The sequence below is a fragment of the Pleuronectes platessa genome, chromosome 22 (assembly GCF_947347685.1).
Source record: "Pleuronectes platessa chromosome 22, fPlePla1.1, whole genome shotgun sequence".
Classification (NCBI taxonomy): Eukaryota; Metazoa; Chordata; class Actinopteri; order Pleuronectiformes; family Pleuronectidae; genus Pleuronectes; species Pleuronectes platessa.
This window is the reverse complement of record NC_070647.1, coordinates 11,120,810-11,191,929: the sequence shown is the minus strand read 5'-3', so window position 1 is coordinate 11,191,929 and position 71,120 is coordinate 11,120,810. Positions and strand designations below refer to the sequence as shown.

Genomic DNA, 71,120 nt, shown 5'->3' with positions numbered 1-71,120 from the left:
TTTCGAAATTTCCACTGAGAATAATTCATGGAACTTGATGATAAACAATCTGACATGTTTAGAGAACTGATATATATGATTTCAACAAATTTGGTGCAAAATCCTGGTCCAGTGAATTTAACTGTGGTTTTATTAGGGGACTGTTGGGTCTTGGAGGTCTGCGTTCCAGTTGCAAAGATCTCTTGCTGTCAGACAGTTAACAAAAGACGGAAATTTCCTTCAGAGACGAAACAGACAGCGAGACGTGAAGTTGGCTCCTCTTCAGAGTCGACACCACACACACATATATCTCCATCCATGTCATTAACACCACTCGGCCAGTCAGTGCTGGAAAGCAGATGTTCGAGAACTGAACCTTCATGGGAAATCGTCTTTATGCTCAGCGGACATATTCACAACAGAATAACACTCACAAAAACCTACACTGTACAGTACAGCATCGATCACCAAGATTTGTACCAAGAATTGAAGAGAGAAGATGGATTTTTAGTTATGAAACAGGGACGTTGGTTTGCTTCACAAAGCATTTACCTTAAATATTAAACATTTTCAAAGGTCTTAGATGAGCCAAGATTTGATCAGGAGAATTTCTCTTGGAAAAGGGTTAGTTAAGGGTTAACTTTCACTTAGCTACACATATATCATATTTTGTTTATATTCATTTGTATTTGTTGTACAGTTGGTTGATGAAGCATCATGTTACAAAAATATACATCAAACTATCATACATGTATTGTAAATTTGCTTTTCATGATTGTGTCACTAACAGTATTCTTGTAAATTTGTTAGTGAGCACAAATATTTGCTGGAGCACAACTTTATCATGGTGCTGCTCAAGCGTTTCCTTTATCGCCAAATATGATAGATGTTAATTAATAAATAAATTAAACAACAAATCATCCTGGAGTGATATTATTTATTTGGAGAAAAAATGCATTTTGGACGATTGCTTGAGATCACAGTCGTAAATCTTGGATTGATGGAGCTCAGGATGCTCGGGGGGGCCTCTCGGATTAACTGTACATGATGAATGCAGTGTCACATAAATGAAGACAGGAGACTTTGGGTTATACAGCAGCTTTGAAAGATAGCCTTGTTATTAATCAGTCATTCCTTTGACCTGGTAAAGACACTGGATTAAAGCCGTTAAATCTGAATTAGAATGGGACATATTTCATTGAATTGAATGATGCAAAACTGCCAACAAGCTATAAAACAAAAAAGACGTCATCTTTGTTCTTTGATGAGCTGAAGCAGGAGGCCTGAGCAGGAGAGAACAAACATTTAAATCATGTTAGAAAAGAATAATGTGCAAGGATAACATCCGAATATGATTGTATGTGTTATTATAACAGCTTGAAATGGACAAAAGAGGACATAATGAGTTTTATACTCAATGTGGAGAGAGGTGTTGGAGGCTCAGAGCAGATAAGAGAAGTTCTCTTCTCCAAAACAGGCTTCAGCTGAAGTCCTCACATTCATCTTTCAAGTCATCTGCAGCAGGGAGGAGGAAAAACCTGAGGAACTACCGAAAACTCCCAGGACATCGGTTTGGAACAGAAAAAAAACTAACAAGAAAGCCAAGAAAAACCATAGGAAGGATGACAAGAAGAGAAGATGGATGATGGTCTCCATGTGGAGGAGGAGCCGCCCCAGTGGACTTCACTGTCTACGGGCTGATAAGATTCCTCACGCTAAGATCAGGAAGCCGACGAGGGAGCAGGAGTGCACTGAGGAGGACAGTGGCGTCGGATCGGGTTAAATGACCTGACCCAGCAACAGGGAGGAGGGGCGTCTTCCTGAGTTTTCAGTGGGGGATTCTGGGAGTTTGGGCTGCGAGTCATAGGCAGTGTGTCTATCCGATTGCATCACAGCAGTGCGACCATTTCGAAAGAGAGACAAAGGCTTGAACGGGTAAATCCTCCCCGACCCACCCAATCCCACCAAACCACTGCTTTGACTACCTATGACATGTTGTCATTGTTTTTGGATTTCAGAGCAGGCAAAACCAGCTCTCATGGGCCGCAGAATATTTTCTGCCCTGAAAGCTGAAGGTGATTTTATTTCTTGGGAGTATATGCAACACAGCACAAGTAATGTAATGTTGGTGAATTAAATTAAATCAATTTGAGGCTAACATTTGATCCACTGAGCAGTTTACCAGCTCCCTTACTGTTGACACAGTCAGCTTTAAATAAGTCTCCTATTCACGGCAGTGGTGGGTGATTTGTCGACTGTAAGAATCACATAAATAGCCTCCCTTTGATGTCTCCTGCAATTAGTTTTCAGTTACTTTCAATTTTTATTTTTAAATGAATCAACTTACCAATATGCATGTTCGCAACTAAATTGGATTTAAAGTGTGATTAATGTTGAGCAGCTGAAAGGTACTTGTAACACCGAAGGGGGAAACACCCTCATCACAGCTGAGAGCATTCCACTATACCTGCGTGAGTTTGTGTAAACGTGTCGTTGTGCTATTGTGTGACAGATGGTGTAAACAGCTGGCAACGTTAACAGAGTGGCACGGCATCAGAGCGCTGTGACACACTCACCACAGCCCCTATTAGAGGCTGAGGTTTACGGTGCCGTTGTCCTCTTAAAACTCACAGATTGAAGCCTTTCGAGAATAAACTAGAGACTCAATAAAAGATCCAATTAAAGATCCAATTAAAGAAACATGCAGTTACACAGATGTTTAAATGCTGCTCGCGAAGCCAGCTCGACGCTGCAGAAGAGATCAGGAGACGGAGGCTGGTGACTGAGGGTCGGCTTTCGGTGGAGTAGCTAAGAATAGACATGATGTTCCTGGAAAGACAACTTGACAACTAACTTTAAAATAAAAGTCCTCCTGGGGCTGCATCTAAGAACACTAAAGTTGACAGTTGTTAACTTTGCTAAAGAGGTTAGGATTTTTTGTTGCTGTTTGTTGGTTTGTTTGTTAGCTTGTGTGTTTATGAACCTGAACCAATTACCATTACATTTTGTTGAGAGGGGGGGAAATGACCCTCGGAGGAAGCAATAAAATGTTGGAGCAGATCGAGACTAACGGTCCAGTCCAGGATTTATTTTTTCTCATTGTTATATGGATTTCTGACATCACCTGATTTCAATACATATAATATGGTGATAAAACGGTCAATGAGCCTTGGCAGATTCTAGCCTGAGTTTAGTGTTTTTGATAAAAACCACATTGACTGTTAGACAGACTGTAAATGGCAAATTCTCTGCTTTGTGCAAAAATTATGAAATACAACATGCAAAACTTGTGCAACATAACTTAAACATTGAGGTTATAAAATCGAGTGCACCAAATCAGATATAGTTTTTTTATATAGAGTGAAAGTGTGATGGAAAAGTGCTGGTAATGGTGGCAGCTGCGGGAAAAGATCTAATTACACTATTTCCAATTGGCCGCAAGTGGAAACAGAGAAGCACATCAAAGTGTTGCTCACACTCACAGGCAGAAATGCAGTGAGCAATTCACACATGAATGAATTTTTTTTCCAAAATAAAAATGTTTTCCACAAACTTAAAAGGCCTGGATGATGAGAGCCGTCAATAGACAAGCTCTGAGGTTGAGCAGATGGTCATCAACATCAACGTGAAACAACCAGAGAAAGGCAGCATGAGCTCACTCATTACTAATTACTTATTAAAGACAGGAGCTAAGGAAAGAAACAAGCAAGGGAGGAAGTAAAAGAAGCCTAAAGAATGATATAGATAACATTTTAGAGAAGCAAAGGATTAAAAGATATGACTTGAAAAAATAAACAAGGAACCCAGTATCGGGCCCTGAGGAACTTCTGTCGTGATTTATTCTCCACTGTTCCTTCTTCGATCATCCTCCTCCATCTGTCGATCAATAACAGGGACATCTAAAGACTTCTCTGATGTAGAAGGTCGGATAAGCACCTGACGCACCAGATGGTTTGAGGAAAAGGTCTTTTGGAAACTGACTGTTTGGACAAAAGACAGGAGCTTTCGAAAAGCTTTCTTGGCAGGGTGTCGGACGAGCCATCTGTCTATGATTTCTGCCAATGACGGTTGAAAGAGCAAAATACATTCATACATTACAAAAAATGCCTCCATTGCTGTTTCTTCCTCTGCTTTTCGTGAAGATAGATCTTCAGTTCAAATGTAACTGACGCTCCAGCAGCATCTATGTTAACATCTTCAGCGAACCGCCATTGTTGTTGATGGTCCGATGATTCTCGTTGACTTTACACCCAAGATTTGTTAATTGCTGCCAGTAGTTCCTCCCTCATAGGTCACAGATTGGTTTGATCCACTTTCAGACCAGGTTTTTGAGACACTTTTGAATTTATTAGTGAAAAAAGATACATAATTTTCCATCCACTGTGCCACACTAGGTCAAACAGACAGTTATGGTTTGTGTTCTGATGGATCCTCACATAAGGTTTAAAAACGAATTCTTTTTTACATTAGCTAAATTAAATCAACTGTTTGGAGGGGCCAAGTTGATGATTTCCATTTCATGGCTGATTCCTGTTATGGATTGGGCCATGACATCAGAAAACTAGGGTGGAAACAGTGGAACCAGATATTTACCACACAGGGATATTTATTATTGATCTTGGGCGAACACAAGTTTAGGATCCTTGAGGAGATTGAAACTATTTAAAATAAAAGACAATTCAGAGCCAAAGAACACATCTGTATGTAATGAATTAAGAATAAGCCAAACCTTGCAGGTCACATATAAAATACATAAGTTCTGCCAGTAGGGGACAGATGTCATTGCACACACGTCAAAAACTGAAACTGTTTTTGGATACATTTGATAAATCTTCATTGGCTCTGAATGGTGGGATGAAAACAATTTGATGTATTGGAAAGCCTTTCAGATTTTAATTCATCCAGTCTGCAGCAAAGGGGGTAAAGATCCCTCAGTCAATGCAATTATGCTTGGAGGAAGTTGCCAAGATGTTAATTTCACTTTTTCTCTTTCCAGCATGCTGTCATATGGGTTTACTCTGCGTATAGAGGTGTACTGAAGATATAGAGCCTGACGAGATATTAGAGATTGCACACGTCCCTTGAGGCGAAGCTGCAGAAAAGATCGAAACTTTCCTAACAAAAAAATACTACCAGTGTGCAAGCAGCCTATTATGTCCTATGGCTATGCTTTGCTGTCAGGTGACGCAACAAACCCTGTGGTAGGAGAAGGTCAGCGTGATAGGTCAATGAAACACACAAGGCCACCTTCTATTACCCTGAGTGCTGACGTAGCTTCCTAGCCGGGTATTGTTTTCACCCCTATCTGTGTGTTTGTGTACAAAATAACTCAACAAAACATGGACGAATTTTTACCAAACTTGGTAAGAGAACGACTTGGAGGGATATCTCCAGATGATTCCCTTTTGGAGTTGATGGTTGAAAGGTCCGGATCAATCCCTTTCATAAAGATATGTCCGCAATCTAAACTTTATATTGGTCGGAGACAACAATTTGCAACCAATAAAATTGCAGAGATAATCTACAGCTTATTCAGATCTGTCACGAGTTATGCCACATTGATGTCTTCATGAAATGGCCTAATAACAACATTAAAAGCATCGCCTGATTGCATCGCCCATCGGCCCTGCATACATCCTGTGTGTTACTGATATTCAGCATTGTTTCTTTTACTCCCATAACCTTAACCATGTGTAAATTATCATCATATCATCATTCATGACTACAAGGGTCCTCTTAACCTAAGGACGCACTTTCTTAACCCTGATCAAATCCAGTTGTGTCTTAGCCTCAATCTAACTGGGATCTTTTAAGGGTTCTTGAATCCAACACACTGAAACAACACAATTGTTGTAGTGTCCTTGTTTCTTCAGAAAATTTGATTCATTAAAAACTCCTTCATATTTTTAATAGGACAATAAATACATATTGTTTCCAATGAGAGACACATTTGCAGTTAATTAGGACTGACTGAATATAGCCTTCATCTCGGATGGGGAAAAGATACAATAACTGAAGACAGATGATTGTACAGCAACAAACCGAAATACCGTACCCGATTTTATTCTGTTTGGTATCTGTCAACCCAACCATGTAACAAACTCTTAATATCCGGCAGCTCTGCTTTAAGGGAGCTCCTTCTTGACTCGGCAGCTCAACACAAAGTTGCATAAGCAGCCAAACTCTACAAGCCAAACTTCTATGCAAATTAGTTTTACATGAGTGCGTGTGTATTTCCTTCCAGGCACCGAAAACACTGCTCTTCCCTTGAATAATGTTGGCACGGGATAATGTCCGGTGGTGGATAACTTCTCCTGGTGACCTCGCGGTGCACTCCTCACAGGGAGGAGCTACGTAGCCTCTGGGCTGAAATGACTTGAATTTAAGCTTTCATATGGTCTGTTACGCAGGCACGGCCTTTGACCTTCAGGTTGTTGGTTCGAGTTCAAGGAGGTCAATTTGGATAATAAAAAAAAAATACTGCCATTGTGGTTGATGTTATGTAGTGCAGCACTACAGGATAGGGCAGGGGTGTGAGGTTCCTGTGGTGACATTTCTAAGCATTTAATCCTCTTTTCCGCCCTCGACTCCCGAAAAGCTGTTTCTACAACAAAAAGCTTGTTTCAGTTCAATGTAATTTGATCCCTTTGGCTCCTGAGAGAGAAGCCTCTCTCCACACAGGGAGACAGATAAGACATTTGCACTGGGTTGTTGTTTTATCACATTAGGGAGAGGAGCTCCGAGCAGTGACGGTGATAACTCAGAAACAGGAGAGGGTCATTAGAGGCAGGACAGACCATTGACTTCACAGTTTGTAAATACAGTTGCTATCAACACATCCATCACAGTCAACATGAAGTTGAATAACCACAAATCTATTATTAAGTTGTACAACGATGAATGAATTGCAATGCATGTACAGCAGAGATCAGAGCATTGTATTAAATTAAGTAATACAGCATTCCAAGTGCTCAATGTATGCTTTACCTACGTTCACCAGTGGGATGATTAGAGCTCTTTTGCCTCAAAAGCTGGAGCGACCCAAAACAACGAGCTGAAAGAGGCTAAAACAGACAATAGCTGGTTGATAATGGTTTTGTCACCATTGAGATGAACAATGAATATATTTTCTTGAAACGTAGTAGCTGAGGTGCTGAGGAGGAACTCAACAAATGATGGCGTAGTTTCGGGGCAAAGTGGCAGATCCAGTAATTTTTACTTTTTTTAACATTGTGAGACAGGGTTTTTTACACTGATTACTCAGCAAGTGATTCATGGACCTTGATGAAAAAATCTATCATACTTTCGTGTGTTAAACTTGGTGCAGCTTGATTGGGAGGTATGCTCTTTACTCACGTAGAACAAACAACCACAACCGGCTGACAACACTGGCAGTCTGCCTCTATGATTGTTTTTATTCTCATGCTTAAATCATGCAAATTCCCAAATTTCTCAAATGGCCGTCTATGTGTGTAACAATTAAAACATAAAAAAACGGTTACATCTGTCGTTACGTCTCTGGTCCCCACATTTTTTCAAAAGTTGAATATTTCCGACAAATGACCTACAGTACATTATATGATGGATTCATTCATTGTAACACTGGATGACAAATTACATTACAGCGGTCGATGATAAAAACGTGTCCAAACAACCTCCATTTCAACTTCTCCCTTTAGCCTGGATTAACAACTGTTCTTCCTCCAAACAAAGTTACAGTTGAAGCGTTTTGTCGTCATCGCAGCACAGATGTGTGATTCTCTTCTTCGACACTTCTTTAATGTCTCTTTAATGCTTATAATATCTCTTTCTGTTTAGTCTTTCTTCACCCAGCCTTCATTTGTCTGTGTAGCTCATTGTTGGGATATGTTATGATCCTTTAATCCGCCATGACACCCAGTTACAGGCTGTAACAAACACTCAGTTTACTATGTGATGCAAGACCGATCCTGCAAAGATAATTTATTGTCTGTGTTTATTCATTATTTATATATTGCAAAGTTTATTACTGCACAGCGTTGCAACGCGACACCAGAGGTTGACAGATTGTGACACGGTCGGATGATAAATCTTTTTATTCCCTTCGTCCAGTTCCCTTCATTTCTACCCTGTTAGGCTCAGCCAAGCACAGAAGAAAAAAATAATGAGAGAGGAAGCGAGAGAGGGAGGAATTATGCAAAACAAATAAATCACCAAATGAAGTGGAAAGAGGGTAGAAAGGGCAAACACACACACACTCACACACACACAAACACACACGCGTGAAAAGATAGACAGAATGACATAACAAGTGAAACACAAGTGAGAGGAAAAAATACAAGATAACGAATGAGGGGAAAACTAATGTTTAAGTGATTTATAGTTTTGATGTGTGCAATGACTGAATCGGTGCTACAGACTTTAACAGGAAGGATTCAGTGTGTGGGGCTTTGATTCAGCGGATTCAAGTTTATAGCCTCCGCAGATGGATGTATGGGGGTCATCTGGTTTCTCTAAACAGTCCATGAGTGTGTGTTTGTGTGTTCATGGGTTCCTCAAATGTGTTTTCAGCCTGTGTTGGAGCGTGGCCAGACAGAGAAGCAGGGGGACCCAGACTGAGGAAGAAGAGGGACGCGAACGGAGTCGGACAGACGGTGAGAAAGAAAGCCAAACAGAGACAGACATGGAAAATAAGAGACCAAGCAGCTGTAGAGGAGCTGAGATAACTGATTAAACATTCATGCACCAAATTAAAGAGTGGGCTTCGGACCAAAAAAAAACAACATGTTGCACTCCTTCCTTTTTCATAATCTCTATCTTTGCAGAGTTACCAGCCGACCTTCACAACAATAAGAGAAGCTCTAAATTCATATAAATGTCAATATTTTCATTATATGCATCAGCCTCAGTTTTTAAACCAGCGAAATCAACACATTGTTTTAAATGAATCACAGAGAAATTGCTTTTAATGAGGAAAAACTATCATCTTTAAAATATGATCATAATCGTTATCACTGGCCTATTCAATGTCCCATCTACGAACATGGAGGAGCCAGCCACCAGGGGAAAGGAAATTGAAAACAGTGAGTTTATTCAATTTAATAGAAGGTCAAGGCCATGCAAATTATAGAGAGTGGGAAGATGCTTAAATCTTCTGTGGAACCAAAAGAAACACTTGACCCCCCCCCCCCCCCCGTCTGCTCTCATTCTTTTGGCCTTGACAGCCGAGGCAGAGATAGTAGAGGAATGAGGACTTGTGCGGTTTGTCCAACAGGATTTGGGGAGTCGCTCCCTTTGATCTATTGGCAGGAAATCACTGCGGCCACCATTCTCAACATCGGGTTTTCCCTGTGGCGCAAATGGAAGCAGTTGAGGAAATGCAACTTGAGCCTAATTAGAGGGCAGTTGTTGTGTTGACGTTATATAACTGACACGCAGTCTCCAAAGCATATTAATTATCTAGACATTTAGATGTACTACCTCCCAGGAAGTCAATGGCTTTCAGTCATATCAATGCACTTGCTTTAGATACTGTGTGATTTGTCTGCTTAGCTTTTCTGACGTTACCTAGCACAGACATTGTTTTTTAAAGGTTATAACAAAGAATAAACATGCCTTGAATCTGTTTTATCTGCAGACACGTTTCACTTTCATTCAAGATTTATTGAGACATTTATTTAGAACAGAGATGCTATAAAAAACCCTAAAAGAGGATGCAAAGGCTTCAAAGATCAATCAGATTCTTTTAAAAGAATGTGCTTGAAGCATTTTAACAAGGCTGACAGCCTTCATTTCCCCACTGGCACCGCAGCTGGCCTGGCACATTGATAACAGCCCCTCCTCGTGCCCGGGGAGGCATGCTTTTTGCAGGATGGGTGTGTAAAGGTGATGCATGCAGGTTTGTGAGGTGCTGGAGGCTACTGTACATCCACTGGTTAACAGGCAGCCGGACTGTTTTACAGCCTGTGCAGAAAACCCCCCCAGCTCCTCCTCTTCCTCAGCGGGGACAGTTGCTCTGCTGCAAGTGCCCTCAAGCAGTTTGAAGTGTTTGACAGTAAACAATCCCTTTAAGACGGTGCAGAGTGGCGTTCCTAATATGGAGCTGTGTCTCTCCGAGGAGAGGAGAGGCAGCAGTATGCTGGTTATCGGGGGATCACCGTCCCCTGGCACCGCAGGATTACGCTGGACGCCCCTCACTAGTTTGACAAGTCCACTCCTGCGGGAGCTGTTTTGTATCAGAGAGGCCGACTGGTTCATGTTAGTAACAAGTAATAAGGAATGTCCAGCCAATGAGGGACTCTTCACTTTCTCATGAGAACATAGGCAAGATGCAATGCAATGGGAAACGATTACGCAATGATTTACCAGCGCAGAGCTGCATTTGATTTACTGCACATGTCAAAGAAATGAAGCAGACAAAACGGATTCAATATATCTGGGTCAAACAGCTTGTTACATAATAGAAAAGTTATTAAAAAAATTTGAAGAGCATTTCATCATGATAACGGAAAATCTGAAGGTTGCCAGCTAGCCTCATGTACCTGGCTTCATCACCACTTGTCCCTTGAGGGTCGCAGGGGGAGCTGGAGCAAATCCTAGCTGACATTGTGTATTGTCCCTAGTTGTGTATGGTTAAGTCACACTACCATTCACAGTCACAACTAGACAAATAATACCTTTTGAAATGATGCAGCAATGATAGTAAACAGGTTTTCCATTAATTCTGAACAGGGAGGTGGATCTGAGTGTGGATACCAAAGCCAAACTCGTTCTGTGCATGTTCGGACCAAATTTTTTAAATGATATCTGGTTTCGAATCTGGTGCAGTCACGGTGGCGAAGCTATCTACTTGATTTGTGCCTGTAAACGTAGACGACATTGGGCTCTGTGTTTTTCTGTCCAGTTCCAGTTCCTGTCAGGTTCGGGATCGGTTGGTTTTTCAATCAGGCTCCACTGGGTTCGGACAGAAAAATCCAGCCTGGGCCACACCCCATCGTGGTTGTCATTACAAACACAGATGACAACTGATGCTAAAGTTGCTGCTCTATTTTAGTCTGCACCAAAGTGGCTAACATTGCCAACCCTAGAGCCACACTGCTGGCATTAAATGGCATGAAATAAATGACTATAAATAAAAGTGTGGGGTTTCATCTCCTGCACGACTGGAAGTCAATGCAACTCAAATGACAGGTGGCACAAGGAGTGCAAAAAAGCATAGCCAAAGTGTTGCTGCAACATGCACGGTAATGTCTTCCAAGGCCTCATAACAAAAGGAGAGATCTTACACTAAAGCAGCGATCAAACGCAGATGTTGGATGTGGACTCTGGCTATTTTGGAACAAAGCCCCCCCCCCCCCCCCCTCCCCTCTGCAGGGAGCATGACAGTGAGGGGGCTCAGAGTGATTTACCTCTGTGCCACCTGGAGTCTCTGCCCATCCGTGAGGACAATTAGCCAACATATCCGAGTGGTCGGCCATCGGTTTAACAGTGCAAAACTGCAGCCCTCCTACGTGTGTGTGTTTGTGTGTGCGTGTGCGTGTGCGTGTGCGTGTGCGTGTGCGTGTGCGTGTGCGTGTGTGTGTGTGTGTGTGTGTGTGTGTGTGACCAGACGCAGCCTTGTGCTTGTGGCTCCTTAGAGATTCCGATTTTTCTTTTTGCTACTCTTGCTCACAGGCTCTCTCTCTGTCTTTCCTCCTCACACTGTGAAGAGTACAATCCAGCTGAGTGGGTGAAAAGCAGGGGAGTGAGAGAGGGAGAGAGAGAGAAGGGGAGAGAGAGAAGGGGAGAGCAAGGGAGAGGGAGAGAGAGAGTGTGGAGGAGCAGCCAGTCATTCCTGCCTCACTCCAGGCTCTAAGTTTACAGGCAGCCCGGCAGGATCTGTTTTTTTTTTGGCTTGGACACAGCTCTCATGACAGGATTAGGAGCCGGGGACGCGGGACCAACCGGAGATCTGCAGGTCCTAGTGGAAGAGCCCGAGCCAGATTCTCTCCCAGCACAGGTAGGACTGGAACCCTCAACAATGTACCATCACATTAGTGTATCTGCAAAGGATCCTGCAACCCCCCCCCCAATCCTTTCTGATACAATACTCAATATGCAAGACGATTTCCTGGCGAGGATAGTTTGGCACCAGAGAGTCGCTCTGACCTTCCACAACACAGCATATTATTCTAATCTTGATGGGAAGTAGTTATTAGGTTTCAGACTATGTAATAAAATCAAAAGGATTATCATTACTCCCTTCTTCTCCTGAGGGATTCCTTTGTTTCTTGGACCTTGCAGGCATGCGATCTTACCCACCGCAGGGATGAAGAATGAATGTAAACATGCAGAAAACGTTACTTTCAGAAGATAAACTTCTTGCACACGTGTCCGGTATCAAACGTTGCTTGAGATATTTGCAGCTTGTGTCTGCAGAAGCTTGATAACATTGCAAACATGAGAGGATGTGAGAGGACAGAAGGGAGCTACTCACAGGGATGGGAGGCATGTTTGCACTTTGTTATGCCTATTTCGCAGTTTACCATGATTAAGCTGCAGCTACCAGGTTTATTTTGAAACAGATTTGTAGTTGTTCAAGTTTGTGGGGAGTCACGTCACATAAGTTTTGATGCTTTTGACATGAGACCACAGGAGCCGGTCCCATCTAACTTAAATGCTATAATCAAGTCTTGTACGTGTGCCTCAGTGGATCGAGTCTACAAGGGAAAAACACTTGAGTCAGCGTGAGGGTTTGATTTACCCACTTGGACCTTCTTTGTACTGTAAGAAACTCTGGATGGACGTGTCTTCAGAGTGACTCATGTTCATTGGATACATGCGGTTAAAAATAAAATACAGTGGGGGGTTGGAGAATTTAATGTTGGCTATGAAATCAAATTGAATCAGTAAGATGACGAAACACTCGGAGCTGCTGCATGGCTCATTTAAAACTACAGTTTTAGGTGTGTGTGTGTGTGTGTGCAGCTACAGGGAGTTCCATGCCCCCTGTGTGCGTTTCAGTAAAACTCTAGCGTCGTGTGGTTTCACTCTGGGATTCTGCGCTGACTTGCAAGATTCACTCCAATTAAAAAGTGTGTGAGACCCTTTCCGTTGGATTTCTGCTGCTTCAGCTCACCACAGTAACACTTAAGCGGAGCGCTTTGTAGTAGGAAGAGTGAGAATTCTCTCTCTCTCTCTGAGTGTGTGTGTGTTAAGTGCAGATGTGTCTGGCGCCACACCAAACCAATCAAAATAGTGGGCCGGCAGGGGGAAGACGTGTGTATTTGTGTGTGTGTGTTAAAGCTCTGTGAAATCATCTCATGACAAGTTTTCTAACTCCCTTAATCTAATGAAGCCTTTTGCAGACACCCGAGATCTCTTCATAGAAAGTGACAGAATTGAACAGATAAGGAAACACATTTAAGACTATTGCACAACAGTAAAATAAATCCTTTCCCCAACTTTTCTGTGCAGAATCTATAAACCCCGGTAATCTCGTGTTTAACGTATTTAAGACGGAGCTGATTGTGTCACAGTTTGCTGTTTCAGATTTGCGTGATTGGGTGCAGTCAGGGGGCCGTGCAGGGGAGACCACACCATTACATACTAATGTTATCTAAAAGCTAATGGCTAGTCAAAATCACGTGCAGATGAGCCGGATGGACACACAAATGCAAATGCATGAGACAATGACCTTCGTCTGAGCCCATAGTTGCTTTTCCTGTGGGAATGTTTGGACCCCCAAAGATAATTCTCATGGGTAAACAACATAAACTGTTGTTGGCTGGTTTCCATCAGTTGTTCGTTGAGGTCACCATGTCTGACCCCGAAGTCTGAATACCCCAAAATGTCAATTTCTGTCTCTCCACTCCTTTTTCTCCCTCTGTGACTCTCGTCTTTTCCTCTCCTGCAGGCAAAAATGAACTTGTCTGGTTTCAATTAGGCTCTCAGGGATGTGTAAGCGTCTCTCGTGTTTGCTCTCCATACACACGGCATACATACATCCGTCTCTGTCTCGTCCCCCGGTTTAAGATATAGGGTTTGTGGTTAGCCTTCATTCCTTCCAGCGTCTCCTATTTTACATTCTCTACCATCATTCCTTCCTTATACCCCTGTCTTAGCGTGGTGGTGGGGCTACATGGTAACAAGCCGCAGAGCTTTGGGCACACACACACACACACAGAGGAAACTCAACCCAAAGGCAACAAAGAATTCTCCGCTTACTCCGAAGCTAACTGGTGGAGAAAGATTTCTGCAAGCACCTATAAGCTTCCCCCTGATCTCTAATGGATGGACTCTCTGCCTGTTCCATTCTAGTGGCTTATTCTTGTTTTTGCAGCCTCCCCTTCTTGTTCTCACTCTCTCCCCGTAACACAGCGGCCCTTGTGTTTTCTGAAGCGGTTTCCTCTGGAGGTCTGAACTCTTTCCATCCCCATGTGGCCTGTCCAATTTTGCTGGAGCATTAAGGGCCTCTGAGGGAGAAGAAGAGACTGTGCAGCCTCGGGGCTTTGGAGGTGGGAGGCAGAGACAGGAATGATCGAGACAAGGATACGATTGCTCGACGCAGATTTAGCTTATTCCTCAGTCAGCGAGTCAGTTCTGCTTCCCCTGTCCTCATGTTACTGTGCATATGATAAACCAAGAGCACAGGCAATAGTTTTTAACCAGATTATAGCTGGTTAAGTTTTCAGTTTTCAGATATACATGTTCCTGGAGTTTGTCTTTCGCCCTGGAAGAACGGAACAGGAGATAGTCGGGGTCAGACGCGTTCGCAAAAACAGGAAGATGTCCAGAGCATTCAGAAGAGGGTTGGCATTTGGGCAGAGAAATCTGTCCAAATGCCAAGTGTTCTTGGTTACAGCACTTCAACGCCGGCTTCGGCCCTTATCGCCAAAAATCCTTAAATCTCGTTGTCTTTCAAAGTTGACATCTTCTTCTACATCTTCTACGTGTATGGCACCTCTTCTTCATTCTTGTGTGCGTGTTAAAAACATCTTCCCCATGCCCACTCGCTTGCTGTGAACTTTCTGCACATGTTCTGCTGTTTTCTAACACTCTGATGTTTATTGGGCATTTTACAAGTTCAAGAAAATGTATAGAGCAGCTGACTCTGACATTTCTCACACAGAATCCCCCCACACACCCACAGAAAAGTTTCAGGAAAAAAAGTTCAGTGCATGTCTGAAAGCAGCTTATGTAACAAAATCATGTGGAAAAAGTATATTGCAACCAAATTGAGCTTTAGACCAGTCACAGCCAAAAATGTTCTGTTAAATATTTGGGATTTATGCCTGGAATCTTCACAAAATTGAAAATTATCTTCAAGGAAAAAAAGATGCAGTAAATTGTAATTGTAATTGTAATTGTAAATTGTTCAGCCGTCCAAGAGTCAACCTGGGCATTGGTTTCTAAGAGCATGTGATACATTTCAAGTATCATGTCGCTCGAGATCCTATAATTTCATCCACAAATTTACATCTCATTGATGCGCTGTTGTCTCTATGGATTTTAATCGTCTTCTGGTCTTTTCCTGGGTTGACAGGAGCAGTGTTGTATCATCTGACACCAAACAACTTCTTTGCCAGAGGGAATTTCCCTCATGCTGACATCATGATATTCCGTGTCCCCTCCAACTTCCACTTCGGACGTTAATCTTGTCCTGAGCCTTATTTTCCTGTCAACCATTCTGTCTTCCACTTTCTCCCCAATTGTTTCTCTTCCCTCAAACATTATTTGGAAATGGTTTTTAAATGTGAAAGCTGCCTCCATCTGTATTTCTCTTACTGTCCACTTCTCCCACCCCCTTTCCTGATGTAGGTGGGAGAGGGATAACGTGAGAGGGCAGCCAGTTTGTGTTTCCTCTGGTCTGTTGAAGCCAAATGACCCATTTGAACCGAGAGACGGTTCACAAAACAAAGACAGACAGGGCTGGCTCGCAGGTGTCTTCCTCTGGGACTCCTGTAATTTATGTGTCTCACTTAGTTTCCATCTTCATGAATTGGTGCGGTTTTATTTTACTTCCGTGCCAGCAACAGGGTTGTCCATTGATTCGCTACATTCGTGTGAACACGATTTTCTTCGCATTTGGCACAAACAAACCATTTCTCCGGTCTCAAGGATGAAAAGTTCACTGTGGCCTCGCGGAAAACCCCTTTATTTCCTTGTTAAAGTGTTATGGGAAGAATGCATTAAGAGAATCTCTTCAAATTGGGCACAGGTGTTCACTTAGACTCGTGGATGAACTGGTTAGATTCGGGTGGTCAAAGGTCATGTTTTGGGCCACATGAACATGATATCTCAAGTCTGGCTTCGAGGAATTTCCCATTTTGACAAGTTGTCACCTGAACTTAAAGATGAACTGATTAGATTTAAGTGGTCAAAGGTCCTGGTGACTTCATATTATCATTGTTACTGAATACAATATGTCAGGAACAGGTGGGTGGGATGAAACTGCAGACGGATATATACAACCACATAGCAGAGATTCTACTATGTTTCAAATGTGCATGTGCGTTGTGTGAAAAGTTTCCACTCTTTCATTCACACATTTTGCACTTTGACCTCTGGTTCTTTGGCAGAGCGGTTTAACGTCCTCTCGCCGTGGCTAATTTAGCCACTGAACTCCTGCCAAGCCACCTGGTTCGACTGCACATTCCATTGGACTGTGCAGCACCCACCACTATGCATTATATAACCGTAATGTATGTGGAGTCCTACTGAATATGCAGTCACTGAATCAGCTTTATGTGAGGAGTGTGAGGCTTAAACGAAAGAACAAGTTGGTTTATCCTGCAGACAAAGGCACATTAAAGCTGGTGGAGCAGGGAGGCACTTGATACGAGTCCACACTGTTCCCAAAACAACTTCCAGTCAGACCTGAAGCATTTATTCTGCGGTTTGTTTTGATAGAGAGCACTCACTGTCCTGGACTTGTTAAACTGTTTTGATTATAAAGAGCAAATGACCAAATTAATGATTTTTCCATTGGTTCTGCAGCTTCAGACACGATGGTACAGTTGGAGTCTGAACAGCCAACACTGGTAACCAGAGCCCGAGCTCATGATGACATAATCATGCTCTCACTGCTACACATTTGTCTCTGGTGTTGCTCTGTGGTCTCTCGGTAAAAAAACCCTGCTGTGGTTAAAAAGTTAAAGTATTGAAAACTGAGCTTAATCGCTGACGATTAGCAGCAAATATAAAGAGCGAACTGCTGACAGGGTGAGCATGGGGCATTTGAACTACACTCCTGTTAGCATGTAGCTTCTTTACTAAACTGGGAACAACCTGATTAAACTGCCAGTCAAACATGTACTGAAGGCTCCAGCTTGATTGATGAGGTAATCTGTACAGTAATAACATTCACTTTGTCTGTTTTATTTGGTTTTCACACATAAAAAGCACATTTCGCCAAAACTAAACTAAACAAATTCCTTCAAATAATGAAGCTAGCCAGTAAACATGTTACAAGAGACAGTAATGCTAAATAAACAAAATCCTTTGTGGTAGATTGCAATATTAAAAAAGGAGCCGGATTCTGTGCAGTAGCAACTGGGAGATGGCGCAAATACACATGCAGCCCCAATGAAACTTAAAGAAGTAGCACATGGATATAGACCAGTGTGATCAGAGCTACCTCAAAATACATACACCATCTTTTGATGGTAGTTTGACTCTCTTTGGTGCCTGTTCCAATAACTAGCATGGAGGATGCAGGATTCATGACCCTTTACTGCAGCTAGCCACCAAGGGCAAGAGACCCTGACACACCCGGTACACGCTAGTTTGCATGAATTATGTTTGTGCTGATCACATTCAAACTTTAGCTTATGGTGGCACTAGATAAAAACAAAAACAAGGGTTTACCAAACTGGGAAAGCCACTAGAGGACATTCAGCAGAGTGGCAACTGACATTTTTCCTACATTAATGATAAACATGATTCATCTTTGACAATTCTCAGCAACGAGGTAAGATACAGGTCTTTCCATGGTCGAAAGTCAGAAAAGGAGTATGGTGACTGGCAGGCTGAATGGCTGGAGTGGTCAAAAGCTGGTAGCTAAGGTACAACGATCAATCAGAGACTGTAAGTTGGAGCAGGCTTCTTGTAGAGGGAGGATTGATAGGCTGATGACACCCAGGCGTGCTAGATTGTGATAATTCACAGGTGTCGTCAACACAAAGGCAGAAAGGGGCCAGGAATTAACACAATGCACACACAAATCATCTACCACTTTCTTTTCCCCTGAAAATAAAGGCCACCGATTCTTCCCCCAAAAGCTTGCGACATGTTGTCGCTGCATTTCATGTCCAGACCAAACTTTATTCTTGTTCAGGACAGATGACGGTGGCACCAGAAACTGACAGATTTAGAGCAGTGCCCTTGAGGAAACTTCTGACAGGATATTTACAGAGAGCGAGAGAGAGAGAGAGAGAGAGAGAGAGAGGGAGTCAATTTTTCTTTGAGTTGGCATGGACCGACCAGAGGCAGCTGGGGCCGGATAATAATACTAGACTGGAAGGAGCTAATTCAGAAGCTGCTATGGACATGAGGTGAACCGCAGGGACGGGATTGGCCGAGTGGGTTTTGTCGAGGTCCCAGCGGGAATGAGTGTTGGGATATTGTAGGCTGACCATGGCTGTAGTTTTCTGAGAAGCGGACCGACTTTTCCTGCCGAACAGCTGTGATGTGGAAAAGATCAGAGCTGGACCAGCACCGGTCAAAACAGCTCTTAATTATATAGGAAAAAGGAGAAAAAATTGTCTTTTGCAGCTGAAGTGAATGTTTTTATAGTTATGATCATACGTGACCATTCTCTAATTTAGATTCAACAACCTAACAAGAATAGCACATATCATATCTTAACATTTGCTTTTAACAAGGCTCAAACACACTTAACATGGGTTAAAGCAAATACATGCAGGTAACTAGAAACATAAAATATACATCATTAATCTCAAATGCTCTGAAGAGGGGGGTGTATGAGTAATCTTTGGGAGGCGGACAGTTCGGTGCAGTCTAACGCCAGGTATGGAGAGAACCCTTTAGCCTGAGTTCTGGTGCTTGGTTCTGCCAAAGACGTTTGACAGAGTTTGGAGTTTCCAATGTGTCAAACAGAGACCACATGCACTACAGCTGCTTTGGGTCTTTGTTATGGACACGTTGTGGACACTTTGGGTTTTTCCATTAGTTTATCACTTTTCTAAATTATGTGTGTTTTGGAAGACAATGTGTTTGCTCTGAACTATATCTGTAATTCTTGCAATATTATTACCATGCTTAACCCATTGAGCTGCACAAGATCACTGGTATAGTTTAGCAAACCACTGTGACACAACATATTTTTGTTAACTTCCATTTTGAAGCCTCAAGTTTTAGAAATCTTGTTACAAATACAGCTGCGATCTGCACCCATAGGACGGTTTCTAGCTTCCAATCCAAAGGCTGATTTCAATATACAGTCTATGGTTGGATCCCAGTAGTGCATAACAAACACCTGGACCCAACCGAATGACTAACCTGGAAGTATGTGCCCATGGCTTCCACCTCAGTCTCGTCTAGTCTTCTGTTTGGCCTTGCACGAGTCTCGCCTTCCGTAGAAACGTGTCTCTCATCAGCAGAGCAATCAAGCTAAACAGACCCAAGAACATCTGTTTGCAGTTGACGGAATCCGAGCAAGTGAAAAGACAAACTCACAAATCCATGAGGGTATGTTTGATGTATGTGAGTTAATATAAAGACAGATGAAAGACAGACTCTATCATAGACACACTTACAGCTGGTGGCTGAAAGGGACCATTCATTCAGTTTGTGTTGGGTTTGGAGCAGCAGTTCGCTGCAAATCAAACTTTGAAGTCTGCTTCATTCGAGACGATGGCTAGTTGGGACAGTGAAGAGCTCTCAATGGACTGGAAACATGCATTCTCAGCTGTTTCTGTCTGTAACGGCAGTAGCATGCCCGGTCTGTTACTCACAATGGAGCGACAACATCTGCATTGACGGGCTTGTTCCACTGTGTCGGGAGGCTGGAAGACTGTGAGGGGGCTGCGGTTTGGTACAGTTGGACTGAGTCTGCGTGCACATGTGTGTTTTGTATCTGTGTGTGTGTGTGTGTGTGTGCGCAGTCTTTCTCGTCAAACCTGTGGGCTTCACCTTTTTGCTTCCGATCACACATGGGACCCATGACTCACATATTCAACTACACAACGTGCACACACGGAGTATGGAGTCCAGAACAAGTTGGTATGTGGCAAACAGAGGGACAGAATCCCCAACATCCCAATCATTATTAGGCTATAACTATTAATATTTGCAGCCATTTTTATATTTGTGGCGCAAGATAGTTTCAGTTTGGCAGAACAAATTGTGAGACAGCTTGGCCGCAAGAAAGAAACAGAAAGGCAGGAAAGAAAGCCACATGATGAGTTTTAGAGGAATAGATTGACATTTTGGGAAATTCGCTTATTTGCTTTTTGGTGGACAGATAATCTCGACAACTATTATTTGATTATTCTGCATGTGAATAAGCAGAATCTGGGAAGGTTTCTTGTTTCCATTTTGAGTTTGACCAAAAAGTGTGTGGAGAGCAAAAGCTGCAGAACACATCGACTTAAATCTATCGCCTTTTGGCTTTGTACGAAAATGTCGCCTGAACATAAAACATCTACAAAAAGGTTTGCCGTTGTGTTTTAGGTGGACAAACAGATATTTTGCAGAACCATTGGATTGTAAACGAAAGAGTCTTGGCACGTTGACCCCAGAGGCTCCCAGAGAAATCAGAAGACTGGTTCTGTTTCCATGTCTGTCCATAACTACGAGGCTACAAAAAGTGAGAGGGATGGATATATAGATGGACACTATATTGTTCGGGTATTTTAGCGTTTAGAAAAGGAATCAGGGGGAAACCGCTGTTCTGGCTTTACAATCTCATTGAAAAGAAAGAAATTGATAATTTGTCATTTTACAGCAGGTTAAGTGCTGCACTATTTCTTAGAGAGGAACAGTCCAAAGGTTTAAATATACCTTAACCAAAGAACTTTATACCACAACCACATTTTAACCCTTAAGTTTTTAACTTTTTCCTTCAAACCTATTTCCCTTTTTTCTTCTCCAAACTTTCCTCTTCCTCTACCTCCTGGCAAATCCTTTCAGCATGTGCGGTGTGGCCTGTTTTGGTTGTCAGCATGCCCATATTTTGAAAAGTCTTTTAGAATATACAGCACAACTTCCATTACGCCAAGAAAGTTATGTTGCCCATTTGTTTGTGAACAAGAATCGTCAAAACATTCTTAATAGATCACCACAAAACTTGGTGGACGGATGCAATGTGGGTCGGGGAAGAACCCATGACATTTTGGAGATGGATCTGGACCAGGGGATAAACCCAGGAATATTTTTCATTGTGATTAACATTGCGAGAGAAGGTGTTTTTCAACATTTTCTCAGGGAATAATTCATCTTGATAAAGGCATACTTGAAAAAAATGCCAAGAAAGTTATGTTGCCCATTTGTGAAATTGGAGGCATGAGAGGCAAAAAAATGAGAGGCATACTGCAGACTATTGGGCCTTGACAGAGATATGCACTTTAGTGCCATTCTGGCTTTGTTTTTGACCAATATGCTTATTCTTTCCACTCATTTCCTTTCTATTGCACACAAACGTATCCATTTGGGCAAGCTGCGTGATTTGCACAAGGTTTAAATTGTTGTTTTCTACTGCCCCTCCTCTGCAATGACTCAAGTGTCATCTATAATTTGTTGCATTGGGTCAGTTTGTGTGAACCGGCCACTGAAGGCCCTTTGAAAAATTCACCGCCCTCTCTCTCTCTTCTTTGTTTGTCTCCTGATACACACAGCTGTGACCGGCCTCCAGTGTCCCGTCACACAAATCACCCGACAACCGTCTCCTCGAGGTCAACCTGTTTACCGAGAGGCCTCCCCTTTCCTCTTCCCATCATGCGTCTCCTCGCCGCCTTCCTCCTCTTGCTGGTCCTGCGGTCGGCTGAGCCCAGGAGAGGCCCTCGGTCGGGGGCTGCGGAGAGGGGTAGCAGGGGCAACGTGCGAGGCAGAGGCAGGGCGGGGGTCATGAGGCGGCAAACTCAGGAGTGCAAGGAGTACATGGATGCAGGGGAGAAGTACCTCGACTGTCAGGACAAGCAGCTGACCTCGGTGATGCAGGACTGGCCCAAAGACATTAACCACCTGCTGCTAGCGAGAAACAAGATTCAGGTACGTGTACAGACCAGAAACAAGACGTAGACCACCTGCTTTTCAGGGAGAGATAAAACAGATAAAACTAAAAAAATGATAGACGGCTTCTAAGAAAGACCTAGTAGAGTTTTATGTAACAGTAAACGTCTCAAGTTTCTTACTCTGCAGCTAAACGCAGGCAGCTTGTTGATACCACGAGCATCTGTGCGCCATTCATTTGGTCCGGAGATCAAACACAGACATTTTCTGCTGTGTGTGTATGTGTACAGTATGTGTGTGTGTGTGTGTCTGTGAGCAAGCATACAGGATGTGTGTCACAGGTGCTGAGAGGAACAAAACACAATGCTCCTTTGCCAGCAAGACTGAGGAAAAACTGGTTTAATTAGTTTCATCCAAGTTCAAAGCACTGTTGACTGACCCATGATTAGATTTTGGTCAACTAATGAACCACTGAATGAAAGAATGTTTTATTCACATTAAACATCCTTATCGTCAACAAACTATATGAGATAGTCATCATTTTCATAACATAAAAGTCAAGATTGTTGGTAGTAACAACCCTCTATAATTCGCCATCTAGGTTTTGCGGGACAACATGTTCTTCCAGTTCACCCAGCTGAAGAGCCTGGACCTCCAGCAGAACCACATCTCCATGGTGGAGGACGATGCGTTCAACGGCCTCTCGCAGCTCACCACCCTGCTCCTCCAGCACAACAGACTGAAAACAGCCTCCGAGGAGATCCTGCTGCCCCTGCCCCGCCTCACCTACCTCCGTCTCTACGAGAACCCTTGGAGCTGCCAATGCTCCCTGGACAGCCTGGTCAGGAAGCTGCAGGTGCCCAGCAGCCGCAACCTGGGCAACTTCGCCAAATGTGCGGAGCCTCTTTCGCTGAAGGGCCAGAAGCTGAAGAAGCTGAAGGTGGACTCGCTGTGTGTCGACGACAACCAAGTGAGTACGGGAGGCAAGGAAGGGGGGCACCAGAGGCCTCCGCTAATCAAAGTGAAACCTGAGGCCACGTCTTTGTGTCACACCTACATGTTCCCAAAACCTCAGCTGGACTGCAACACCAAAGGTGAGAGGATGTCAAGCTCTGTATGTTTGTGTCTTCAAATTCTGTCATGTAATGCTAAAATTCAATACATTTTAAAAGTAATTTTAATCTGAGGCATTGATTATATATATATATATATATAAATATATTTCTGACCAGCACATAATTAGATGAGTACGCATTTTGTACAAATAGTTATGGTTACGAGATGATTCAGTCCTACTGACTCTACTGGTGATATTTTTTACAGTCTTTATTGGCCAAAATCCAGAATACATGCATCATTTATTTTCCGGCACCTACTGCAGTGCTCTCTCTAAACCTGCCTGTTTGAAATGGGCTGTTTGTTTGGCCTGCGTTGTTGCCGTTTGCAGCTTCTGTTTCTGAAACTGTAAAAGTGACCTGCAGTATCCTGAAGCCTCGCCACCGCTGCTGCACAGAGAGCTGCTCACCTGTTTATTCAAAGTTGGTTGATGCTCGATTCAGTAGCAGAACCCTGAACTGGAGATTGCCATTGTCGGCTCTATTCAAATAGTATTAAAATAACATAATGAACATAATGCTTGTCCAAATTGCACCAAATTCAACTCTGCACTTTCTTGGACCATTAACAACACATGCCAAGGGTGAAGCCAATAACATGAACGGTTCCATGAAGTAATGGTGTGGGGGGTTTCAACTTATTAAATCAACTGTAGAGCGTCCAAGTAGACATTTCGAATTTTAATGAAACTTCTATTGTCTCAACAATTGGATATTATGATAACTTTGCTGATCCAGCACTACACTTATAGCCTTTGCCTCTCCTGGACAGAGTCGAGAGAAAAATCCACTAGCTACTGTTTTCACACAAGAGGGCTAACTAAAGGGAAACTTAACACCAGAGAAGGCATTCACTCACACAAGGACTTGGTTAATTTTTCCTGCAGCAGAAATCGTTCATTTGCAGCCAGAGAAAACAACTATACAAACTTATACATGGGCCGACCCTGGCAGAGGGAACGTCTCGTATAAAAAGGCACATTTGTTAGTTTTTTTGCGCTGCACTCCTGAAACTGGGCATGGGGATTACTTTTGCCGTCTAATGTTTTGGTTCCAACCAGGCTGAGCTGAGCAGAGTTGTGTTTGTTTAATTTGCTTTGCCACGTGGGGCATGTGAGCCTCATGGGGGAGGGAAGGAGCTGGTTTGGGTTTATTGCTCCTTCCCCAAAGTGGTGACTTTACTTCAAGGGTTTAATATGCATTCGAGGACATTTCACTTTTTTTTAATGATAAATCACGTAATTTGATTAACTGCATTTTGTGTTCTCGTGTGGTCTTTTGAGATCATTGCTTCTCGGATCTTTGCAAACACAGCATCGTGTTCTGTCGTGTGCTAATTTGAATCATGCATTAATTAATTTTCTGCAGATTTTGTGGTCTCCTGGAGATCTTAGAAAGCGCTTTGTGGTTTCAGTTTTACTACTTAGACAGCATGGGTCATAAGCTGCAGATAGAAAAAAGACTGAAACAAGCAGACATTCGCCAAATTTGTTCCTCCAGGTTTCCCATCTGCCTAAAAACTCCACTCTGAGGTCATATACCTCTTTCTACTTTCTACTTTCTACTTCTTCCTTTCATCCTCTTCTCGACGTTCATTAAACTCCTTTATCTTCGTCTTCTTCAAAGCAATAAACACGACTCTTAATGATGACCAAATAGCATCCAACTGTCAACACACTGAACCGGAGGATTGTTCATGAGTCAATCCGAGGCATCTCTCAGATTTAACCTAGCAGTTGAATGCAGCTATAAATGGGAGCTTATGCCTTTCAGAGAAATCTTTCATGGAGAATCGACAAGCCAAAGCCACACAATGCAGCGTCTGTGTTGTGTAAAATGTTCAAGGAAGCGTTTTGCATATTTTCCCTAATTACATTTCTTTTCTACAGAAGGGAAATTTGAATCAATTCTTTATCTTGACCACTACAAGGTTCCTCTGTTCGTCCCACTGGCTTTTTCTCCTATATGCCCCACCATGAAAGCGCTTTGTGATGTGCGAATGTTGCTTGATATATTACAGCTGCTATCCCAATGGTTTGACTTGCAAGTAAGTTGATACCAGCTGGTGGATTGGCAGCTTTTAATTTAGTTGTTTTCACTGTGCAGGATTCCAGCAGCAGTGTTTTGATTCGGTTGTATTAGCTGTCAGTCACCCTGGAATCTAATCACAGGTAGATTATATAATTACATCTTATGTTTTCTCTGCCTCCCTTTTGCCTGGTCAGTGATCACTTGCAGATGTTGGCAGAGTTTGGTTTGCTGTGGCAATGATGTGGCCTCCAAAGCATTGGGGCAACACATGCAGTAAAAAGATTTACTTAAAAGGAGATGTATAAGGCTTATATTAAAGTTCATAATTTGAATTTGTGAGGCTCAATGTTCAGTTAAGACATTGCTTTCCTCATAATGTTCATTGCTGCAGCTCCTCGTTTCAGCTTTTGTTTTAGTTCCTGTCGCTTTGAATCCGCTCTCCCGATACAGCCCAGTCTGTTCTGATTGACCTGTTGGCCCACTCTGTTTCGCTTGGTCAACCACTTCCACAGCCTACACCCTCTAAATGGCTCTGTTGGTGGGTGTGCCTGTCTAGCTATTTGGGGTGTAATATGCACATTTGGCACTTTGCTACTTTATAACAGACTTTGTGCATTTTAACTTAGCATTTCTCAAGATTTCTGAGAACAACACCTGGCTGGTAATCTAGTCCAGCACACGTCCAGGGCTGGCAGCATTCAATCTTAAGAAGTTATGTTTGACTATGAAAAACCTAACAATAGAACAATGGTTTAAAAACACAAAGATCAAGACTGAAATGAGCAAGAGAGTTGAGTGATGGAAGGCACGTGGAACACAGTTCTCTCTCCAATGGAGCTGATCGCAACCAGCAGAAAACCCAGAGCAGAGTGGAAACATACCCTGATCGCTTTCTACATAAACCAATATTTTCCTCTTGTTGATTTCCTTCTTCTTGTTTTTCTCTCCACGTCTCCCTCCCCCCGGTTTAAAGACTGTGTCTCTGAGGTCAACCACAGCAGATTTCAGGCTCCACGTTGTGCTCAGCGCTACGCAGAGTGGTCAGAGTTAATATGGGAGCTCCTCAGACTGCGTTTCTCAAGGACGAGACGTGGCGTTCCAGTCTATCAACAGACAGCCCAGAAAGCCTACACACACAAGTAAAGTTAGGATAAAGAGTAATTGTTGCAAGAAGAACAACCCTCTACCTGGCTCGCTATTACACCTTAAAATCCTTTTTCTACATTCCGGCTTCAAAGCCAGAAAAAGGGGCTTCACAGCTCAGGTAATGGGACCTTCTGAGTAGCTGTAGTATGAGCCTTGGGAATAGAGGGGAGAATAAAGACTCGAGCAAAGATCTGAACACACTTGGGATGTTTTCCAAGAAGTGCATTAACTTCCCTTGTTTTTCTAGGCTCTTGATTTTGCATGTGGCCTGTTTGGAATTGATGCAGTGTAAAGTCTCTGTCATCACTCCGCCTGAAGATATAGAGGCTGAGGTGAAGCCTTTTCTAAACATGCTGACAACTATGTTTATATGATATCACCATTACAACGACCAGATTAGCGCTAGCTGTCATGACCTCCTTACACTGATAGTCTACTGGGATTTAATCATGATACATAAAAAAATAAAATAAAGGTTTACTGCCTCGCTGCTTTGACTCAAACTGATTAATGCTGCCAGGAGCTATGTTGGAAGTTTAATACAAAGATAGAAATCACACAACAAAGCAACGAACTCCCATAAAACCAAAACACATCACTGTGGGAAACATGATACATAGATAAAAGATATGTCAGAGAATTTGATTGGCTTGTGCCAATTTTGCCAGCTGAAAACTTGAGCTAAACTTATGCCGGGAGCAGTGCCGGGCAAAGTGATGGAGAATGAATCCAAAATGAAGTTTGGCAATTCAAGACATCGCCCTTTTTAAAGTGAATGAGCAGGATTTCGATAGAAGCCTCCAAGTCCAGACTTAGCAACGCCTTCCATTAGCCGGGCTGTGAAGCACAGCAAGGTCTGTTGGGCTTCCCCCCCAGTCTCTGAGCTTGGCCAGGTCAGTATGTGCTTAGTTCAAAAGTGATGGGGAAGTATCCCCATAGAGGAAGTGAAATAGAATCCGTCATGTGGGCTACTGTTTCCAGAGTTCCGACTTGACAGGTGGTCCTTTTGGTTGCCACCCACTGTTTCCTGCTCTTGTGCTTCTCTGGGGTCAGCCCCGGGGTCAACCCTGCGCCCTGTTTGGGGTTGCACATTTCTCGTGATGTCGCTCAGAAACCCATCCACACTGTTGTATTGTTTTGGCCTGTACTTCTAGACTTTGCCTACAAGACCTAGGTTTCAGAAGTACCATAAATCCTCCACATAAACTCCAAGCCATTTCAGTTGGCAGCGAAAAATGGATTCATGTATAAGGTGTGTTGGCTGGTTCCCAGTCACACCTCACATGCCCTCATGCATGATATTATGTCATGCTTTCCCTGGGATGTCCTGGCTCACAGTGAGTGGGCAGTAAGTCAGCAGAAACACTACGAAACACTAATGTTCCATGTTGTAATTTGAGAAGGAGACAGAGGATTAGAGAACGTGAAAGAAAGACCCATGTTAAATTACACAAAATTTACAGCTACCTTGATGCAACCATGCAGGTTTAGTTGCTAAAATTACTTTAAAAACAAAAAACTTGGAGAAAAGACTCCTCCTGTCAAGTCTGTGGCGTGAATCCAAACCACACAATTAACTGCAATGCACACAGGTGACCTCAGTGTAGTCTGCGCTCTTAAAAAAATTAACTGCTTCCCGTTTTACTGTCCAAACATCATGAAACATATGGCAGCACCTGCTGCTCATAGATTCAGTATCGTGCAGCTGTAGCTAAACCCTTTACAAAAAGTAGGAACAATGTATGGAAAACAGTGCATAGGGGAGAAAGGAGGGAAAGAAGCCACTTTTAAACTTGTAATTTATGTGTTCATATACATCATAACATACATCGTCTTGAGGGGGACACAATGTAGTTAAATGTCCAGATTTAAGTTCTGCACAATTACCGTCATGAATCCTGCAAACAGCTTAGCCGTACTATTTATGGCAGTGTGTGTTATACTAATGCATTGTCGACATATGTTTAACTTCCATATGTTTTGGCAAAATAGCTAAATTGCTGCATTAAGTGATTCCAGCCGGGCATCTTCGATGTAAAGCAGGGTAAATTATGAAGTCCCACAGAAATGAAACGTCTATGGGATATGGTCTGGTTTCCAAACGTAGCACAAAGCAACTTTTGTTTTCCTGCTCCCCCCCCTGAGAGTGAGAAATGTGTGCAAAGTAATGACATCTGCAGATTCAGCAAAAGGTATAAATAATAAAAGCCGGGTTATGAACAAGTGACTTTCACTTCTGCTGACATGTTCCTGCTCTTTCACCTTCTCTCTGCGTGTTTCTTCCTCCAGCACTAGAGTCACACAGCAGATGTTAAAGTAAGAAAGAGTCTCACTCTTCTAACTAAGAGGTTTGCTACATTAAGAATCACAAGATGCCTCCCGGCCCCGGATAAAGACTCTGACTTCCTGACAGCTACATTTAGCTCTAGGAAGCAACCAGAATGAAGGCTTAACATCGCAAATCAAGATAATGAACAAGATGATCGCTCTCTTTTCTATCTTTGGCTTGGCCTTTTCCTTTCCTTCTTACCCCGAGAAAACCACACTGTTTAGGACTTTCGGGTCGTGGACATCACTCATCCATAGTCACTGAATACACAGTGGGAGATTATCCTCATTACACCATAAAACACACTAAACCACAGATGGATCTCTGTTGGACAGAGGGGCCTTGGATTTGGCTTTAAAAGCAGAAGTTTGATCTCCGCAAAGGGAGCCTGGGAATCTCAGTCTTTGAGCGCAGCTTACATTCCACCATTCCCCCCCCCTCCCAGCTTTTCTAAGTTGCAGACACATGTACACCTAAGTCAGGGTTTTCTTCAGACCTCTGTATGTACATCCACACTACTACCTCTTCATTCGAAAACTCTGCTACACACACGCCTGGTGTCAACACACCTCCGGAGCTTTGGCGTTGCTGAAACAGAAAAGTTTGGAAACGCTGCTGTCCCTGTTTTATGGATTTTTTGGGCCGGTCATACATTTGTGAATTTATCAGTGTTCCAGCAAATCACAGCGTGGCTTCACTTGGAGCTCAAATCTGATGACCCGCAATATTCACTTTACCTTTGCAAATATATGACCGGGACCTGATTCTGGACAAGCAGACATGGAGACGACTGAAAACAATGACGTAGACTCCCACAGCCGCTTGCTGAGTTGTTTAGGTCACGATGCAGCCTTCACTGATTTGTTAGGCTCCCTTTGACGTGACATGGAAGAAAACAACCGGCATCAGCCTCAACTCCCACTGTAGAACATGACATGGACGATTTATATCAAGTGTCGCTGACTCTATTGTCTTTGCTGTCAGCTACTGTGCTGTTCCACTCTGCATTTTTACTGCTGACATTTGTAGGTCACAAACTATTATTCAAGCAATCTGTGACGATTCTTTAGCAAGGCGGGATGCACACGTCCCTCCTGGTCACATGACAAGCGCTTCCAGGCGTCTTAATATGGACAAGGATCACTGATAAGGAGCCAAAGCGCTTACATGGACAGAAATCAATTTAGTTTTTCAAGACATTCTCGATGTGGAGGACTGACGGCTTGTAACATGGAACTTAAAAGGTCTCCACAGTCTTTTGCACCTTTTTGCAGCTGCTCTCTCTTTATCGCATTATCGAAACTACATTTCCTGAGTGCACTGGCAATATGTGTGCACGCTGTATATGCGCATGTGTGTATGTTTACAGGAAACTACCTCCATAATAACTGTCTGTAACCTTTGTGGAAGTAAAGACTGCAACATCTGCATTGTAAAAAGAGGCTGTATGCATTCTTTCCTGAGCAAATTATACCGTCTGTGTAAATAAATATATGCAGGAAACCGGTTTACTGGAACTTCACACACACATTGCATGCATTTTTTTCCTCCCATCTCGATAATAAAGGAGTCATTTCATATTTAAGAAAACCTCGCTTGTTATTGGCTCACTCACGTCTTTCCTCTCATCTGCAACCATTTTGGGAGCCGCTTCAAAAACAATCACCCCTGTTCGTTTTGATGGTACGGGTCGAACGGACCACCAACTCAGATCTATGCGAAAAATCGATACATTACAGATGTGAACTCTAGAGCAGCTGATTCTTACTCATGCAGACGCCGAAAGATGACTGACTTCAAATTGTCTCCAGAACGTGTTCATCCAAGAAACTCATGCAACAACAGTCCTTACAGGAATCTGGATGTATTTAACGTCTGCGTAGAAGCTCCACATATTCAGCTTTTTTTTTTGGAATGCGAGCAATCTTTATTTTAACTGTCCCAACACCGTAGATCTCAGAATTGCTTCAGCGTGGGACATTTGATTTAAAGCTCCGGAGAGGATCTGCTATTGACATGGGAATATGCGGGGGAATTGCTGTTTCTTACATTACATTCTTTAAAGGTGTGTGTGTGTGTGCGTGTGTGTGTGTGTCTGTGTGTGTGTGTGGGAGGAAATACTCCTCCCTGGCACAGGAGTGAAACAGTGTTATACACGCCGTCACACTCGTCATCTTGAAAACGTTGAATGCTGCACACGGCCCACACAACATCTTGAAAATGGATAAAGATGCAGACAGATTGGATTTCCACATCTCCTCTGCATCCGACTGATTTCACTTGTTGATCACAGCAGCCTCCATCCTGTAAACCTATCATGTATCTGTGTTGTTTGTGGTCATATATAAATGAACTCACCATAATAAAAGGATTGAGGGAATGAGTTTAACCTTTTACATCAAATAAGGGACAGTAATCTTTCTTCTCTCCTCTGAAGACCTCATGTTTGTTTCATTGATTGTCTTCCTACGCAGGTTTGGATCACATCCCGTCTGACCTGCCGTCTGACATCGTGAAGATGGATCTGTCCAGTAACATCATCAAACATCTCAGGCCCAAACAGTTCCTGCTGTCCAAAGACCTCAAGCTGCTCAACCTGAGCAGCAACAGCCTGCAGCGTGTAGACAGAGGTAACACTGCACCCACTGCTCCATAATCCATCCGCTTACTATCTGTACCACTTATCCTTTTAAGGGTCACAGGGGGGTACCTCGATGGCGGTGGTAACGATAACATTTATTCATAGAGCACTTTTACAGCATTACATTAAGCCAAGGTGCTTTACACAAAAATAAGAGCAGCTTAAACCAAATATATTTAAAAACATCTCACAATAAATTTTGCAAAGGAATGTTAAGATTAGAAAATAAAAGGAAGCTGAATAAATTAAAAGGCAGCAATAAAAATAGGTTGAATGTTTTCTTTTAAATTGGCTAAAATGCAATCAACATTAATCTGATAAATATTTATCCTGATAAAAATGTTCATATCAGTCGATCTCAATAATTTTCATGAAATCATTATTTCTATTACGTTTAAATACTATCCTACAATTACTCTTCTTTATTGAAAGAGTATAAAAAATACGTCCTAACTGTTTGCAAAATGCATAAGCAATATATTTATATATATATTGAACCTTGCTCCTATTTCTATTGACAAAAAAATATATAGCGATAATTATTGATATTGTTTTATTGCCAAGCCTTAGGACAGAGGATGCATTTCTAATATGTCATCGGACTCTGTTCCAGATCTTTGGGTTAAACTTGCAGACAGCTGCTTCACATAACAACACAGACGTCACATGCATCTCTTTTCATCGCGATGTAAATACTGGTTCTGCCTCAGCATGGGCACCATTATAAAAAAAAAGTGCAGACTCATTATCCTCCCCAGACTAATGATGTTTGTGCTCACGTCTTCCTGTCCAAGAGGGAATCCTTTACAAAACCTCACCTTTTATTCATTACCCCGCAACACATGTAAACAATCATCCTGAGCTCCAGCCCTAGTGCATGCAGAACTATTTGGAAAACATTTGAAAACTTTTGGAAGGTGAATATACGCTCTGAGGGCTCATGATAACCACAGACATATTGTCTCAATCATGATCCCTCCTTTTAATCTTGCACAAAAGAAAAAGCTTTCGTTTTCAAGAGGTTGTTTATTTAGGCTTTTTAATCTTGACGATCACCAGAGACGGAGAGAAACATGAATGAAACGGCTCTGGCTCACTTGGATTATTATTAATTCTTTGCAACAGTCTTTCGTTGTGGGTTTGGCGATGTCTTGTGCCAGGTCGTTGTGGTTTTTTTTTTTTCCTCCTGGCAAGACAACAGTCAAAATTGACTAGACGATCATTTGGACCCTTACAGCAAAGTGGGGTTTATTTGAAGGTCAATTTGGTGCAGAGTCCTGTGACTAATAACCTGACATTTAAGGAATTGTCACAACGCGGGGTCTCCATCTTTCTGGAACCCAAACACTGCAGAAAAAAATGATATTTCTCAATACATGTAAAAATCCCTGTGGATGACGTTTTGTTACTGTGAGTGAGGCAACAATGAAGGAGCATGTAATTATGCAATGGTAGGTCAGATGCAACACTAATGTTTGTAGCTATGGTGATTTTAGAGATTAATATTGTGTTTAATTTGTCATGGAGCTTTGTTGGCAAGATCAACCCAGATTAGTGGAATCCTGGGGGGTCGTAGCATTAATTTATCTCCTCAGTGGTGATAATGATGTTATGCATGTAACATTTTGGCTGGAAAAATGTAATGTCACGGTTTGAAGCGTCAGTCTAAGCGGGCGCTCTGTTGTTAGATCTCAAATCCTGGAGGGAGGGCTGGTCAAAATACTTTGAGATTAGTTAAGCCTCTGCTTTGCATTTATCCATTCATTCCGTCATTTATTTCAGTAGTCAAGGACGGTGAGATCATCAAGGTTTAGAACAATGAGCAGATGGAAAAACAATTATGGAGACAGGCAGCTGGTTAGCCTAGTTTAGCACAAGGCTTAGCACAAAAACTGAAAAGCAGGAAACAGCCGGTCTGCCTGGCTCTGCCCAACTTATTGAAAATGATCAGTTTTAGACTTGTCATTTTGTGAGCAGACTTTATCTTGTGACGCCTGAAGGGTCCAACAGTGTCCAAATAAGCTTTCTTTAGATAACCTGCTGTGAACATCGACCACATTCAGTTTCCTGTCGCAGTGGTTAAAAACCAGCTAATAGCTATTTTGGGAGGGTCGGTCCAACGAGTCGTTTTCCCGGTCATCCTCCTTCCACATCCTTCTATCTGGGCCATCTTTAAGGTCAAGTGCTAGAGAAGCAACAACAATAACTTTTGGAATCAGTCCTGTGCGTACATTTTCTTCTTCTTTCACGTCTCTATCTCAAACACGTCTTTATTTTCGTCATATTTGCAGACGTCTATATGTTCACCCTCCTCCCCTGACTCCACCGTCCCATTAATCCCACTCAAACCCAGTCTGATTACAGCATCTGGAACCTTTTAGGGACACAAACAGTTCCCTTTTTCACTCAAGTTAGTTAGATTTCATTACTGTTTCTGGGGTTCAGCTCATTTCACATCCATAAAAGGGGAACTGTATCAGAGACTCTTATTGCTATCAGAATGATGGCAGTTCAGGTCGATTGCTTTGGGCTTGGAAGGAAGAGCCAAAGAGAGACTAAATGTTGCTCTTACTTTCACCAGGTAGCCAGAAACACTAATACAAACAAAGGCTAATGTTACTGTGTGTCTACAGAATGTGTAAATAAGCAGCTGACCACTTTGACAAAAGATTTTTATTGTTTCCCAAAAAGACAAGATTCGTTTGAGTAATGATATTTTTCTTCCCCTCCCAGCTGCATTTGGAGGCCTGCTGTACCTCCGTGAGCTCGACCTGTCCAACAACAGCCTCCATTACTTCCAGTACGGTGTACTCGAGGACCTCTACTTCCTACGGAAGCTCTCACTGGCCAACAACCCGTGGATCTGTGACTACAACATCCACTACTTGATCTACTGGCTGAAGCATCACCCCGGCGTCTCTTACACTGGCCTGTTCTGCAGCGAGCCGCGGGAGTTCAGGGGCTGGCGCGTCGAAGACTACGTCAAGACCTACAACGGGGAGTGTCCCAAGGATAAACAAACAGGGGGGGTTGACACGGGACAGGGAGTAGAGGGCGAGTCGGACAATGAAGCACAAGAGGCGTTGGGGGAGACTGAGCATCTGCTTCAGCACCTGAAGCAGAGGAAGCGAAAAAGGTTTGAGATCATCAGGCTGAGTTAAAGCGGAGGTGGATCAGTGGACTGGTGTGGTTTAGAAAGGAGGGAAATGTACAGAAGAGGCCACAGGGTGGTCTGTGGACAGGCTGGAGGACGGATTATTAAAGGCAATGATTTGATGTTCAAATAAAGATACGATGAGCGAAAATACAAATTTGGGACAAAATCCAGAATTTTGGCTTTTTCTTATGATTCTTAGATATGAAGTGTTATGCTACGTTTACCTTTTAACAAGAGGTGTATGAAAATGCTGTTTGAACTTTTGTTTTATCTTTTTTTTCTTTTTAACAAAAGTTCTCTTTCAGTCTTTTTTTCTGTCTTAATTAATGTATGATATTGTCGACCTGTTTTCCGGGAATAAAATTGGGTTTATTTTTTCTGAACATGTGTTTTTACTAAATGATGCACAGACATGATGGAGAGAGGAAGGTAGGATGAAAGCAGATCGCTGTTTTAATGAGGACATGAAAGTTCCAGATAGACTTCTCTGGGAATCCACCACATGCTAACTAGATAGAAACATAACGAATTGCAGAGCAATCATCTGATCTGAGATTTCAAAAGACAGTTGATAGAAAAATGGAGTCCTGTTCAAATTGACCTCTGGGCATTAGGGGTAAAAAGCTCTATTCACATATTTGGAAAAGACAGGAGGGAGGCCCGACTCCATCCAGTAAACACTCCATGATGTTTCTGTCTAGTCACTTGTCGCCACAGTTATCTCTTTTGGAAAAACCGTTTGCAATGCATCCTGGGATAGGTCGGCCCGAGAGGGGTCCACCGTCGGGAACCTTTCTTGAAGGGGACGCACATTTGAAGGAGCCTTATAAATGGAACAGCCAGGTTCTTTTGCTGTGATGCATTTTCAAATCCCCCGTCTGAAGGATGCAGCCGCTGAATTGAGACACAGCCATAGTCTGTGACTGCCAATCCTACATTTCATTTGACATGTGAATTATGACGAATGACAGAGATTTCGATGTTGCATAGACCAAGAAGAAGTTTTGTGGTGTTGATTAGCGCCACCTAGTGTGTTCCCTTGATGAAACTCCCAAGTCCCGGGTGCTTAAACATGGTATTTCATATCCTGCTGTCACTGACTGAGTAAAACACACAGTTTAGCAATGAAACTCAAATAAAGTTTGTTACTGAAAATAAATAAAAATGGTTTCACAGTCACTGATTGATCATTTATTGCTTTAACACTGGAATCTTTAGTTTTGGATGAAGGCCGCACATGAGTTTTTTTCCCCCCTCATGACAAAATGGATAAAAGGCAGATTGGCTGCATCAGATCTGCTACATGACTTCCAGGTTGGCACTGAACCCCCGTCCAACCTGGCACTGAACACAAAGGAAGGTTATATCCTGGACGGGAGCCTTGTCCGATTACGTTAAGTTTGGCCGTTGGGTTTGCAGGAACTGACCTTGACATAGTTGAGCCTGAAGGGTGATTCAACTTTTTCCTGTTTACTGGGATGCATTGATGTTCCTCAGTGCAGCCACATGTGTTTTACATTAAGTTGATCTTTACTGTGTTTGGCAATGAGCACCCAGGCTGTAGTTGTGCCTTTATGTGGACACAGTGCCCCCTAGTGTTTAGGAAGAGGTGGTCCTCAAAACAAAAAGAAGGCCATACGTCCTCCTAAACCAGGTCTCATTAAAATGGGTGACTGTTTAAAAGTAAACGTGAATAAATTAGGTGGGGGTGTGGCTCAGGAGTTAGAGGGGGTTGTCCAGTCAGCAGAATGTCGGTGGTTCGATCCTGAGCTCCTCTGGTCTGCATTCAGAAGTCTTTGGGGCAAATTGTATGAACTGTATGAATATGAGAGTGAGTTACCATTTACCATCAGTGGCTGAAAACCTTTCTTCACAACCTTTGCTCATTTTAAAGAATCTTTTTTTCGCCTTGCAACGTCATACAAATTGATCAGAATCCACTTAATGTCCATTCACAGTCTACTACAGATATTTGTGAATATGTAAAACACAGTCAATCACTGGAGGAGATAAAACTGTCCAGATGCAGTTTATATAAAGGAAATTGTTCTTTATGCAACTTTACCACAACACTGATCGCACTCGTTCTCCAGTGTCTCTTATTCTCTCGATGGCGAACGCTCCTCATCGTAGCATTGACTCTCTCCTCCTTGCAGCACCAAGTGAGCAATTCTCTGATTCTCTTCACGTCACAGAAAAGTACATTGAATTCATTTTTCAATACTTTTCAATATTTGTCTAATTCTTGGAGGCCTTGGCCTCAACGAGATCTCGCTCATGGTTGTATTTTCTTCCGTTTCTCTTCTCCAACATTCATAATGGAAGTGCCCTTCATCTCTTTATGTCCAACTGTTTATCTTCCCCGTTCTGTCCACGTCCAAATCAGCAACACGACTTCTTCTCTGGAGGTTCGTAGGCACTGACCACGCCGTTAACCGGCCGGGAGTCGGCCCCGAGGGAAACCCGGGGCGTGCTCCACGGGTCTCCCTGGTGGACGTTGAGGCCGTTGCGATAGATCAGCTCTCTGGCCATCATCATGAAGGCCTCCGCCACGTTCTGACTCTCCTGGACACAAAGGTTGGATAAAAAATATGAACCGACTTCCAAATGTCACCTCAGTGTTAGATATGTGTGCGTGAACAGTCATTACCTTTGCCGATGTTTCTAGAGCAGCGAGGATGCCTCGCTCTTTTGCCAGATCGCAGGCGTCTTCAAACTGAACCTGGCGCTCCGGCTCCATGTCACATTTGTTACCTAGATAGAGACAATCAGAGCACAGAGATGGAAACTTAAGATTTCTCCTAACACCGAACACAGGGTTGTATCACTGAAGTTGTTCTGCATTTCAATACCTTCTGTCAAGGTGGTTAGGTTTTGTTTCTGCGTCTGTTTGTTTGTTAGCTGGATTATGCAAGGATTGTAAATCCAACATTTAAATTAAACAACAAATGCAGCAAATACTGGTGTGTTTGTGTGTGTGTGTGTGTGTGTGTGTGTGTATATATAAATTCACTGTGTTGATGGTATTTTTCAGTACATACTCATGATCAAAATAATAAACTCCATTTAAATTTAGAAAATAGTTTATAAGGCACACAGGATGTTTATGTTCCAACTTTCACTGTATTCTCAAAAGTTCACACCAGGCTCACCTATGAGTACCAGCACCACGTTAGTTGCCCCGTACAGCTCCACCTCCTTGATCCAGTGTTTCACCGAGTCAAAGGTCGAGCGTCGTGTGATGTCATAGGCGATCATGGCGCCGTGAGCGCTGCGGTAGTAGCTCTGGGTGATGGTACGAAACCTCTCCTGACCTGCCGTGTCCCACACCTGGATCTGTCACACACACAAACACACACACACAAACTGTGAATCAGCTGTGCCAAACTCATAATTATAAATAATTTCTACACATAGATAGATGACTGAATGTATGGCTCGTACACAACAAAATTAGAGGATGGGGCTAAAACAACACACACACACAAACGCATACACACACACACACACACCTCCTTGGTCCCTGAGCATCTCACAGACCATGTAAGTGTGGTAACAGCCGTCATAGCAACCAATCCAGACTCACCAGCTCAACCTCCTTCTTTTCAATCCCCTTGTGAGAAAGTTTTCTTCCATTTCCCCAGTTTTTTATCATTTCAAAACCCAACAATAGGATTATTTTAATATTTTTGTAAAGAGTGATAATATCAAACATTTATAACATGTTTATATTCACAAATGTAAAGCATAGTATGATGTGGAAGTATATTTGCTTATTTACTCTTGAATGAACAAGTTGTAAAAACAAAAAACTGAATAATAGTAATAGTAGCAGTTGTTATTGTAGTAGTAGGTGTAATCGCAGTAGAAGTAGTAATAGTAGTAGAAGTAAAAGTCCTTGCAGCAGTTGTAATAGGAGTACAAGTAATAATAATTGGCACATGGCACAGATAACCATGGCTACTCAGAGATACAGAAGTGAACGCTCTCTGTCTCAGGTGGTTCCCTTTCTGCAGCCTCGGGCTTCAAACCGTTCGTTAGAGTTGAGGTGAAAGGAAAAACCTGCAGCTCCTCATTGTTTGGTCTCCTGAACGCTTCACTGTCAATAACCCTCTGGTCCTTCATTTGACTGTTTTACTTTAACTTTTACACCCTGTGCTGTGGATTAATAATTGACAGAAAAAAAAAGAAGTGAAAATAAAAAAGTCATTTGCACTTCATGAAATGAGACCGGGTAAATCATAATGGTTATATATCAGGGGCGGTAACCTTCGTCACGGCAGTTCTCGTAAACCGTTCACGCTCAACAACTTATGACGCTGCCTGTTTAAGCATTTGCGTCAAAGTTCAGTTGATCTCGTTTGTTTGGAAGAGAAAGCACACCTTGCATTTCTATTTTCTTATCCTCCAGTCACCGAACTGGCTTGTCCACAAAAAACAAGACAGTTCCTTTAGGTGTGTTTATGTGTGAGTGTGTGATGCCCTGTGGCTGCAACCAATCCACAAACAAACATTTAGCCAGAAGGAGAGAGGTATAAAAACAGAGAGAGAGGTGAATGGGGGGAACAAAATTATTTATTTTATTTGACCTTGCTGGGCTTCCTTACCTGTAGCATCTGCCTACTTTGGGACAGATACTACAGTGATAACACATTTATCAACATAGAAAAGTTTGCAAATAAATTATCAGTGAGTTGGGGTTGATAGGAAATGTGTACGCCTGTATTTAACTATTCATATTCCGTTTGAATAATTTTTAAGTGCTGAACAGGCTTAAAGCGAAAAAATGAATATTAAAAAACAGAGTAAATAGAAACGATAGACTTAAATAATTGAGAGTTAAAAGACTGCAAGGAAGCAGATGAATTCATGGTCTCAAACTAGACATGAATTTATAGCCAGAGAGAAGAAGTGGGTCTTTGTTAAAGATTAAAAGTTCTCAGGCGCTCTTTTGTTCTGATATGAATAGTTAAATATTTGTTCTATGTTTTGGCCCACATCTGGCCCACATATTGTGCGATGTTGGCACTTGGGTGGTCCACTCCTGTTTGCCACAAGTAAACCATAGCAACACTCCATGTCAACGAAAGGTGCCAAAGGTGGTCTGAATTAGATTTGTGCTATTTGGGCCATTTACCACATTAACCACTTTAGGTTTACATCCCGAATAGACCTTGGCTAGAGCACCCAATGTTTGACAAAAAAGGCCCACATTTGTATTGGGATATTTGAGCCACATTTGCTATTGAGCCACTTGAAGCTTACATACATTTTGTTTGGTCCACAAGAAGGTTTAGGGCCTGAAGCTATCTGTCGTGTCATGACCCCACAGAGAGAAGTCACTCCTGGTTTTATTTTTACACATACAAAAGCTCCAGCACAGAAACCTGACAGACAAGTTCTTCATGTGAGAACCTCGTCTGACCTGTCTTGGACTGTTGAACCGATTTTATCAGAGAAGCAAAACTCACTGTCGTTCTTATAAACACAGAGAATCCAAGATTTTTGACATCCATGCAGTGTCATTGTCAGAACCAGCGGACTAAACCACACTGATGATAATGATAGGGGACATGCAGCACGCATCACTGGAGCTCATCAGATAAATTAAAAAACTTTTTAATGCCACATTAAATGCAGTTTATTAGCCATTTCATTGATGGTGATAAAATATGATGTAGAACCTGTTCAGGGATTGTTAATCCCAGAATAAAACAGCATTTCTGGATGCCTAGTATAAAACGGATGGATGGAATAAAACAAATTATAAATTTATTGAAGTTTGGAGAAAGTTGACACTTCCTTAGATGTAGCAGCTAGCAGCAGTGACAGCCCTCAGTCGTATATGAAATCATTCTCTTACCAAACTTACTGTGTTTATAGATCAGACTAAGGATCGTGAGTTTTTATGGCTTTTATTAGGGTCTGCTGATATGACTGCCATTTGCATAACTGACTTGTTGTAATTGCCCTTGCACTTCCTATGCCAAACCCTTTCTTCCTATAGTCACCTGCTGGAATCCACAGTTTTAACTTTTTTCGATTTTTGAATACATGAATTATTAAAGCTGTTTATATCACAGCTGCTGTGTTGGGGAAACTTCTAAGTCCCTCGCCAACCACTGCACACACAGCACAGCACTAACCTTCACTTTCTTCCCCTCGACGTCCACGGTGCGCACAGTGAAGTCCACGCCGATGGTGTTCTGCTGCCTCTCTGCAAAAATCCCAGACTTGAAATTCTGCACCACGCAGGTCTTGCCCACGTTGGAGTCTCCGATGAGGATGATCTTGAACAGGAAGTCGAAGGAGTCGTCGTGCTCGGGCCCTGGGGTCTGCATGGTGGAGGTTACAGAGGGGGTGACACTGGAAGAAAAGCTCCTTCCTGTGTGCTGTGTAGATGCACTTGCCTGGTTGGGACTTTATAATGCTGGGTTATAGGAAAGGAAATGTCGAAACCCCACTTCTTCTCCTTCCAGGCTAGATGTCCAGCCGCAGAGTGAATTTCGTTGAATTCGTTCACATGTGGCATGTAAAACCGGTTTGACTTTGTTTGCCGAGATTCAAAAAGGCTGCAATTCACAGTTCAGAATTCATTTAAGTTTTGAAACTGATCCTTTTTTTAAATACTAACAACTCTGTCTTGTAATCCAGCATTGTATCCGTCTCTGGGCCTGTCTCCTGTCCGGCTCCTTTCTCAGGTGCTCGCTCCCTTTGCAAAAGAATTCATGAACACACATCCCATCCTTCTGTCAGTCAGAGAGAAAAAGGGAACTTCCTTTCTATAAAACAGGAATTTTAAGATATAAACACCTCCTGATGTGTGATCCACCTGCTGCTCGCTCTCCCACGTGAGTCTTCTTTCCTGTTCTCTCTCTTTATGTCCTCCTCTCCTCGGTTTTTCCTGCTCTCACCGTCTGACAGCCTCCCGTGTGTTTCCACCCTGCACCTGTGGTAACAATAGAAACCTGCCCTACCTGTCCTGCCTGTAGCCCAACCCCATTGTCACAGGTGGATCCTGGGAAATGCAGTCATTGTGGCAGGGTCTCTGTTAAGCTGTGTCTGTTGAAACGCTCACATCCTCATTTCAAATTCTTCTCTATATGAAAACATTTACAGAGGATACTTAATTTGTAGGGGGGGGGGGGCATCAGGTGATCAACCAGGGGGCAGTTTTTTTTTACAGTTTTGTTTGAATATTTTCAATATGTTTCGTAAATTAATTTGTTTCTAATCCACTAAATGAATAAAACACGTTTGATAAAATATTTTTTTGCTTAATATGTGCTGTCAGATATTAGTGATTAACAGCAGCTGGTGTATGAACTCATTTCCCATTCAAACTAAATCTTGAATAAGAATATATGTTTACTAGTACGAATTCATAAGATGGGACTGGAGATGTCATGAGGAGCCATGGTATCGAGGTCCTGTAGATACCGGTGCTCGACCAATCACAAGACAGTCTCAGCTGTCAACCCTGATACCCTGAACAATTTGCATTTGAAAAAATACAGTGTGATACCAATTACCCACAATTACAGACACTATCTTTTATTGATGTGTACTTGACGTAGTTTGGTCCATAGCCCATCCATTGATATGAAGGGGGGGGGGGGGGGGGGGGCATTAGGTGGTGACCTAGATGCTTTGGCTTCACTTTTTGGGAAGCTGCCCTGTCGTCCATCTTTATATTCACGTCACCCCACACCAACGTAAATTTGTGAATTCTCAAAATCAAAAAATTTATAATAACGTTTAAACCTTCTAAATGGTAAAACTATAATCAAAGTGACCACAATAAGCTCAACCACTGCACCTTTAATGATTCTAAGAAGATTTTTTTTTAATTACGACAGATTCTTTCACAAATAATGCCATTGAGTGCGATATTTCCGGCTGCACCTGAAGGCAGCAGCGCTCCATCGTTATCCAGGACATCGCGGGTGACGTCACAGTGACGTCCTGTGCGGCTCCATCGCCACACTTCGTCCTTTACTGAGCTTCTGAAACACCTCGGATCCGCGAGCCCTGTTTGTATGTGAGCGGCCGATGCTGCAGAGACCCGGAGACATGCAGCGGAGCGCGGTGGTCGTGGTGGCGGACAAAACCACCCTGAAGAGGCCGTTCATCTTCGCCAACGCCGTGCACATGGTAGGGGCATTCAACCTGCACCACCACCAGGCCCGCGGGTCGCTCTTTACAGCCCGTGTTTATTTATATACATGTTTACAGCGCTGCTAAATCATCTGCCCGGTCCACAGCCAAACCCCCGAGCGAAGGGTGCGCGTCTCGGACAGGATGCTGCAGCGCCTCCATTCCATCACTGGGACGTGATGTCTGCAGCACGTTATTTATGCCACTTTATAAAAAAAAATAAAAGAAGCTTGCACATACATGAACATCAGGGCAGATAAAAAGACGCCATGTGCATGCTTGGGGATGTGCATTCACACACAACGAGCATCATTCTCTGTCCCACAATGCATCTCCGGCTGATTATTCCCAGAATTCCTCATGTTTACAGTGGGTTTATGAGTTTAGAGTCGTGCTGTGTAGGCCTCGTTTTAGTTGTGATGCTACAGCCCTGTCAGGGAAAAGGTATCCTGGATTATAGGGCTGGAAATGATTTCAATAAAAATGTGCACATCCATTACTAATCTATAATTATCACATTGTTATTATTTTTTAAGTTGAAAGACTTATTTTTACTCATCTTTATGGACTGGACTTTTCTATTAAACTAATATTGGGACGTCAACCTCCTCTAAACAGTTTTGCAGTATTACAGCAGCATGTACAGCACCAGCATGTGATACTTAAGGTTAAGTATATATAAATATGGAAAAATATGCACGTAATTAAACTAATGTATGCAGTGGAAAGACAGCAACAAAATGTGTAAATATGAGAATATGTGTGGGAATAATAATATGAATATAACCAGGATTACGCTGAAACTACTCAACTGATTTCCATGAACTTTTTTAGAGGGGGTTCTACATGATCCGATGAAGGACGGTTTTCAAAAATTTTGCCTAAGTAATTCATGGATCACACATGTTCAGGCTACTGATATTTATGTGCTTTTGCAATGTATAGCCAATCCAACTAAAATCCAGATCTAGTGAATTAAAATCTGGTTTCGTAAAGGGACTGTTAGGTCTTTGTGAAGGACATAATTATATTTACCAGCACTAATCCTGGATGAGTACACACACGAGTTCACCAAAAGGGAGCACAACACATTTAGAGGGGATACTTTTTCGAGGCCCGGCTAAATAACATTTAGCCATTTGGATAATACGGATTTAGAAACACTTATATTAATTCCTGCCTACTGTCTGTGTGACCTTAAACACTTTCCTGTCTTCCTCCCAAAGGCGCTGTGCTTCTTCATGCTGACGATGACGGTCGCTTGGCACAGAGACCTCGTGCAAACCGGCAAAGTAAGAGACCGTCTCTGATTGGATAAAAAAAAAAAAACTCCCAAAGCAGATATTGTTATTCACTGGAGCCAGAAATAAACGCTGTGTTGTTGTCACAGTTTAAAAAGGAGCAACGGGATTATCCACAAAAGGCAAATTATTAATGCATGGGCCCGCTCGCTCTGTCCTCCATCAATGTTCCCTGAACAAGCTCTAGCTTCTGTTTTTCGAGAGCAGAACTCGAGCCCTCATGTCAACAAGCATCTGCCTCTTGAAGTGTCCTTGGGCCGGACAGTGAATTATCTTCTTGTGCTAACGGGTATATAACGTTGTGTAGCTAACCCTGACCTTCGACCCTTTTTGTAGCCGTGCTATCTCAACCACACGTCCATGACAACAACATAATATTAAAGTGTAAGTGAATATATCTAAGATTAGGGTTTGTCTTAGATTTGTATCGGTTAACCGGATCCACAATTTATTAAGAAAGAACATTTGTGAACATTAATGTTATTTTTCCTCCACAGCTGGTGTCCAGTGTCTCTGTGGTGTTGATGTACGTCATCGAGATCGGCTGCCTGCTGCTGTCAGTGCTCGGCGTGATCGGGGCTTGTAAAGGAAAGAGATGGTGTTTGATTCTGGTAAAAAAATAAATAGACTTTCTCCGTGTTTGTTTAGATTGTTAAGAAAGATGGACAAAAAATTATTTGTTTATGCCCAATACCGCACTCAGCCACCAGGTGGCGATCATAACTTTTTTATCTCACTTTTGGGTGCACAAAATTGTTATATGTTTTGGTTTCTTAGACTTATTTACCAAAGTGTGTGTTTGTGTTGAAATGTGTTTTCTACAATTGACGCTTCCCTTTCTCTTCTCTTGATTTCTGCAGTATGCGACTGGGATGGCCGCAGCCAGTCAAACAATAATTGTTAGAACAGCACTAAGTTACCAAGATCTTTACGAGGTAAGGTATTGAAACAGTACAGTTGTGTAAAAAGACAGTTTAACGACAGTACGTGTTTATTTTTGAAAGACCAGTGCTGAGTATGATTTCTCCCTCGTCAGAAGCGGGTGGTCCGCGAGGAGAACAAGCTGCTGTCCATGATGCCGCTCACTGCAACGAACAAAGCCAACAGGACCCTTCTGTACAGCATTCAGGAAGAGGTAAGCAGCGATTAACATGGCTTTATAAATGCGATTTACAGTGTGTTCGAGAAATAATCAAAACTTCTCCTCTTAACCACACAGTTAAATGGTGAGGCCATATGTCTGTAAAATCTATTTCATCTGCGTTCCTCGGTTTGTTAGGCAGCTGGATTACGCAAAAAAACTGGAAGCATTACCACAAAACTGGGCGGAAGGATGTGGTATGGGTCAGGGAAGAAGTCATTCAATGTTTCGGTGTGAATCACTTTCTTTAACAATGCAGGCGAGGACGTTTTTCAACATTTTCATTGATGTCTCAGAGAATAATTCATGAATCTAGATGATTGGTTTCACAAGCAGAGTGTTGGGCCTTGGCAGAGGAATGTGCTCTACTCAGTGTTATTCTCTGTATATTTATGTCACACGTCCTTCTTTCTGACCAAGTGCAGTAAATAAAGAAGCAAAACTATTTTCTTCACCACACAATTAAACAGTGAGTCCATACGTCTTAAAAAGCTTTTATCTTAAATAACAAGATATCACCTGATGATTTGACCTTTTGAAAGTATCTATTTAGTCCCAAATCCCAACATTACAACTTGTTTTCTAAGGGAAAAAACGGTATATGTGGCATTTCTAAAAGATTCAATGCATGGCTCATGTCTGTAGCTCATGGTAATGGTTGTTTTCGTTTGTTCTTGCTTTGATTTGCGGAATAATCATGCTCCCAATGGTGGAACAACAATGCCCATAATGCATTAGTTGGATTTTTAACAGTAAGTCCCTTTGTTAGTTGTGGCCCACATCCTATTTTAAGCTTGTTTAAATTGAAGAAACCAGACAATTACAAGTATGCAGAATTAGCAGTTGTATTACTGGTTGTACATAGTGTCATCATCCATTTACAGACGTATACATCACTGGAAGACTGTAACACTGAAGACATTTCGTTTTAAGTGTTGTTGCTTTGTGGAGCAGCTTTGTGTTGTTTTCCAAACAAATGTTTTCAATTGAGAGTGAAGATTATGATATACCCTGAATGGGCAAATCACACCGAATCTTACAGCGTGTGGATCATGTCTGTGTGTTTGGATTTGACTTGAGTTATGACGCCGAGGTGGAGCACAAATTCTGACGCAGATTGCTGCTCAGGCTTTGTCTCGGTCCCCTGAGGCAGAAAGAGACAAACTCCCACACATGTGAGATAGAGAGTCGCCTGAAAAAGACACGAGGGCGGAGGGAAAAGAAATCTGAGGAGGCTGCTCGAAGAAGAACATCGACACACACTGTTCTACACACATTTTCTGGATTTGTATAGAAGCTGTAACCCCCAACACGGGCAAACACACAAGTGGCAATCAAACCTGCAGTATATATAGTGTTTGGGGTGTGGCCAGACAAGTGGGTGTGGTTTATTTTAAAGGGACATCACTCTGCTGTGTCTGATATGTACTGTTAGGGCGTCTTTGCCTTTTGACCTGATCTTAGTTTTATTTTAGTGCTTATTTAGGTTGTATTGGAAGGTGTCCTTTGATGTCTCGAACAGTGCAATAAAATAAAATGTATTATTTATTCTTATTATTACCTGCACCAACTAAAGAGAGGATGCATCTTTTGTGGTTACAGACCGTAGAGCGCACAAAAAGATGGAGAAAGCATCTCTGCTTCCTCCTGTTGGACAAAAATGTGGCTAAAATCTCTTGGCTATGGTTGCCGCCATCTTGGGTTTTAGAGGTCATTTGGAGCCAGATACCGGGAAGTCGTCGGACCTGCCGATAAACGCACTCAGACCAATCACAAGTCATTCTCAGCTGTCAATCATGACGTTTTACATTGTTTTTAAAGCGTTAAATCACTTATTTAAACCAAACTTACTGAAAAGTGTCATTAACATTTATTTGATGCATGCAATCTACTAACATGGAGGAGGAAAAATATATGACTGATACTGCAGCCAGCCAGGGGACATCAAGATGATTTGGCTTCGCTTTAGAGGATATGTCATTCCGTCTATCTTCATTTCCAGACTATGGAGCAGATATTGTATTATATAATGCATTTTGTATGTTTGTGGGTTTGTTTGTGTTTGTCACCTCCAGTTCGAGTGCTGCGGTCTCATTGAAGGCTACAAAGACTGGGGCTCCTTCATCCCTGCCTCCTGTAACTGTCAGTATCCAGGAAAATGTGTGAGTTTCTCTCTTTATATAAACAGAATATTAATAAGCAGTGAGGTCCTGACGTCAAACATTATGAACTAATATGATTATATCTGATTAGACTGATGCTCAAAACTATATAACAGAAGTACCCATGATGCTAAAGTAGCTGAATCTTTCTTCATATTCTTTTATCCTTATAGAATTAAATGCGCACATGTAATTTATTTTTGTCGTGTTGTGTGATGGGATTTTGTGAATCTTCACCAGATTCGGCTACGGGGGAGCGCCACTCTCGGGGCGCCAAAGAACCAGTATGTTTATCAAGAGGTAAATAAATCTGTTTTACAAAATTACAAAACAGGAAAAAAACAAACACAACCAAATATAAAACACAACAACACATCATAAAACAAAACTCAAAAAGACACAACAACAAATCATAGTACCCATCAAAGCACAAAACTTTCCAAATTATAAAGCACAGCAAATCACAAAACACAACAAATTACAAAGCACAAGAAATCATGAAACACAAAGACACAACAGCAAATCACGAAACACAACAAATTATAAAACACAACAGCATTAACACCGGCTATCGACAAAGCTTGTAGCTGATTGGATGGACGCACTGTCCACCTGTATTGTGAATTGTTGTTGGGTTTCCTTTTCTGTAATTGTGTTATCTTATTTGCCGTTGTATCATCTTATTTGCTCTTGTATTTTCGTATTTAGCTTTGTGTCTTCTTTTCGTTGTTGTTTTCTCATTTTCCCAATTGAGTTTTGGGATTTGCACTTCAAGGCCACCGTACATAATGGTCCAGTAAGCTCTTACCCCCTCTGATATTTTCACTTTCTTACAAACCTCCTCTCTTTTTATTCCCCGTAGCCTTGTCTGCCGATTTACGTCTCTGAACTGAAGCTCGCGTTCTCGTTGACGATGGCCATACAGTTTGGAAGCGGAGTGTTTTGGGTACGTTCTTCTTTTCCCCCTTCACATAGTTGTTTACTTGCCTGCGCCTGTTGCTCCACTCAATCTAACCTGTGCTTCCATTCTCCGTCCTGCAGATGGTTTTACTCGTCATGAGCATCAAGCTGATGGGGCAGATCAAAAGAAAACAGGAGTTCATGGCTCTTCTCTATTCTAACAGATACGTCCCCGGTGCCTTCTAGTAACCTCGTACCTTTTAATACGTATTTGCAATTATTATCTCGTTTGAATTTGCACATGTAAACACGTTACGCTGTATATCATAACCTGGCTATATTTTACGCTAGAGCGACATATGTTAAATTATCATTTTCATAGTGTTAATGCATGTGCGCGATATTGAGAAGTAATCTACATGCATAAGATCGATTTCAAATGATTTTTTTTTATTGCCTTACTGCTGTGAAAACAATGCAGTTTAATTAAATTATCTAATCTTTAATAATCGTCACATGCTTTTCTCTTAAGACTCTGTTCTCGATGACTATATCTAACCATTTGTTTTTCTGGTATTTCATTATTTACAGTAAAGTCGTTTTAAAGTGTCTGCAGAACTGGGTCCGGACTTTCCACGCGGCGGGAGATTCTCCGCTCGGACACAGGGAGTAACAATTTCATTCCACTGCGGAGATCACGTGTTTTTGTTTACAGCGTCGGCTCCTATTACCAAAAACTCTATTGGCATCTTCGTCACTGTATGGCGGCGCTTTTTCATCCTGAGATATTTGTATTGCTTTCGTTTTCACAATCCTTGCGTCCGTCGCGTGTAAGAAACGTCTCCGACTTGCTCGCGGTGAATCCTATGGAGGATCTCCCCCTATTTCCCTCGCTCAGAAATTTGCGCTCTCACGCTCGGCCCCCTCTGGAGAAAGTCCAGAGACTATCCGGAGTTCAGTGCACGTCTGACTGCTGCTTATGCATCGTCTCATCTTGATAATATCCGTTCTATATGCATCGCCTTCACATCTGGACACATCTGTGTGTCTTTTACAAAGCCAGATATTAATCCGATCACATCTACTGTACCATGTGCACGGAAAACGTTTTTTATGTTTGTCAACCGGACCAATTCTTCCAAACGTACGTCTCCAAATCGTCTTAAGCACACGCATTGAACAAACCAAGCACTCGAGCAACAAACCAATATCTGATATTAATAATCCTAATGTAGCATCTTTCTTAAAACAGTGTTTACAAGAGTGCTTTGATTGAAACATATAATGATTTATTTATTACGGAGCAATGTATTTTCTCGGGTAAATAATCAGGTCAGACAAAAGGAATGAGTCCACGCTCTCGTTGGGAGGCCAGGATGTCTCGATGCCTCGTGCATTATATATATATATATATATCTGAAAACTTCCATCACTTAATTCCATTTGTTTTTCCTGAAAGCACATGTAGTGGGTAAATGATATGTGAGGAGAGAGGGGAGCCGGTTTGGTCGCACATCCAGTAGACAGGCCTGTAAATCCTTGGTTATTTCTGACACAGAGGTTTTGGCATCCCGACTGGGGATGCCGTTACGCCAAGCCGCCCCAATACGACCGGCTGCAGTCGAAATGCCCTCTCTCGACTTACGTATTGTCAAACGAGTTTCATCAGATACAGCGGATCCGATGTCTACCTGTGCACTTTAACCATTAATGCCTAATATACAGTATATGTTCTGTAAACTATGGTATTTTTGTTTCTGTCGAACACTGTTTTTCTTATTTATGGAATGAAGTCGTGTAATATTTTGTAAATAGGGAATAAAACAATGTGATTCTTGTTTCGTTGATGTCTTGGCTTTTTATTTTGAAAGGGAAATTCCAGCAGCTTGAAATCTCTTAAGCACTGGAGTCTCCACGTTGTCCCACAATCCAGAAATGAAGCCAAAATATTCCGGATCTGCATCGGGTCTCAAACACACAAAAGGACAACAGATTTAAAAGTCAAGGTTTGATATACCCGAGATATACGGGTCAGTGGATTAACTCCAATTGCAAACATGAACGGACTAGCCAGGATCATTCCACCTGCAAACTGGACCACAAACATACAGGCATAAGCAATCAAATTCTGGAAAAAACACTCTGTTGCGCTTTAGAGCTGTGTACTACTACTACTTGTACTACTATGAAGACTTTTTCAATTTACCCATCAAAATTTGCGGCCACTTCTTCTTTTGGCAGCCACCAAACAGACCAATAATGGCCAAGAGCAGAGGTACTATGGAAAAAAAATACATGCCATTGATGGCAAGCCGTATCTGTGGAAAAAAACAAACAGAGAACCGTGTCAAAAGGCATGGTGAACACTGAAAATACCTGAGTCTGTGTTAGTGTCATATTAGAATATATAAATCAATCAACATCAGAATTCTGCCTTTCACATATAAAGAGGGGCGGAATCGAGGTAGATCCAGCAGGAGACAGGAACTAATGTATAAATTCCACTGCAGATATCACGTTTTTGTTCACAGCACATTGACACTTATGAACATAAATATTTGTTTTGTTTTTTTTGTGGCAATTCTACAGACAATCCTTTTGTATGCTCACATGGGTTAGCTGCGACATTGGGGTGGAAATCGCATGGTAACTAACGATATAATGCGATACACGATAGAGGGCCCATGATAATGATAATATCACGATACTCTGTCTGCGAATTATGGACAATGAGATACGATTGCCGTATATATTGCCGTATCAATATTTTGTTCCACCTCTACTCGGACGGATGTTAATATCAGGTCCGAACGGGGATCTCACTTTTTTTGTGAGGGTTTGTATTTATGACATGATCAGGCAGATAGCAATCGCCTTTTGACTGAATTACAATTATTTAAGCTACATGCTTACAGATAGATAGATGCTAGAAATGTGCTAAAATGTGGTCACAAGTGGATCATCGACAGTAAAGTAGACAATGTAGAAGAACACACTTCACTCCATCATGCAATAAATGAGTGGATGGATGCTACCTCAGTGTTTCCGACGAGGGTAACGTGAGAAAGCAGAACGACTCCCAACAGTATGGCACTGATGATCTGCAACCCCAGCAACACACACGGTGCATTATTCCTTCTATAAGTTGCAATAATAAAAAAAAACACTTACTCCAATAGAAACAGACTCACACTTTCTCCATGTTCTCCCTGGTGCTCTACATATGTTGAAGATGTGGAGAGAGAGGAAGATAATCCTGCAGAAACTTCACATCTGGTTGATGTTCATAAATGGTTTTGACTAAAACTCTCTGGAATGTTTGTGTGTGTGTGTGTGTGTGTGTTTGTGTGTGTGTCTGTGTTTGTGCAGCTTCCCGAACCTGCGGCTCAATAAGTGGTGGAGACAAAGAGCTTAAGTTGCTTTTGTCTTTAACTATTTTATGGTTGGAGTGTTATTGCACAGTTGATTTCACTGCTTCCTTTATTCTTCTCTTCAGGGAACTGTCACTTCTGCAGAGCCGACACGCAATTTATAAAAGATAAGAGCAGATGGGTTGAATAATTCAACTTACACACATGAACAGCAAGGAAGCTAATTCAGTGTAATTTTGACTATAACATCTTCACAGCAGACAAACCAGGTAGGATGAACGCAAACTTGTTGAACTTCCCTCTGCACCATAGACTCTGTCTAATCCAAGCTCTGCACACAACCAAACATAAATAAATAAATTATCCTTGTGATTATTTATCCTTATGGTTAATATTATGAACGGTTTATTACCAAAACTTATTGAAGGCAGCACAGCTCTTCTTTCAAAGTCACTTTCCCAACCTGCTATCTGCTCCTGCCTCTTTAAGAAACGTCACCTGACGCGTCACGTGGGGCGGAAGTGGCCGGACTCGCCTCGGCGTGCTTGTGTTTACATCAACAGCTCCTGGTTTACGCGGCACATGCAGGTTCGTAGAGTAAACAAACAGTCGCCGTCCGTGAATAACGCGTTTATTTCCCGGCTCACAGACAGAGATGCGCCGTAACGTCCTCGCTAAAGCCGCCGCAGCTCTTTGTCTGCGGGAGTCGAGGTAGGGTTCATCTGTAGGAGACGGAAATTGCTGTAAACAGGCAGAAATAAGCAGCAATGCAAAACCTGTCATCGATGTAAGGACGTTCAAATTATTTATAAGTTTCGCACCGCCTCTAACTTCCTGTTTGGGTCGATTCAAACCCCCTTTTTCCTCTGTTTCCGTTTAATGTGATGTTGTGTCTTTGTGTTTAACTTTTCAACAAATGTCTCTGCAGCTCCTTTGTACTATGCTCACTCTGTGTGTATCTATGTGTATAGATTTTACACATTTATATGAATGTATAATTCTTATTTTTTGTGGTTTGACTTTACATATGTACATATAATTTAAACATATATAGTGTGTAATGTGCCTGCTACCTTGCTGCTGTAACCAGTTTGGGATTATTCAAGTACATCCATCCATCCATCTATTCATCCGCCTATCCTAATAACCTTTACATCCTTTTACATCCATCTATCAATCGTCTATCCGTCCATCTACTCATCCATCTACTCGTCCTTTCACCCATTTGTACATCCATCTAATCATCCATCGATTTATTCATCCATCAATTAATCGATATGTCTGTCCATCTTACCATCTATCCATCCTTTTACCAATCCGTCCGTGTGTCCATCCATCCATCCATCTATTCATCCATCCATCTATAACCTCATACTTATGACACTGTTGTATATGTTTTTCTCTTTTAGCTTCATAGTGTATAAATTGTGCTCCATACTTTAAATACATTTTATTCCTGTATTTACTTGTCTCTTCCAACATGTCTCCTCTGTGTTCCTCAGCTTTGAGCCGACTCCCTGCAGAGTTTGGATGCAGTGACCATGAGGCAGGACGGTGATGCTGTGAACGTCCCCGCGTGCTTCATCTCCAGCCATGAAGGTTTTCTGGGAAGCATCAAAAACTTTATCAAAGACTTTGTCGTGACGGAGATAGATATTAATGGACAGCAGGTGAATCAGGAGGCGGCAGAGGGTTGTGCCTCTGCATATAAACCCAGTGAGACCCCCGCAAGGTTCCCGCAGAATAACCACTCCTTCGTCTCACAAAATTCGTATGTGTCGGCTGATTGTGGAATAGATGTAGCCCTGCCGAGTCCAGGCAGTTTCGATCTCGGTGTGATTCTGGGCCAGTCGGTGAGCGATGAGCTGGAGCAGTTTGTGTTGACCCTGAAAGATGAGAAGGCGACGCAGCAGGAGCTGTCGCTGGGATCCTTCAGCGACAAGCACCACAGAGCCAACGTCCACCGGGCCGTCAGGCACCGCTTCCCCTTCCTCATGACCGTCACCATCCAGCCGGAAATCCGGGTGAGGGAGGACCCGGACTACAGGGAGCTCTCCCAGCTGGTCACGGAGGACGAGGCCGAGGACTTCTTCCGGTTCATAGATGCCAAAGTGCGGGGCTCGTCCTACACGTTCGGGGCCGACGACGACAAGGACCACAGGACGGCGGTCCACCACTTCCTGAGCCGCAGGTTCGGGAAGCTGGTGGAGACAAAGAGCTTCAGCGACCAGGGGAGCACAGCGATCTCAGTGAGACTGAGAGAGCGGGGCAGGCCGAAGAAGAGGAGCTCAGATGAACGGAAGGAAGAAGAGGTTTACACTGGTAAGGCTGTAGGATGGTAAAAAAACAATAGATGACCATGAATGCTTTATCAGAGTCAAGTACCAATTCATATCTTAACGTGTTTAATGAAATGAAGAAACACTGATGTGTGATCCTGTGTTAGCGTTCACTCTGCATAAGGAGAACCTGGAGACTCTGGAGGCCATCAGCTACATGGCAGCAGCTCTTGGCGTCTTGCCGTCGGACTTCACCTACGCTGGGATCAAGGATAAGAGAGCCATCACCTACCAGACCATGGTGGTGAAGAAGGTGTCACCGCAACGGTAGTGCTGCGTTTCATTTTATGTTCAAACCAAAACCGGTTGCATAATTAATGTCACAAATCTGAATTCATGCATTTGCTGTTAAGGCTGAAAGAGAAGAGGGCAGAGTTCGAGAAGAGGGGGATGCGTCTGACCCAAGTCCGCTCGGTCAGCGAGCCTCTCCGGCTGGGACGACTGCAGGGGAACCACTTCGACCTGGTGGTGCGTGACCTGAGACCGCACAGCTCCAGCGACGCCCATGCGCCTGGTGCAGAGAGACACACTCGACTGGCAGCGCTGGTGAAGGAAGCGGTGGAGAACGTGAAGGTACTGGTTGGTTTCTTTGTGCTGGAAATACACGTGAAGAGTTTACTCAGGTCTTGACATCACTGCTGCAGACAGTGGGCAATCACTCAAAACCATTTTGCTTGAAACGATGTTCAACAGGCTTTAAGGTACATTTGATCTCATTTGGTGGGTGTGGCCCAATCAGCAGTGACATGTATTATAAACCTCACTATGGGACCAATATGAACAAACTGCCACTTTCTGTTGCTGCAGGACCGAGGTTTCGTCAACTACTACGGACCACAGAGGTTTGGGACCGGACAGAGCGTTCAGTCAGACCGGGTGGGCCTGGCTTTACTGAAAGAAGACATGGTGAGTGTTCCCATATACTGTTAACTGAATGTGAGCTGCCACTCAACCCAACAGAGTCCAGTCAGATGTATTTATATCGGACAATAAAAACAACAGGAGTCAAGCCGAAGTGCTTTACAGTCACGACAAACAGGGATTAAAATAAAATATGTAGAAGAGACAAATACATTTAAAGGCAATGGAGTTAAAAAGACAAGTGTAGATAGTCTCTAGTCATATATTCTTGTGCGTGTCAGGTGAGCGCTGTGCGTCTCTTCTTTACCCCGGAGGACGTCGATGATCCTCAGAGCAACGCGAAGAGACACTTCCTCCAGACAGGTGAGAGCCGGGACCATAACTCGCTGTTATGGTTTTGTTTTTCCTTGAAATCAAAAAGACATTTTTTTTTTTACCTAAGTTTGTAGAAACTATGAATATCTGCTGCACCCCAGTTCCTCAAGTAATTTCTGCTTAAGTTCATCATATCTTCATCGTCTTGAGAACAGCTAATGCAGGATATTTATGACCCATTTCATGAAAGTGAGTTTTTGAGATTTAAACCTTTTTCCTCCACCTTTGTTTTTCCCGCTCCTCCACACTAGATAATGCCAAGGAGTCTTTGGCCTTGATGCCGCTGTCGAAGGCCAGGGAGCGGCTCATGCTGCGCGCCCTGAACCGCTACGGTACGAATGCGGACGGTTGCACCCAGGCCTGGCTCAGCCTGCCCCACGGCATGAGAGTCTTCTACCCGCACGCCTACTGCAGCAGGTCAGCTGATGAGGGGGGGGGGAAACCCAAAGACTTCTTTTCCACTAATAGGTTCCTCTGCCCAGTTTCAGGGTTTAACCTCGCACCAGTTTGTGGGTCAAAAATCTTCCATCCGATTTTTACATGGTGTTTAACAGTTCAGTTTGCTGCACAATTAAAATATCTTTTTAACCCATTTTCCAAATTGTGTTCTGTTCTTGGATTGCCCCCCCAAAAAACGATGACAAAATAATTTGACATATTAATATATAACTTCCCATATAAATCTTAAATTAAAGCCAGATCCTGGTGCTCTTACTCTTTAATATTCATTTCTCTGATGAATTTGTTTGTGGTCGTCAGGGTGTGGAACGAGGCGGTGGCTCACAGGCTGACCACGCTGGGCCACCGTGCCAGACGAGGAGACCTTGTGTGGATGCAGGAAGGACAAAGCAAAGCAGACGAGGCCGGGGAGAGCAGCTCTGCTCAGGTAACAGGACGGGAAACAGAAAAATAAACACGTCTGTCAGGAAGTGCAAAGGAAATGTCTCGTGTTTAGATATTATACAAAGCCCCCTAGCAGAATACAAGCTGCTCAAATAATGTGTAATTCCCATTTCATAATTTGCCATTAATGCCACTGTCCTGTCCTTCTTTGCTTTTCCAGATCCACGTGGTGACAGACCAAGAAGAGCAAAGTGGAGTCTACACTTTAGGACAAGTATGTCATTTGTGGAAAACCCTTATTTTAAATACGACTGTTTCAACACAAGTCACGCCTGTTTTATAAATAATTTTTTCTTCAGGTGTTGCTGCCGATGCCAGGGAACACGGTGAAATATCCAGAGAACGCCATGGGCACCTGGTACCAGGAGAGACTGGCCAGAGACGGGCTGGACAACTGTCGCTTCCGAGTGGGCAGCCTTAAACTGAATCTGCCTGGCTGCTACCGCCTCCTGCTGGCCACGCCACACAACCTCACCTACCAGCTGCAGAGAGGAGGAGGAGGAGGAGGAGATGTGATGGGAGAAAGGAAGCAGGACACGATCTCGCTCACCTTAAACTTCGACCTGGACTCCTCCTGCTACGCAACCATCTGCCTCAGAGAGATCATGAAGTGCGACGTGTAGAAGTTGTGTTTGTGCGTCCGTGTGTGAGGGAGAAGAGGCAGCTTTTTGTAACTAACCGACAACGTTTTATAACTTCACTCGACCTTAATGTCACATGATATGAGTAGACCTTTAGTTTGTTGTTGTACTGAGCAGACGACTGTGGCCACACATAAGAATAATTACATGACAAAAAAAACTTCCAATGACGAGGAGCCACTGCCAAATGTGAGGAAATCTAAATGTAAAAGCATGAGAACAGTATTTGTGTGTTGTGTCATGAGTAAAACTTTCTGATTATAAGAAACCATTGTACTTTTAATTCTTACCTCCGCCAAGGAGGCTATGTCACCATCTGCGTTTGTTTATCTATTGGCAGGATTACACAAACAATTACACAACTGATTTCCATGAAATTGGTTCCACACATTTCCTGACAATGATAATGAAAGTGGAAAAAAAAAAAACGTCTTCTTTCTTGGGAAACGCTCCCCCCCCCCCCCTCCACAGACTTTCATGGACACAGGACACATGCACAGCAATTGTAGTTGTTATTCTCACTTTTCACCACTAGATAGAGACATATGACAATATTTGTCTACATTTCCTACTCACTCCCCTTTCAAGAAGCTTCAACTGATCAGTGTTTATTTGCATAATTGTCCATAACTTTAATATTGGTCAAGGTTTTAAGATTTAACATTTTGAATCGGAGGGAAAGCAGAACCTGACTTACACATCATAATCTGAGGTTTAATCCACGGTGCTGGTTCATGTAATAAACTCTGATGGGTAAAAAAAAATATTTAAAAAGAACCTATAGATATAATATAATGAAGCATGAAACCCTGGTGCATGTAGAGGCAGCGTTCAAACCCCAGCCAGCTTTTGCCTCCAGTGACAAATCTGGGGCAAATTTTTGGATGAGAACGTTAAAAAGGGACCTGCCCTAATAAAAAACTTCACCTCATTAATAATTCACACTGGATACCTCTGGGATGTTTTCAATAATCTGTCACCGTGAGCCAACGTGAGAAGAAGAGGTGACTGAGGATCGTCTGGAGGTGGGTTCCAACACGCAGTCTGTCATCGAGCCACGGCACCTCGTGATGAAGTGGCTGCCCGGGAGCCAAACTGTCTGCCAGAAGAGACGCATTAGCAGCAACGAGTCTCAAGAATTTGGTTACAAAACGACACCAAATATATCCAGCTGACACCAGATTGAAACACTTACAGATTGATTCCTATACTCTGTATTGATGTACTTTTTATGTTTCTCTCGCCTCGGGGCGTTAAACTTAATCTTCACAAGTACAAATTCTTGAAAAGGGTGAAGTTGTTCTCACATATTCACATGCAGATTAAGGTGAAAGGGATCTATTGGCAGAAATGGAATACAATGATGTTTTCATTCGTCTATAGTCGCCTGCATGTATGACTTGCTGTTTTCTTTACCCTAGAATGGGCCCTTTATATTAAAATGGGGAGCGGGTCCTGTCTACGGAGGCCGTCATGTTTTTACAGTAGCCCAGACTGGACAAGCTAAACATCTTATGAGTTTTTATGACAACTGAAGGCTAACACAGGTTCTCCTTCATGCCGGGAAAGGGAGGTCGAGGTGATGGGTGTTCAGCTGCAACGTGCATCTTCACCACTAGATGGCACTAAATTCCACACACTGAACCTTTAAGTGTCCTGTGCTGCATCTTGGAGGATATGAACAGTCAAATTTAAATCTCGTCTTTGTCACAGAGGAGCTCAGTTACAGATCAATAGGAGATGTTTAATTTTAGCTCCTGAGAAGTTGCCTTCCTCTCATCTCAGCCAGATCTTGTGTCAGATCTTTAAAGGCTCCCGTTTCTGTCTCCCTCCGCTAATCTTTGTCTGAAATAAGAGAGATTCTTTAGAAAAGAAAACCACTGTCTACTGTTATTCTTAATGTGTCTTCACCTATCCCATTTGTATAGTTGTATGCCGAGGGAGGTAGGAGACATGTTGGCTGGACAAATTACGTATTTTAGCCTCTGTCATTAAGTCTGTAAGTTTACCCACTAGTTTAAAGTTAGAGAGTAACATGCTGACTTTGCAATATGCTGAGGTTTTGTCAGAACAAACAGATTGCCTCCGTGCACATTGGTTTTCTCTGCCTCTCTTTGAATCCCTGCATAAAAATGTGAATATGATCCATCACCAAATACATATTTGATCATGCTCAACATTCCCTTTGCCCCTGCACTGAATATAGGATGTGTTGTAATGTTCTTGTGTGTCTGAGGCCCAGTTCACTTGCAGTTCAAACGAGCAGTGGTGAGAATAATTGGCCTGATTCTCCTATTGCAGTTATACTGAGTATTCGTCAGCCATGATTCCTCGGTGCAGAGAGACGTGGGTGACTGACTCGTCCTCGTCCTCTGGCTCATCCCCGGTCCAGCCGGCCGTAGATAAACGTTGTCAAAGATGACAACTCTACGACACGTCTCAGCTCGATGAGACGCAGAGCGAAGGCTGGAGAGTGAGAGGGAAGTAAAGGGTTATGAAAGACGTGTAGCTTGGATGGATGGTTATTTCTCCTGGGGACGAGCGGTTGAGGAGGAGGATGAAAGTAATGAAAGGCCGTGAAACAGAGTGAGATGGGGAAGCAGCAAAGTACAGTGCGCTGATAAGTTCACTGTGTTGTTATTACACCGATATGGGAACGTGTGCGTGTGGACATTCTGTGCGGGTGCGTGTTTATGAGCTTGTCTGTGCCTGTGAAAAAGAAAGTGAAAGAGTGTGTGCGTGTGTTTTCTGTTCTCCTGTCAACCGTGTTGCTGCTGCCGCCGACTGCGCCCAGACGTGACAGTCTGCACAAGGTGGCTGAGCACGGTCGACAGAGGCTGGGTAAGCACAAGCAATCATGTTGTCACAATGTCAAATGTATTTTGACTCGTACCAGGTAAAGAAAACAACCCTGGTTTTATGTTTTGCATTATCTGCTTTTTAATTTTTATCCTCCATGGGGATTTTAAGTGTTTTCTTTAGAGTTCATTCTTATGGCATACACAGGCACTGAAGTCTTATCCAGAAACTTTCCAGAGCGGCTGGAGGTGAGAATGCAGATGTCAAAGTCTGGCTTCGGACATTGGAAAATGTCTGGTTGACTTTCACCAACCAACCTCATCCTGGCCAGAGTCTGCACCAGCCAGAAAGGTGGAGAGGTATCAAACCTCTGAAGCAGAGGTACTAGTCAGAAGTTAACGTGCGAGTCGCGGAAAAGTCGTTTTCTAGCAGTTGTGTGTGTGTGTGTGTGTGTGTGTGTGTGCGTGTGTGCACGTGTTTTTAAGTTCATGTGTTTTGGAGCGACGCTTTGACGAGAGGGACGACCGGAGAGGGCGGGATGCGTAGGTTGCATTTTTCCAAAGTGCAGTCTGCAGCGTCCTCTTTACCAGGACTACCAACCCCGAGCTCAGGGTGATTTATTTAACTGTCACACTGAAGTGACAGTGAAGGTTTTCAGAGTTCAGGAGAGGCTGGGTTGGATTCTGGCATTTTGATAGCAACAAATAAAGCTAACAAAGGTGCAGTTGTTCCAAATCTTGAATAATTGGAGAAATGGTTCTACCACATGTTTCATATGTCATATTTCACTCACAGATGATTCTGCTGCTGGAAAAACATTTGCTAACACAGGTTTTTAAGAATGCTCACAGTGACTGTAAATCCTAATGAACCTTACTTGTAAAAAACTAAATCATAAAAGAACGAGTAAATCTCGAAAAGCGCACGTGTCTGAACACACGAGCCACGTGCAAGACTTAACCTGTGACCCACTCATTGTGGGCGAGTGTCATTCCACAATAAAACCAGGGGACCTCTCTGCTGCCCAGAGGCTGCTCTGTCACCCATTTAGCGTACTCCAGTCCAGTGTCCCACATTTGAGAGGCCTGCACGTGGAAAATACATTGACCTGATAACGGCAGCTTGGCGATCGACAAGCGGAAAAGAGAGGGGGGAAAAAGCAAGGCCTGTGTGAAATGAGATTGATTAATGGATGGAAGTAACGCTGCACCACATCCTGTACATGTAGAGCAGAAGCCAAAGAGAGAGCGTGTGAAAGTTGGACATAATGTTCCCATGATTTCAGAGCGTGGAGATGAACCTGGGAAAATCTTTTGTTTTACAATGAAAACTTCTGTAAAGCAGGTTGTAATGAAACCTTGAAAAAGTCAATCACATGTGCACGTAAATCAAGTATCAACAAGTATCTGCATGTAAGAACAATACAAGCATATGTAAACAAATCCCACGTCAGATATTGATGACAAAATAACAACACAAAACAAGCGGAGCAGAGCTGGAGCGAAGGTTGAAAACTTGTTCTACCATTGAACCAGTTAACACAATTTAAATTCACCCTATTCAGATATCGTCTCCACAAGAATGCTATGGATGAAAAGCAAAAAAATAATAAAATGTATATAACACATATATTTTCAATCAAACAGAGTATCATGAAGAACATGTTCTGAGCTTTTACACACAAAAAACATCGAAATGTATATTAACTTTATTGTGATGCCAGTGTAACTTCCCTCCAAAGTTCATGATCAAGGATTTGGCTCTGTAACATGACAAGTTCATGTCAGGGGCTTGAGCCCCAGTTAAATGTTGAGGATACATCAAATTTTGTGTCATTAATCACCAAGTTATTACTTTGGTCCAAACAGTCCATTCAGTGTGGACATTTTATGATACGGTCGTAAACGTAGTGCTGGTAAATTATATCTCTGGGTATGAATGTAGCACAGATCCAACATAGCCTTTTTTTGTGTATCACTAAAAAAATCAGAAAACATCTGGCTGCTAAAATATAAAAAGTGGTCGTGGAGTTTTGGGTCGGACCAGTCACAACGACCAGTCAGTGGAACATTTAATTTCCTGCCCCGCTTGTGACCCACAAAAAACCTCAACTTTATTTTTACACACTCAGGCCCAGCACCAGGTAAACTGCCTGCACGTGAGCCATTAATGAGTTCCTCGCTATAACTGGGAATTTTCTCACACTGTAAAAGTTAAGAGAAAAAAAACCTGTTAACTCTCTGCCTGGGTACAGTGGGCACACTGTGCCTGAGTGGAGGAGTCTGTTGACTGGCTGCAAAGCAGAAAGAGAGGTGGAGGAAAGCTCATTATTTTTAATGGCGTCTCTCCGTTGATGGAGAGAGAGAGAGAGAAGCAGAGAGAGAGAGAGAGAGAGATGAACTATAACACTACCTTAGCTGGCTCCAGGCTGTAACACTGAGACCTTGTTGAAGCGTATGCGTGCACGGACCCCGTGCTGTCATATAAGGGCCAAAGAACATGATCGTGCACTGTGTTATTGTTACCATCATTTCTCCCCTGGCAAAACAAATGTTTAAAATATATTTCCATTATTCTTCAAGGATTTGATCTCATTACACGAAGCATTTTTCATGGAAACCTACACAGTAATGATATACCCTAAATTGCTTGGACCAGATGTTTTCGTGGTGGGAGGAGCCCCATTCGCCAGAGGGGCCCGAATCCGTTTCATAGGAAGCGCAGATGGGAAAAAACATTACATAAGTTATCAAAAGGAGATCAGAGAGTGAGAAACTGAGAAATGCCCTGAGACGCCTTCTTTAAGTATCTGGTGTAGTCTGAAGTTATGTCACGCAGCAATGTTGGGCTCTTTGCTCAGCTGTTGAGTGTCTATGGGATCAAACAACATGTCACACAGGCATCCAGATATTGACTGAAACCAGGAAAGTAAACTGAGGTCGGTCGAGGAGGTTCTTATTTTCCAAAGCTTCATCTGAGAGGGTTCTCACAGTCTCGACCAATATCCAAAATAGGGTTTATGTATTGTTATATTGTTTATCACATTAGAGTTTGGGTGTCACATTGCAATTAAGGAGGTGCAACACCAAATTCTGAATGACATATGTACTTCCTGTTGTCATTACCTCTGCGGGCTGCCTCTACCTGTGCTTGGCATTGATGGCTTCAACTTCTTTGACTGCTTCTATTGTTTAAAGGCGTCTCAGCTTCCTGCTATTGGTCAGAGAGTCTGAAATATCCCGTAAAGTTTTTCCACTGTAAACTGTTAACCTATGTATGTGCTTCATTGCCAAGTCAATGTGATTCTAGCGTTGTTTTATCGACACCTTTATCTTTGAACGACTTTGAACAGATAAAGGCTACCACAGTGATTTCCATCTTTGGGAGAAATCAAACTGGGATCCTCATTGGTTAGTAGAACATAAAAAGTACACACGTATACTACTTCAAAACTTTACCCCATCCACAGAGACGACTTTGTTGTATTGTCCTATTTAGCAGAAGGCCGGCTGTTTCAGGGATGAGCCCGACATGCGTCATAAAACTGTCGTCTTTGGAATTGTTGACTATTCTACTCAGAACTCTTGAATCTCCTCCCTTATAACGTCTCTCCTGATACAAACCCATGACGAAGACTGAGTCACTTGACCTGGGAATGAATGCAGATGTTACTCTTTCACACTGAGATGGCTGTTAGGTTGTTTTGTCCAGACCGAAAAGGGCTGTGCTGGTTTTAGCACACAGAGAAATCAACAAGAAAGGGTGTATCTCTAAACTATTCCTGAAAGATAAAAAGTAGTCTTGTGAAGGTTTCCAAACACAATAATATCACTCTTGGCAGGTGTATTATTAAAAGGCCCAAACTAGAGCACTGTTGATTTTGGTGCGATTCGGACCAGTGCTTACGACCAAGATTTTGTCGATACATGGAGCAACGGTCTATTAATAAGGATAAAAGTTTGTCTTTTTCAGTTTCACTCTCTTTCTCCTACGCACAACACACACACACACACACACACACACACACACACACACACACACACACACACACACACACACACACACACACACACACACACACACACACACACACACACACACACACACACACACACACACACACACACACACACACACACACACACACACACACACACACACAACTCAAGAGGCACATCGCGGGTGTTTGGCATCCTCTGTCCTTTCGTTGCCATCAGCCTCTCTCTTTTACATCACTCAGTGTCTCAGTGGTGTTGTTGGGTTTGGGGTCTTGCTGCAGCCCTGTAATTACCTTGTAGACTAAATCCCAGCTGTGTGTGTGTGTGTGTGTGTGCGTGTGTGTATGTGTGTGCTCATAGACCGATAGGAATGAAAATAGGGGGCAGGCCGCTGTGGGAGCAGCTGCACCGTTGTGCGTCTGCTGTGTTCAGAGCCCGAGGAGCAGAGAGGGAGAGCTGTCCTCCTGGTGATTGATGGAGGAGCTTCCTGTCCTGGTGGAGGTTATTGAGGAGCTCTGAGGGACCATGGTTATTTCCTGATGCTCTAAAATATCCTGCTCCGATCTGCCCCAGCTCCCCCCGACTCCATTTGATTTTTTTCCATTCTCCTTCGCCCTCTTCTCCTCTTCGAAGCCCCCTGCCCCATTTCCCTCGTTCTCCCCCTCGTTTTACAGGGGAATGACCGATGTTGTTTACGTACGCCCTGCTGATATCTCCATACACCAAATTATCTGCACCGTATCTCACATCCAGCCATGCTTAGACCGTTAGATAACGTGTTGAAGAAAGTAAAAACACTATTTATCATAGATGTAGGGTAGCAGGCCCGTTATAGCTGGCTAAAATTGGCCGTGGCACATATATACTGTTGTTATTCTCTCTCCCTGTGTCTGTCGGGCCTGTGGCACATATATCTCACCACTGTTTGTCCACTCCCTTACTTTGTGCTCACAGTTTATCCTCTGGTCTACAACTGAACTAAGACATCAAGACGGATTCTTGGCCAAAGTACATTTTACATTTGACGAACGCAACAAGATTGTCCAGGTAAGGTCGACTCTTATCGCCAAGAACTCTTGAATCTCATTGTCTTTCCAAGTTGACACTTCAGAAACTTTCAGGAAATGTCCGGATCTCAGTGGATGTCTAAAAGCTGCTCTCGTAAGTAGACATGCTTCGATAAATGTCAAACTCTTTCCTTAAGACAATATTAAGACTATTACCCAGTGAGCGTACAAGAAATAATAAAACAATATCGTAAAATATGTGACACTAACTATTTGAAACTCCAACCGGCATCAGAACCCCATTATCATATTTAACATTTGAGAAAGGCAACATTTCTCAGGTTTTATACCCCGAGCACTCTGAGCTTCTATTAGCCCAATAACCCACGAAGCATGTATACTTTGAATGCCTGCCAAAGCATACCAGGGTTTTAAATCCACTTCCTACCTTCCAGGCAAACGTTATTGGTTTAAGCTCATTTAAGAAAAGCAGTAACTTGCACAAATCCGAAACTATGGGCTGACATCGGGAATCCATCACAAAAAAAGCATTAAATCATCTTTATTGTTTTTGTTTGAGACATGGTAATCTAAATGCAAGCAGGTGTTGTGCTGTTGCTGGAAAATCAATCCTGATGCTGCCTGAGGAACAGTCCTGATCTTGCACCTTTCATAAGCCTCATACGGTATATTTGTCTCGTGCTCTGTGGGCTTTTAGTAACTCGATACTTTTATTTTGCAACGTGTTTCAAAAGTAATTAATTTCGATTCTCTCTGGGCCTTTGGAGTTTCAGCTATTAGGTCTCAGATGTCCGTGTTTTCCTTCTGAGAACTTGAATGCACCGAAATTGTGACGAATGGCGGCGCGAATGGAAACCCGACATCCCTGGAAGGTGAAATGGAAGAAAATGGTTGATGATTGTGATTTAATATGTTGTTAATTCGTTTAAACAAAGAAGGTTAGCCACTAATTTTCTCCAAGAATCCATTCAAGATGGACTGCAACTCCATCCAGACTAACAGACTCAAACCAGACTAAATTCAGAATTAAACTTGTCTTTCTTGTCAGTTGATAAATCGTCTGTTATTACTAAATGTGCTCACCAGACAAGCGGAGCATCACGCGGCTCGTCTGTGAACCCAAATGACACAAACTGCCAGTGAACGGGGCAGAGACGCCAAACAACAAAAGGGCGCGCAGAGCCAGAACAGAAAGTACGGAGCATGCAGCGGTTCAATGTCTAATTAAATTTACTATGGGGGGGGGGGGGGATTAGCCAAGAATGGAGACATTGTTTTGGGGCATCTGGAAAAACCTGACATGCATGTGTGCGTGTGGTTCTTTAAAGGCCATTGTTCTTGCAGAGGAAATGGATTGGGTGCAGCTAGGAGTAGAAAAAAAAAAAAATTGAGAATGAGCAAAGCCATTCATCATTATAAATGAACATGAATCCACTGAGTCTGTGGCTTTCTGTCAGGTACAAGCACAACAGATGCCATGATATACGGTTCATTTCAGAATAATACTGTAGAAAAATGGCCACACAAGGAGAGAGACGTGAATTTGCTTTCAGATGCACATAATGATAAAACAACACAGCTCTGCAGCGACAAGATACACAACCAGGCCGTGACTGATGCAGAGCACCTTGTTGAACTTTCTCATCAGCTCCTTGCTATGATTTGAGTAAATACCCAGCCTCAATGGGCCACCATGGCCTCCTTTTTATCCACTGACATGGTTCTTTGGAGAAGCACAAAGCCTGCATGTCTCAATAATCATCTCAGGGAGACACGAAAACATCTGCCACAGCCAATTTATCCTAAATGGATTTAATCTCCTACATCAACGTATTCAACCTGTCAGAAAGCAGCTCCACTGGGTGTCATGGACGGGGCGCCGGGGCGTCTTCTGACTGCTTGACTAAGAAGTTAAACTTTCACTACGATGGCCTGTTTCAGGTTAAACTTCTAACATATCCAGGTTCCCTGACTCTTCCAGTAGCCTCATCATGAGATTGACGTTTTTGATTTTAAAGTTGTGCCAAATTGGACCAGACCAACAGACCACGGTGTGAAATGTATGATAAACTTCATTTTAATGTCTATTATAAAAGTCCCCTTGCATTCTGTTACTTTGAATCACGTGTATGAAGGTGGAAAACAGCAGGAATGAGTCAGGGCTGATTCTGTTGACTCTGACGCTCACTTGTCAAGTGGACGTGATTTATCAAGATAAGGGCTGAGTAACTGTGGAACGAGCATAGTTGGTTTTCTACAGGGGTTTTAAGTTACCTCCAAGGATTTAATCAGATCATTAAATGCACAAAAGTTCAGCGTACGGTACATCAAAGAAACATTCTTCTGTATGAATATCCGGCGTTCAAGGAACATTATAACCAACAGTTAATACACGTGAACATCTGCTGGGGAACATACTGTACCTAGCAGATAATGCAAGGTTTGCTCACTACTGTCACATCTGGCTTATTGCATCAACCTCTCCTCGTGTGTTATCTTGCAGCTCTGCTGGGAGCACAGGCAGAGGAGGAGAGAAAGGGAAATTGCCCTACTTGGGTATATTTAGATGCATCGGTTCCAGAAACATTATCTCATCGATGTGGCCAGTAAGACTTAGCAAAAGAAAACAATGTGCTTCGGAGCAATTACGCAACTCGTTTCTTTAATTCTGCTTAATTCCTGTTCTCTCCCGTGAACAGCTCATTGGGATTGGCTTATGTTCCTCCATAAATACAAAAATACCTGTGTTGTCATAACCTTACACTTGAATCATGCACAACACACCACATTTTCGCGTCTTTGTCTGGTTTTAGGGGTTTTCTTCTCTTTGTGTGTTATCATTCTGTTTCTTTCTCACTGCTACCCCTTCTTTTCTCCTCTGTCTTTTGCTAAGTGGGACTCAATAGACTTTGAATGGTTTTTCCTTTTTTTGTAAGCTAGACCTCAGTGGTTTGGACAGTGTGTGATGGTCAGGAAAGCTGGTTTTGAGGTGTAGTCACACATCTGCATTATGGAACTACAAAGTGGATATTATTACTCCTCTAAGATATCTACAAGGGAAACTTTGACTTCATAACGAGTCCACAGAGGGGTAACATGAACAAATTCAGTCTTTTTAATGTCGATATTAATCAAGTCTGGAAATACTAGAAAGTCTCAGTTCTTGTTTTTAAGCTGTGCCTAATTTCTTGTCCATCTGCTCTGCTCTGATGCACAATGTACATGTATCCAATATTTAAAAGTAGCTGTAGTCAATTATTTTGTCGGGAATGGATAAAATGACTCATGTGAAATGAATTATTTTCAATGACGTACACTCGTCTGACTCTGCAGTTCGGCTCTGTGAAGCATTTTGGTGTCTTTCAGCACATTGTTTTGGTTTTATGATCCAAAACTTTACAGTTTTAATTGATTATCGCAACTCTCATGCGCACTGTTCCCAACCCAAATGGTTTATAAAAATCCCTTTAAAACAGAGAGGCGTTGCCATTAAGACCTGTCATTCCCACTCTGTGCTTATACCCTTTATACTGGATCTTAGGGCTGTGTGTCACCTACTGGAGTAACTATTGAACATATTTTCATCAGGTGGCTATAAACCATAGGATTCCACAAATGCTACTCTTGCTTAATGTGAGATGTGTAAAATCGGCTACAATTTGCCGAGCTGTTCTCCATATCCCTTTTAGGTTCTTGCTGCCCCCAAGCATTGAAACAACAACAACAATTTGCTTTATCAGTAGCAGCATCTTTAACATGTGAGGCACCATCACCAACCTGGTTTGTGTGTGACAGTCATACTGCACTTTGAGACAGTGCTAAATTAAAATCCCTTTGATTTACACAAACTCATAAAAGGAAGAATGACGTCTGTGACACAGCGCTCCCCGAACACCTGGTGTTATATGATGTAACTCTAGTGTGTCACACGGGGATGACAAGCTTTAAGTCACACACACCCAGGGCCGGTGTTGGAAGGTAGCTATAAGAAAAACTTAGCTTGGTATTTTCAGTATGGAAATCGTGGCAGAACCAGAGAAAAAACCGGAACCAGAGGAAACAAAGAAGAGGAAAAGACTAAATGACCTTCCACCGGTACCAGAGAGCATTTCTTACATTGTGGTTCTTTAAGTATGCATCACTTAAACCCTGGAAAAATGATAACGGTGTGACCTTCGGATCAGGACTAAAGGAAATCCCCAACTTGAAGGAAACACTTACATATGCGTCTTGATAGAATGCTGCGCTGTGAAACTGCCAAAAAAGCTTCGGTATGCTTTGGCCTTGATTCAAAATAAAGTGTGAGACACTGGTTTAAAATGATCCCAGTGGTGTTTATTTTGAGTTGCTGTCTGGTACAGCCATGACAGTTTCTCCACTGAGGCTGAGGAGGCAGGTTGCAGCACCTGAGCAGCTGTTACCCCCCTCGTAAAGAATTTAAATTGATGCGTAGTCCAAGTTCCTGCCTTTGCCGGAATTCTTTTGTTTCAGCTTGTTAAAACACGACCCAAGTTCACTTTAAGGCTGTGAACTACAATGCATAGCATCATAAAGGTATACTGTCATATTACCCTATAAAATATGACTTCTTGAGCTTTCCTCACATCTGCGTGGATCAGATCAGATCACCCCCCACCCGGCTGCATTACATTCCCTGTCCTCACAGGTCCTGCTGGAGGTATCGGATGACATACTCCCACACTCCCAGTCAGGCATCGGAGAGCTGGGTTAGGGCCGAGATGAAACGTACGATCTGGCTCAACACGTGCCCCGCTGCATGTGTCAGAACTGGCCCACATGGATAGAGATGCAGGCACCTATGCAGATTATCCACAGCGATGTCATTGTGCAAAACTGTAAGAGTGTGCAGCATGTGAAATACGCAAGAAGCATACGCACATGAACGCTGAGATAAGAAAGGAGACAAGCTCGGTCTGTCGGCCCGATTAAGATCAGAACCTCAAGGGCAAAAGGTTTCGAGGCAGAAAATGGAAGATTGACAAAAGAAATAGAATAAGGATGAAATGTTAAAGAAATGTTCCAAAACAGAAGAACTGATAGTTTGACATTCTGGGGGGAAAAATGCGTATTTGTTTCCTTGTTGAGGGCAACAAGACGATTGATACCACTCTGGCTAAAGTTTCAAATATTATCACAGAACAATCACACACGTAGTGCTGCTACGTTCAATACTGGCGTCTGCAGATGTAAGGTTAGATGGCAGATAGTTAGCTTAGCACAATGACCCAAAAAGGAGGAAACAGCTAGCCTAGCTCGATTTGAAGGTATCAAGCACCTCTTATATTTTTGTTTAACTTCAGCAAAAATTGTATGTGTAAATATGATTGAACTGAATTTGTGTTACTTTTGATCAGAGCCGGCAAAAAAGAAAGAAAAGCAAAGTGTCTAAAACTATAATCCTCCAACTTCCACACAGTGTAAACAGCCCTTGACATGTCAGACACTAAAGCCTCAGTGCCAGACGACACGTCTGATCACACTGCTGTGGGGTCCCTTTGTTTTTTGTGAAGTGTCTGTGTGATGTGAACGCTCCTGCTGCGAACTTTGTTGTAAAAAAAAATAAGAAAAAATGCCCCCGTGCTTTTACAACACCCCCATGAGACTCATGTTCCGCAGGTCGACGGAGTAAAGGGTGAGAAATGAGCGTCAAAGTTCACCACTGTCATGTGAACGGACTGACAAAGGCCATTTTACAGTCGGAAAGAACGGCTTCACACACGCCTTTGAGGGCAGATTTTAGAGGCTTTTAGTCACTGCGTGTGTGTGTGTGTGTGTGTGTGTGTGTGTGTCTGTCTGTGTGTGTGAGCGAGAGAGAAAAAAAAAGGGACTTACACTAAATCTGCAACTAATCCATTTCCCACAAGCATCAGGCTCGCTAACGTCTCCGTACCACCGGTTTACGACACCGCATCCACATGTTTCGGCGCTGGCTGGCAAGTAAACAAACATGTGTTTGTGATGTTTATTGTTTCTGGCTTGAGGTTTTACCATCGAGCATAGAATTTCATCATAAGAAGTTCTGCCGAGCCGCCCCCTCGGAGCACAGTGTTGATCACAGGCAGATCTGTTTGTAACAATAGACAGGGTTAAAGAGAAAAAAGACAGTTGTTGAAAAAGCACAAAGGTCCTGGTTGTTGTGGGGAATAGAGTGGAGACGCTGGTTGTGCTGCATGTTACTGATATGTCACTGATTGTATTGTACCGGCCTGAGGCGTGGAATCCAGGCTTCTCCATTTTAAGTCGGGACAAATGTGATGGAAACTATTTTATTAAAAAAAAGAATATTTCTCTCTTATTGCTGGCGAGCAGATCCTAGGTGAACCCAGAGGGACCATGACCCTGATTGCTCACCTCCACCCATGGCTCCATCTCGGAGCAGTGAGGTGGTGGTCTCTAATAACGGAGCAGAACCACTGTTTAGATATCAAATTGCGCTGGAAAACAAATGAAATGATCTCACTTGCTGGCAAACATCTCACCGGTGCAATAAAATTCAATCTGAATTTAACGTGAAAGAGTGCAAGGAGACTTTTTTTTTCTTTTTTTCAAAGTAGTGGTCCGTATCACTGGGTGGCT

At 42.7% G+C, this 71,120-nt stretch overlaps 4 protein-coding genes across 7 annotated transcripts; 3 read left to right on the top strand and 1 right to left on the bottom strand.

The window, feature by feature from the left end:
• Positions 1–11,530: 11,530 nt before the first annotated feature.
• lrrc17 (leucine rich repeat containing 17) lies at positions 11,531–34,930 on the top strand. Its single transcript, XM_053414793.1, has 5 exons — positions 11,531–11,956; positions 21,795–22,167; positions 22,730–23,222; positions 31,224–31,379; positions 34,124–34,930. The coding sequence occupies exons 2-5, from the start codon at positions 21,895–21,897 to the stop codon at positions 34,549–34,551; spliced, it is 1,350 nt and encodes a 449-aa protein (XP_053270768.1). The 5' UTR covers positions 11,531–11,956; positions 21,795–21,894; the 3' UTR covers positions 34,552–34,930.
• A 47-nt stretch (positions 34,931–34,977) lies between these two features.
• Positions 34,978–41,494, bottom strand: LOC128428582 (ras-related protein Rab-19). 2 transcript variants are annotated; one of them, XM_053414795.1, is made up of 5 exons: positions 41,361–41,491; positions 40,694–41,259; positions 37,700–37,883; positions 37,198–37,301; positions 34,978–37,112 (listed from the first exon to the last, which is right to left on the bottom strand). In XM_053414795.1, exons 2-5 carry the CDS (start codon positions 40,886–40,888, stop codon positions 36,930–36,932), a joined length of 666 nt encoding a protein of 221 aa, XP_053270770.1. In that variant the 5' UTR covers positions 40,889–41,259; positions 41,361–41,491; the 3' UTR covers positions 34,978–36,929. The 2 variants fall into 2 exon arrangements, with proteins under 2 accessions (XP_053270770.1, XP_053270769.1); XM_053414794.1 differs by having other exon boundaries at positions 40,694–41,494.
• Positions 41,495–42,620: 1,126 nt separating this feature from the next.
• On the top strand, positions 42,621–49,998 carry LOC128428580 (tetraspanin-8). The gene is made up of 9 exons (XM_053414792.1): positions 42,621–42,701; positions 43,931–43,996; positions 44,503–44,616; positions 44,866–44,940; positions 45,042–45,140; positions 47,222–47,308; positions 47,549–47,608; positions 48,171–48,254; positions 48,350–49,998. Exons 1-9 carry the CDS (start codon positions 42,621–42,623, stop codon positions 48,452–48,454), a joined length of 771 nt encoding a protein of 256 aa, XP_053270767.1. The 3' UTR covers positions 48,455–49,998.
• Positions 49,999–52,077: 2,079 nt separating this feature from the next.
• On the top strand, positions 52,078–56,966 carry pus7l (pseudouridine synthase 7 like). Of its 3 annotated transcripts, none has more exons than XM_053414789.1 (10): positions 52,078–52,167; positions 53,082–53,901; positions 54,026–54,185; positions 54,272–54,491; positions 54,726–54,824; positions 55,061–55,142; positions 55,406–55,571; positions 55,914–56,040; positions 56,218–56,271; positions 56,357–56,966. In XM_053414789.1, the coding sequence occupies exons 2-10, from the start codon at positions 53,121–53,123 to the stop codon at positions 56,678–56,680; spliced, it is 2,013 nt and encodes a 670-aa protein (XP_053270764.1). In that variant the 5' UTR covers positions 52,078–52,167; positions 53,082–53,120; the 3' UTR covers positions 56,681–56,966. The 3 variants fall into 3 exon arrangements, with proteins under 3 accessions (XP_053270764.1, XP_053270766.1, XP_053270765.1); XM_053414791.1 differs by having other exon boundaries at positions 52,154–52,290; XM_053414790.1 differs by lacking the exon at positions 52,078–52,167 and adding an exon at positions 52,237–52,366.
• Positions 56,967–71,120: the final 14,154 nt, after the last annotated feature.

Bases quoted from the DNA above. Each gene is read 5' to 3' on its own strand.
- lrrc17 (XM_053414793.1), top strand. From the start codon at position 21,895: ATGCGTCTCCTCGCCGCCTTCCTCCTCTTGCTGGTCCTGCGGTCGGCT. The intron at 22,168-22,729 runs GTACGTGTACAG...TTCGCCATCTAG, and splicing joins TAGCGAGAAACAAGATTCAG to GTTTTGCGGGACAACATGTT. The intron at 31,380-34,123 runs GTAACACTGCAC...TTCCCCTCCCAG, and splicing joins CCTGCAGCGTGTAGACAGAG to CTGCATTTGGAGGCCTGCTG.
- LOC128428582 (XM_053414794.1), bottom strand. From the start codon at position 40,888: ATGCAGACCCCAGGGCCCGAGCACGACGACTCCTTCGACTTCCTGTTC. The intron at 37,884-40,693 runs GTTAGTGCTGTG...TGTGTGTGACAG, and splicing joins TCGAGGGGAAGAAAGTGAAG to ATCCAGGTGTGGGACACGGC. The intron at 37,302-37,699 runs GTGAGCCTGGTG...GTCTCTATCTAG, and splicing joins CGTGGTGCTGGTACTCATAG to GTAACAAATGTGACATGGAG.
- LOC128428580 (XM_053414792.1), top strand. From the start codon at position 42,621: ATGCAGCGGAGCGCGGTGGTCGTGGTGGCGGACAAAACCACCCTGAAG. The intron at 47,309-47,548 runs GTGAGTTTCTCT...AATCTTCACCAG, and splicing joins GTCAGTATCCAGGAAAATGT to ATTCGGCTACGGGGGAGCGC. The intron at 47,609-48,170 runs GTAAATAAATCT...TATTCCCCGTAG, and splicing joins ACCAGTATGTTTATCAAGAG to CCTTGTCTGCCGATTTACGT.
- pus7l (XM_053414789.1), top strand. From the start codon at position 53,121: ATGAGGCAGGACGGTGATGCTGTGAACGTCCCCGCGTGCTTCATCTCC. The intron at 55,572-55,913 runs GTCAGCTGATGA...TGTGGTCGTCAG, and splicing joins CCGCACGCCTACTGCAGCAG to GGTGTGGAACGAGGCGGTGG. The intron at 56,272-56,356 runs GTATGTCATTTG...TTTTTTCTTCAG, and splicing joins GAGTCTACACTTTAGGACAA to GTGTTGCTGCCGATGCCAGG.